At 41.4% G+C, this 72,089-nt stretch overlaps 1 protein-coding gene across 4 annotated transcripts; it reads left to right on the top strand.

Moving 5' to 3' along the window:
* The first annotated feature begins 22,859 nt into the window (after nucleotides 1–22,859).
* Wdr26 (WD repeat domain 26) lies at nucleotides 22,860–66,934 on the top strand. Of its 4 annotated transcripts, none has more exons than XR_009584667.1 (15): nucleotides 22,860–23,728; nucleotides 25,558–25,657; nucleotides 25,757–25,861; nucleotides 31,418–31,554; nucleotides 34,979–35,076; nucleotides 36,075–36,231; nucleotides 41,938–42,076; nucleotides 49,218–49,358; nucleotides 52,751–52,870; nucleotides 54,792–54,937; nucleotides 55,405–55,483; nucleotides 56,433–56,562; nucleotides 58,555–58,740; nucleotides 59,621–59,803; nucleotides 62,353–66,934. XR_009584667.1 is itself a non-coding variant. In XM_021633627.2 (14 exons), exons 1-14 carry the CDS (start codon nucleotides 23,367–23,369, stop codon nucleotides 62,376–62,378), a joined length of 1,926 nt encoding a protein of 641 aa, XP_021489302.1. In that variant the 5' UTR covers nucleotides 22,860–23,366; the 3' UTR covers nucleotides 62,379–66,934. The 4 variants fall into 4 exon arrangements, 2 of the variants coding, with proteins under 2 accessions (XP_021489302.1, XP_021489305.1); XR_009584666.1 differs by having other exon boundaries at nucleotides 23,229–23,728; nucleotides 25,757–25,813; XM_021633627.2 differs by lacking the exon at nucleotides 59,621–59,803.
* The last annotated feature ends 5,155 nt before the right edge of the window (nucleotides 66,935–72,089 follow it).

Below are 72,089 nucleotides of genomic sequence, written 5' to 3'. Positions count from 1 at the left end.
TTAAAGGATGGCTCCAACATCAGGAAAGATGTGATTCTCACTTCACCTCCTCTTGCCATCCAAGCTGTGCTAGGAAGCTGACCCAAGAGCTGACCCAGGACCCCCGCCCTGCTTCCTCTGAGCTTTGCTCCAGGGCTTTGCAGACTCCAAAAGTGCATTTCACAAAGGCAGTCAGAGCAGCCTGTCTCCCCACTCTGAACCTTACCACCCCTCCTCATCCTGCCCCAAGTTTAAACAGCTCCAAGACATTATGTTCTCATGAGAGTCCCCATCCTGAGAAAGACTTGAGATTCAGTAACTGTAAGAAAACTAGCACACAGAGACTAATTTCACAGTGTGTACAGAGCCCTGCCAGAGAGTTCAGTCATAAGTCATGTTATTTCTGCTCCTTTGCAAGTGTAGATGAGAACAGGAAAACACTCAACACTCGGCTATCACATTATCTGTTATAATCAGCTTCAGCCACATGCAACAGAAAAATGAAGTTGTTACATGCAAGGATTTACTCTCTTCACTTTACAAAGACCAGGGGTAAACAGTCAGATGCTCTTTGGTTGGCTCTTTGCAGTTATTAAGGTCTCTGCTTTCTGTCTTCTCTAGCATTTGACTTCCATCTTCAAGGTCACATGATGGCTGTGGAAGTTCTGCTCTGAGTGGCAGCAGGGAGCAGTGGGACGGAAGGGTAGCTAAGGGAGGTGCCTGATCATCCTGGGAGGCACAGCCAGGCTGCTATAACAAGGGAGCAGAGCACCACTCCATCAGAAGGGCAGGTGCCTGCAGACTGGAGCCGGAGACAGGGCAGACTCAGGACCCCATTTTTGGACTCGAAGGCTTCTCTTTCCCTGAAGAGCTGCTGCAAAGAGAGCCTCTTGGCATGCTGTGGCCCAGCCTTCAGACTGTGATGAGAACAGGCCCTGAAGCCTGCACTGATGCTCAGCCTCAAATGTCTTCCTTCATCTTCCCTGAACAGGAGCTGTTCAGCACACAAAGCCACACAGTGTTTCTAGACTATGGGGCGGAAAATGGAAGAGAGCTTCTTGTCTATGATCATGTTCTTAGAAAGTGTTAATGCATACACAAATCCATAAAGGTGGCCTGTCATGGAGGCTAATGGCTTGGCGGGGGGATAGAGGTGGGAGGATCTACTCAATGATAAAGGTTTTCTTGGCATTGGCTCTGGCCCCAGTACTCCCCAGAGCTGCTTTGTCCTGTTTAGCTAGGTCTGCACTCCCCTGCCAACTGTCGGTCAGCGAGAACAAAGTGAATTCAACCATACTTCATTCCCTCAAAGACTCCAGCAGCTCCTAAACACAAAACCTGGAGATACGGAAAGGACAATCCTAGGCTTGGGGCCTGCCCAGATTCAGAACTTAACTGGAGTTACTGGACTAGCACCCTGCCCTTGTTTCAGTTGTTAGCAGGGTACAGTAGGGCACACCTTTGATCCAGGAACTCAGGCAGTAGTGGCAGATAGACCTCTTCAAGTGTGAGCCTAGCCTGATCTACATAGCAAGTTCTAGGACACCCACAGCTATGTAGAAAGACTGTGTCTCAAAAAAACTCAGAAACGGGGGCTGAAGTGATGCATCAGCAGTTAAGAGCACCGGCTGTTCCTGCAGAGGACCCAGGGTGGATTCCCAGCACCCACATACTCACAATCATCTGTAACTCCAGTTCCAGCAGATCTGATGCCATCTTCTGACTTCCACGGGCACCAGGCATGCATACTCACGTACACAAAATAATAAGTCTAAAAGGAAAATTTTAAAAACTAAAAAATAAAGTAAAATAAAGAAGCGCAGGGAATTAAGGAGAATCAGTGTTTCTCCTTCCCACAGCAACGCTCCCTAGGGATCGTAACAGTGTTTCTGGTAAACCTTTCCATACTCTTCTACAAACGTGTGCTGTGTTTATTGCATTTGCAAGAATCACGCTTATAAATAATTCATGTGGTAACTATAGTGACTGGGAATGTATACGATGCATCATATTTATATTGAAATTGGAAGCCGAAAATTAAAACAGCTAACAACAACAAAAGAGGACAATTCTTCCAGAGTGCAGTTTTTGACATGACCACCAGGCGTCAGAGCTGCCAGCCCGAATCCCTGACCACTGGAAAGTTACAGAAGGGAAAGGAAGTATCCACCAAAAATGTGGGTGACTCCTCCCTAGGCAGCCTTTGGCTAAGAGTCTCACCCCCTGGCCTAGGGGTGGTCTAGGAAAGGAAGCCCCAGGAAAAACACTGGGTTGTCAGCCCATGCACTCACATTAAGCTGGCCTCCCTTGGCTCTCTAGAAACACAGATGTGGTCGGGCAGAGCCAGTCCTGTCACTGAAAGGCTGCTTTCTGAAGTCAAGATACCTTTCCTGTACAGAGTTGGACAACAGGAGGGGACTCAGCCACAGCCATCCTGTTTCAGGAGGAACATCCAGTTCTGGGTGGACAGAGCTCTGTGTAAGCAGAACGCCAGCTCTTGCCACTTCCTAGTTGACTCAGCACACGCTTCCTGTCCAGGCCCAGGCTACCATCTCCAGATGCTGGGAGAGAAGTGCCAGCCTCTGCAGGGAGCACAGGGCTGATCCTGTTCACAACCCTCAGGCTGCTGTTCCAAGGGACTTACACTGCTGTTCTTCCTTCCTGCTTCCCTGACTGGCCCCGGGTACAGAGTTGATACCTTGTAGGGGACAAAAAGAACTCCTGGGAGCAAGCTTCCTACTGCACTTCCTGGATTGCCAGCATCCAAAGGGAGACAGGGCACAGTTACAGAGGGACTACAGCATGAGAAACCTCATCCTGGGAGGGCACAATGGGCCCCGGGGGGGAACCCAGGAAATGTTTTCAAGGGGGAGACAAATGATTGTGTAGTATCCCAGTGAGCACTTGTGTGGGGGCTTCTGGACCGCATCCTACTCCCGGACCCTGGATGATGGAAAGACTCACTTAGAACTCGGACCCACAACATTCTGCGTACAGACTGGGAAGAACTTTTTTCTCCATCTGCCTGCGGGGGTAGTCCTAGTCGCCATTCCTTCTTAGGCCACATCAAAGCAACAGCTACTAACCTGCCTGGTAAGGATGGGAAGGACCTAAGGAGGGCCCTGCCCTTCGTGGGCAATGACCATTCTAGTTCTATGCTTCCGTGCCTTCTGACAGGCAAATTAAGGTGACCTTTTTATGTGAGTTGAGTGTCCCTGTCTGCTAAACTGGTATGTCCAAAATAGGCCACATGAAGCAACCGTAATTATTTTAGTCACTACACACTTTAAAAGCTTTATACATAATTTAAAATGACACATCTGTGATGCCATACACATAGTAAAAATGCTGGTTATTATTAAAACATAGGTTCTATTCGCACTCAAATTAAGATTACACAGGATGTTTGATGTCCCATACATAATGTACGAGCCAGTGTTTTATATAAAGGGGATGAACAATGCTTACATTGGGATGGACATTAACTTACCATGCAGCTGTTACTTTGATGTGGCCTACAAAGGAATGGCAGCTAGGATCCCCCCCACACATACACCATTATCCTAGCACATGTGATGCATGACGTGTGGGAGAAAGAGCTTCTTGTAATATCCCCTACCCTCCCGCCCTGATGGTAGTGCTGGGAATGTGCTCCAGAAGGACAGGGAAGCCGAACCAATCCAGCTGTCCCCTTGCTAGCCATTGTTTTAAGTGCTTGGTGGCCTCTGGATTATACTAGACCAGACAGATACCTGGAAAACCAAGAGCATCCAGACTGCCAAAAAGCCTCGCTTTCAGTCACAAGTGCCACTTCATTGAGTCATTCAAATGACAAGGGTTCCACAGGCCAAGAGAAACTTCACAGGCCCCCTGGACCTGAAGTGTCCAGGCTTCGAGATCCTTTGGAAAGGGAGCATTGGGTGCTGAGAGAGGAGAGGAAGGAATCCAGCCCCACCCTTCTGAATCAAATACCTGCTTGCCCACCCTCCGAGTTACTCATGCTTTAGGCCTGTGGGTCATCCAGGAGGTGGGCGGTTGTGTTGAGTTTGTCACGTGTGGCATGCTAATGACAGCAGCTCCATCCTCTGCTAATCTCTCTTTGTAAAGTGACTCCGCCCCCACGCCCCACGGCCAGCCAGGCAAAGGCCAACTTCACAGTCTCCAAAGTTTCCTCCGCAGGACCATGGGGTGTGTCCCTTCTAGAGAGTGAGTCAGGAAATTGCTGAGGTAAACGTACAAAAACAGCACTTCCTGCATCAGGCGCCAGCCTGGCACACAAGGAGGTCAGGCTAAACGCTCAGGCCGGCTCTGGTCACAAGCATCCCTCCCACACGGGCAGGTGGCCTTCCTCCTCTACAGCCAAACAGCTTCTGAGATGGTGACAAATAGCTGTGTCTTCTGACAAGTAAAACAACAATGAGAAGGAAGCATTCCTTAGCAGGTCTCATGCTTTCCTGACCTGCCAGGGGAAAAGCAAACTGACTACAGCAATGGAAATGAAGAGAATGGGTTCCCTTGTTGCCTGAGTGGCTCATGACATTTCAATTACGTTCAACACAATACAGTTGGATTAGTTTTAACCTTAGAGAGCCTCCTGAATGTTTTAAAGAAATGTTAGTTAGAGGAGTTGAAGGACGGTTAGAAGCAGAGCTAGGACAGGAGAGCCCTTACTAATAAAAACCAGCCCAACGGCACTATTGAGTTCAGGTGGGCAGAGCGAGGAGAGGAATCTTTTATTCAAGGGGCCATGTTAGTGGGGACATTTCAGGTGCCCTTTGCTTCTCAGAGAAACAGTGAATTTCTTCTGGCACTTTCCTTGGGATTATGCCTGGGTTCCAACAGAACAGTTTGAGACAATCCTATCTAAACTAAGAAGTTCTGTCTTCTGGTCAGCTTTACCCAGGGTCTAAGTAATCTAATCTCAGGTCTTAACAGCCTGGGATGAGAGGAGAAGGGTCCCATTTCTTCTTTGTTCTCTTCCTTTTCTCCCTCTCATGCTATGAAAATCACTCTCAAAACCTGTCACAGGCCTCATAGTAAAAATAAATAAACACTCAGGTTTTTCTCTTCTGTGCTGTGGACTGATGACGGCTACAACCTTCAGCTCCTGGAGGTCTGACAGATGTACTCATGCATTCTAAATTTCCTGTGCTCTTCTGGTCCCCAAACACTGTGCCTTCCAGAACACCCACTTGTTGAAATATAGCCCATATTTAACAGACACACGAAGAAGAAAGAGATCACTTTCTTTCTTACTCAGGCCATCAGAAACACAAAAGTTAAACCACAAATACCAGTTGACAGTCAATCTAACGTCTGGAAGGCAACAGGGAATAGTGGAGACTGAAGCAAACAGGACCATGCATTACCTGTTAGGGCATAAGTCTCTGTTTACCAACCATCCATCTTGAAATTTGTACTCAAGTCTTTGAAGATAAAAACCAGAGATCCAAAATCCGGTTTTGTTTTGGTTTGGTTTTAGTCTCAAGTAGCCCAAGTTGGCCTCAAACTCACTATACAGCCAAGAATAACCTTTATCCACCTTTATCCTCCCTTATCCATCAACCAAGTGTTGGGACTGTGAGTGTGAAGCACCACCACATCTGTCAGAAATCCAGATTCTTTTTATGTGCACCCACTCAGTGTGCGCATGTGGACTCCTGGCTTGATTGTTTTCACCGGGCCACTACTTGGCTGTGTCTTTCACTGGCAGCAGTATGAGTGGAGACAGAACCACCACCCTAGAAACCAAGAGCCCAAGACTGGTAGATCCAGCTCTGATACCAGCCCACGCTTCCCCTGAGCAAGGCACCTCATTGTTTGTACCTCAGCTGCCTTCACTCCACAGTTTAGATGTCCAAAAGTCCTTCCAATCCTTAATCGCTACAGTGTTTGACTGAACAACTCTTTTTAGGAGGGCAGTTCCCATAAGTAAATCTGGGAATGGGAATGTGGTAGAAGGGAAAAGAAAACAAAAACTGGACCCGGCTCCACAGCAGCTTCTATATGAAGCAGAGACAAGGCTTGGGTGTGGCAAACACTTGGTTAATAGGTCCACAGGAATAGCCAGGCTTTGATCACACCAGATCGCCTACAGGAGCACCCCTCAGGAGCACCATCACTGAGTGGACAGTTCCTTGTCTACGACAGACCCTCTTGGGTATTTGGGGCCAACTCCAAAGTTTCAAGGGACTGTTCTGAGTCAGAGCAAATCTGACCAACAGCTCTCCCCCAGCCAGCCCTCCTGTTTGGCAACACATACCAGCCCACCTGTGAGGAATGCCTTCCTTTGTCATGATCACTTTGTGACTTCTGGCAGGAGCCAATTACACTAGGAGAGGCTCATTGATGTGAGATTCAGACAAATCCCATGTGTGTGTAAGTAGTAAGTACATGGGTTGGCCTGCACACAAGTGATGGAGAAAATAATGCCTTGTTTTACAAAGAGCATAAGAAGAAAATAAAAATATTGAGCTGGAAACTTCTCCCTGGAGCAGATACAATAAGCAGAACAAATGAAAGTATTCATTTTCTCATGGTTATATTAATCATTAATCATGTATCCTAGGCAAAACAAAAGCCCAAGGAATGGTGGAGACTTGTGAGAATTCTAATCAGGCACCTTCTTCACACGGCCTCTTTGACACAAAGACTTAGCTCCGCATGACATGAGAGCTTTTGTGCATCAGTTAGGAACAACAGGGCCTTTTTATTTTGCTATTAGGAGCTGCCAGCAAGAATTCAGCATTTTAAAGAATGATTACCTTTGGTCCCCAAACCAGCTGCAATTCGTGCATTCAGTTCTCAGTGCCCTAGAGGCATTTTCTTCCTGGTGCTCTGTTCCTACCTGTCCTTTTGGTATCTAGGGTGCTTGTTCTAAAAGCCAGGTTATTCTTACGCTAAAGCTTCTCTGTAGTCTCTGCTTTCTGCCTGGCATGCTGCCTACCCTGATCTTCTGGAGAACAGTTGATGCAGATCTCAGCCCTAACCATCTCAGGAAAAGCAGCAGCGTCACGGGACCCAACTTTGACTTCCAGCTTAGCACCCCATGCCACCTGATGTATTTCCTGTTTTTCTTTATTTTGGGTCTTTCTTAAAAGACAGAGTCCAAAACGAACATTTAAAGTGATACGAGCTTAAAAAAGTATAAGCTCCACAGGAACTCGGAGTCTGTGCTTAGAGTAGTCTCTTAGGTATATAGCTTTAAACATTGGTTGGCAGGTGGATGAGAGTTGGATGGGCAGAAGAATCCATTTGGCAAACGCCTGCAAGGTGCCTGTGGTGGCCTAAGACTGCAGTAGGGACCAGGGTCTTCCTCAAAGGCCCCACAGCCTACCAGGGAGGACAGACCTCAACATGGCAAGAGAACTGCTTTGTAAGTATCAAATCTTCCTCCCAAGATAACTCTGAGAGCAAGCTCCATGGAAAGCTAGGATTAGCATGTGAGGGAAAGCACAACAGAGGCACACACTTGGAAAAAATAGAGCCCCAGGAGATCTGGTATGGCTGGTGTGAGCGCCACAAACAAGAGGCCAACTTATAGTCTCTGGACCTGGATGTCCGGAGAAGCATCCAAAGCGTTCCAAGTGACATGGTTTTATACTTTATCATGATGATTTTGGCTGTGGTGAAGGCAACTAATTAGAAAAAAAAAAAAAAAAAACATTTAGGAGGCTGTTATCCAAACCAGATGAGCAAGCAAAATATTAATGGCAACAATGACAATTTGAAAGCTAAAGAGGAGCTCATTGACACATGGGATGTGGAAGTAAAAGACAGGATGAGGTTAAAGGAACTTCCAGTGTCTGGTTTGTGTCAATGGAAGAAACTTTGATGTTTTCCTCAACACAAAACGCTTCAAGCTCTAGGTCTCTCCTATTTGTGATGCAGTGGGATTTATGCCTCTGGCCTCCGAGAGCGGGTGGATACTGGCCTAAGTGGCCAACTATGTGCCTAGCACAAAGCTTGTTTATCTGCTTACGAAGCAAGTCTGTAGAGCAGCAGGCCTCTGGCGTGGATCTGCCAGACCTACAGTGCTGATGACTTCTCTGCTAAGGACACACATGCGGTTTCAGCTCACAGCCATTTCTGGAGGCACACACTGGTCCATCACCACAGAAGCGTGACTATTGATCTAAATATAGACATGCTTGGAGCCTCAGAGAAACAAAGAAGTCAGGCTTCCAATTACTCCAAGGAAAATTTAAGGTGATAAAGCTGATAAAATCAATGAATGTTATACTTCTCCTTCCTGTCAATTTGATCTAAAGATTAAGCTAGGATTACCATACCTATGTTTCACTTTTCTTGACCTTAGTGTCTAAAGTTGCCCTCCGCCCCTCATACAGCCTCAGCCCATTGCCAGGTATTCCTGACAATCCTCAGGAGACACCTCACAGTTGCTAACTAAGTTCAGAGCAAGCATAGTAGGCTGTCTGGGCAGACATACTGCAGGGATCCTTGAGTTGTCCTAACTCCTCCTCCTCTGCCTTCATCTGTAGCCACCACCTACAAAGTCATCTAATTTGAACAGCATGGGCACTGGGACCTGCCACCTTGGGTTTGAATGATGGTGCTGTCATTCATGAGTTATATGATTTGGTCATTAGCCTTTCTAAGGTGCAATTTTAGCCCTTATTAAAAAAAAAAAAAGAGGAAGAGAGCTGGAGAGATGACTCAGTGGTTAAGAGCACTGGCTGCTCTTTCAAAGGACCAGAGTTCAATTCCCAGTACCCACGTGGCAGCTCACAAACTGTCTGTAACTCCAGCTCCAGGGGATCTGACACCCTCACAAAGACATCTGCAGGCAAAACACCAATGCACATAAAATATTTTATTTTATGAAGAGTATTGGGAGCTGGAGAGATGACTCAGTGGTTAAGAGTTTTTCTTGTTGCTTTTGCAGAAGTTCCCAGCACCCATAACCCAGGGAATCCAACATTCGCTCCTGGCACCCCAACATATGTGGCATGCAATTACACAGACACATACACATAATTTCTTTTCAAAGAACAATGTTAACTGGCCTACCTTATGAGGTTAACTAGCTTAAAAATATTAATATTCATAAAGTAAATCAAAAAATCACCTGGCACAAAGCAAGCACTCAATAAACATAAGGTACTACGCTACTGCCATAGTACCTGCTGGCTCTGGGATGCCTCTGGTGGGTCCTGCCATAAAGCACCAAAGCTCTAGTTCATCATGAAGTAAAAGCCAGTGTCCTTCTTCCTTTTGTAATATGATGCCACAGGGATAACAAACAGCTTATACTCCTTGTGTTCTGAATTTACTGAAGCAGCTGACCTTTCACCTGCTGCATCCCCTAATCCTGCTCATGACACCCACTTCCAGAAAACTGATGAAAAACGGAAGGCTATACATCCCTTGGCAAGAAGACAAGTCTTGTAGTCCTCCCTTTCTTAGGGCTTTGCTGTGAGGTCAGGTGGGTTCAGCCTGGCTCCAGCCCCTCAGGATGCACTTGGCCATTCAGCCTGTTCCTCTTCCTCAGCAGACTCCAGAGTCTCTTCTCAATCTCCTTAAAGGGAGACTTGAATGCTGAGGCTTTGAAAAGAAACAGGCACCAGCTGTACTGAAGATTGGCAGTCAAAAACAATTTTAAACTGTTGAAACAGACTAAATCCAAGACTGAAAACCAGTCCTCACACAGGCTTTTAATTTATCCTGATGATGAAGTACCTGTCTATAGCCTAGCACTAAGACAGGGGAAAGAAAATGAAAACACAAATGTGATACCATTTAACTAGCACTGAGAAATGAATGCAACAAAGGATGGGAGGTTCTTATATAGAAAACCATAAAGCATTACCTAGGAGAAAAATAAGGATGGGAGTGGTGAGAAGGCTCAGCTGGTGATCCTCAAACGCCAACGACCTGAGTTTAATTCTTGCAACCCACACAAAAGTGAAGAGGAGAATCAATTTAGACAAGTTGTCCTCCGATCTCCATATGCACACCTTAGCCTGCGTGTGCCCCTCCTCTACAGAAACAATAAATAAATAAATAAATAAAAGAAAAAAGTAAAGACTGTTAGAAGTGAAAGTGAGCCAGACATAGGGGCACATACTTGAAATCCCAGCACCTGAGAGCATGGCTATATAGTAATCTCGGTCAAAAAAATAAGAATAAACAAAAACCAAGGAGGAAGAGAAGAATTAAAGCAGAGGAATATTCCATATTCTTTGGGAGGGGGATGAGGTTTTTGAGACAGGTCTTCTCTATGTAGCCCTGGCTGTCCTGAAACTCACTCCATAGACCAGGCTGGCTCGAACTCAGAGATCCTCCTGCCTCTGCCTCCCAAGTGCTGGGACTAAAGGTGTGTGCCATTATACCCAGCCTTCTATATTCTTAAACAAAGATTCAACATTACATAAAAAAAAAAACCTTTTATTCCAAATTGATCTACAGATTGTATTGCAACTGCAATCAAATCTAAGCATGTTTTTGTGACAGTTGACAAGATGATTTTATATTTGATATGAAACACAAACGGCTTAGAATAGCCAAGACAATCTTAAAGAAAAGCCAGTGGGGAGAGCCACAGTACTGGGCGCTTTAAAACTGAAGACAGTTACAGCCACGAGTGAGGACGGCAGAGCACAGACTTTGCCAGGGACTGCAGAGATGCGTGAGTTCACCCAAGAAACAGGACGTGTTTAGACACATGCTCAAACACGTGCTGTCCTCTAGTTTATGATAGTGACTACCCTGAATGACACGGCGAAAAGACTTTCCGAAAAAGACGGTATGTTCGGGAGGACATCCATGCGGGGAAGCAACAGAATGGGTTCCTACCTCATGTCTGCCGAAAAAGAAGTCAGTTCACAAAGGCTGCAGGCACAAAAGAGCACAACACCGACCCCAGAAGACAATGTAGTACTCTGTCTTCACGTCCTTGAGCACAGAGGTATGTCTTCTACAGTAGAACATTAAAGGACAAGCCGTTATAGGAACAACAGATCACCTGAGTTTAATTAACAATTCATCAAGAAGGCCCGCCCCGGTGGCACATGCCTGTGACCCTAACACTGGGGAAGACATAGCAGGCAGATTTCTGTGAGTTTGAGCCCAGTCTGGTCTACAAAACTAGTCCAGGAGAGCCAAGGCTACACAGAAAAATCCTGTCTCGAAAAACCAAAATAGAAAAAAAAGAAAGAAAAGAAAAAGAATTCATCAAGAAACTATTAAAAGTGAAGGCAAATCACACTGTGGAGAAGAAATCTACAAAATAATTTACAATATACAAAGAATATACAAAGAATTCCACACATCAGGGGTGATATGTAGTTCAGCCATGTCCTGCGTTAATCCCAGCACCACCCAAACCCAGAAGTGGTGTCTCATGCCTGTAGTACCAGCACTATACTCCTGGTATTCAAGAAGTGGAGGCAGGACAATCAGGAAGTCAAAGCCATCCTCAGTTACACTGCAAGTTCAAGACCAGCATGGGCTACATGAGACCTTACTTTAAAAACAAACAAACAAACAAAAAATGAAAAGAAAGAAGGAAAGGAAAAAGCGAAAAAGAATTACACAAATCAGGGGCTAAAGAGATGGCTCACTGTTAAGAGCATGCACTGCTCTTCTACAAGACTTGGGTTCACGTCCCAGTACTGATAGGGTACCTGTTGATAACTTCAGTACCAGGAGACCCAGCATCCTCTTTTGCCCTTTGTGGATGCCAACCACATATGAGGTGCACGTACATTCATGAAGATAAAATACTTATACACATAAAATAAAAATAACATATTTTTTAAGTTCCATAAATTAAAAAAAAAAATCAGTGATATAACAGTTTTAAAAGGAGTAAGGGCTGGGTGTGGTGGCGCACCCCTTTAATCCCAGCACTTGGGAGACAGGTCAGAAGGGTCCCTCTGAGTTCTTGGTCTAGACTACATATGGAGCTCCAGGCCAGCCAGAGCTACATAGTGAGATCCTGTCTCAAAAATAAACCAACAAATAAATAAATGGAAGAAGAAAAAGTCAGGGTGGGGGTAAACAGTAAAAATGAGAAAATGAGCATGTGCTAACAACAAAACATACATATATATTTGTGTGGCTCAATACAAATATGACTAGAGGCTCCACACTAGTCATAAGAGAAATGCCAACTAAAACTACAACTATTTACTACTAGCATCTGAGTAATGTTCTACTTCACAGCCTGGGTAGTGGCTGCATACATATTCACTTGAAGAAAAGGAGGCCAAGTTGTACACTTTAGGATTTATATACTCCCTCTATATATGGTACTTTAATTAAAATCATTACTAAAAAAGACAGAGACATACTACTTCAAAGAAATGTGATGTGTGGGCCTTGTTTGGATCTTGTTTCATACAAGCCAACTGTTTAAAAGAATTATGGCCATTGGGGAAAATTCTGAACAGTAACCGCACATTTGATGAAAATTAAGGGGCTATTAACTCTTTGGGTGTCGTCAGGAGACTATGGCACTGGTTTCTCTTTCCTTCCTTCCTTCCTTCCTCTTTTTCTTTCTTTCTTTCTTTCTTTCTTTCTTTCTTTCTTTCTTTCTTTCTTTCTTTCTTTCCTTCTTTCCTTCTCTCCTTTCTTTTTTGCTAATGGCAGGATTAGGAATTGAACACACCATTTCTAGCATTCTACAATATCAGGCTACTCAGAAGGCTGAAGCAGAAGGATCTCAAGTTCAAGGCTTGACTAGGCTACAGAGTGAGTTCACGATCAGCCTGTCTCAAAATAAAAAGTCAGAGAGACCTCAAGATCAGAGAAACCCTGCCTCAAAATAAAAAGTAAAGCATGCTGAAGAATAGAACTCAGTGGCAGAATACTTCCTGGCATGTGCAAGAGCCTGGATTCAGTTCTTAGTACTGAATTAAAACAAAAACAAAAACAAAAACAAAAAAGTCAGGTGGTAGGGGTCTCTTTTCCCCAGCACTGAGGAGACCGTCAGGTTTATCTCTGTGACTCTATGAATTTGAGGCCACCCTGGTCTATATAGCAACTTTCAGACCAGCCAGGGCTACATGATTACATAGTGATAGCTTATCTAGAAAAAAATTAAATTAAATTAAAAAATAAATAAAAGCTGGGCATTGGTGGTTCTGGCCTTTAGTCCCTGCACTCTGGAGGCAGAGGCAAGCAGATCTATATGAGTTTGAGGCCAGCCTGGTCTACAGAGTGAGTTCCAATGATGCAGCCAGGGAGGGCTACATAGAGAAACCCTGTCTCAAAGAAACAAAAACAAAAAGAAGAAAAAAGAGAGAGAGTATATCTGGGAGGATGGAGAGACTGCTCAGCAGTTGAGAGCACTAGGATTTGGCTCCTGGTGCCCACGAGGCAGCTCACAACTGTCTACATCTTCAGTTCTGTGGGATCTGACACTGTCTCCTGGCCTCTGAGGGTACTAGACACGCCCAGTGCACATATATACTCTAATGAAACACACACATAATCTAAATAATCTCTTTTTCAAAGGCATCTTTATCACTGCTCATTTTCAAACTGTCTGACATTGCAGAATATTTGATCCCTGAGACTGTGAATTTAAAAAACCTGTTTCATGTTTGGTGTGGCTCAGCCTTAACACACCTTTAATCCAAGAACTTTCTATTTATTGTAAATAGGAGATTATGGTATGGCTCAGCCCTAGTACACACCTTTACTCCAAGAGCTTTCTGTAAACAGGATTCAATAACATTAACCCTAGGTCAAGAGGTGGAGCAAGTAACCAACTGACAGGGATGAACTGAAAGGAGAAACCTTGAGTTAAAAGGTGTTTAAAACAGCATGGCGAAGGACAATTTTAGCTCTTTAGCTTTTCTGCTCCTTAGCCTTTAGCTCTTTCGCTCTTGGGCCCTTAAGCTCTTTGGCCTTGAGCTTTTGGCTTTCTCCTCCTGGGCTGTCAGTTGAGCTAGCAAGCTTTTAGCTTTAGGCCTTTTCCTTCTGGGATGTGAGCTGAGAAGGAAGGTCAGCTGGGTGCTTTCTCTGCCTGAGCTAACAGGTTTTCACCCCAGCAACTGGCTTCTGAGTCTTCACTGGTAAAATAGAATGGCTCAGATTTTCATTTTTTTATAACAGTCTGAAGTAGGAAAAAAAAAACCTGCAACAGGTGGCACAGAGCCTCTCCTTAGAGAGCACATCCAGACATGACAGAGTGAGCACCTATCCAGTGCTGGTTAACGTGACATCCGAGGATAATCTCAGCGGAGAAAACGCCCCCAACAGACTAGACCGCATGCAAGTTTATGTGGTGCGTGTTCCTGTCTGATAACTCATGTGGAAGGGCCAGCCTTCTGTGGGCAATGCCACCCCAGAGCAAGTGGATCTGAGGTGTATGAGAAAGCAAACTGAGTAAGCCAGGAGGGAGCAAGCCTGTAAAAAGTATTCCTCTATTGCCTTTGCTTCAGTTCCTGCCTCCAGGTTCTTGCCCAGCCTTCCCTTAATGAAGTACTGTGAACTGTAAGATGAAATGAATCCTTTCTTCCCAAATTTGCTTTTGTCATGTTCTTTAGCAACAGAAAACCAAAATAAGACAGCTACCTTCTTAGGGGTATGCACCAGGCTAAGGGCTCTGAGCAACCAGGCTGCCCTCCCTAGATAGCAGCTCCCATAGCTTCCTGGGGCTGACCCAGGCTACACACCTCCTCCACCTCTCTATCCCTCCCCCAAGCATCAAGCTAAGCCAAGCAGCTTCTTCTCTGTCAAGTGTCTGTGACTCCTCTGCAAGCTGACCTAGCTGAAGGTGCTAACAGTAGGAAAACAAGTGTGATTTCCTGAATAAATCTTGTTTGGCTCTTTGCAACTCCAGCCCAAACATCTTGGTCTAGAGACAGATGCAAACCAACGCAAAGTAGACTTAGTGGGGGCCTCTTGATTTAGGGTTTCACAGGAAAACCTCAGCTATGGGAGCTTCCCTACCTACAGGGAAAGAAAATTCCTTCCCGCTCTCACTTGTCACTTTCTGGGTAGTGTCCTAGTTGGTCAAGTCTAGAGGCTACATCTGGCTTCGTGTATAATCTCTACCAGGCAGAACATCTGCATTCCAACCAGGACTCCTCGGAGAAGGAGGAGCTGCATCTTCAAGAATGCACTTCACGCACCCCCTGGCAGCTTTTGAAGGAAGAAAAACCTTTTATCATCCCTCAGTGGTCCCCTAATTTACTATTAATCAGTCTGGTGAAATGGCACCAGGCATCAAAGGTGAACGGCCAAGGCTTTATATACACAAAAACGGCCAGGCACAAGAATTAATTTATAGGACTTGATCCATTTCTCTTTTGTAACCTTGAAGGAAGTAAACAATGACTTCCTTTCATATCTACCGACAGCTATCTCTGAAAAGTAGCATGTTGTAGGGTTGAGTACCCAGCTCTGCTGCCCACAAACTATGTGAGCTCAGATTCACTGGGCTTCAGTTTATCACCTGTAAAACTCAGCTAACTGTATTTCATAAGGCTGATAGAAAGAGTAAAATAAGAGAATATATGTGCGCCACTTAGAGCAGTGCCTGGCCAATAGTGTGAGCTCTTAGTCTTATTTAGTGATTATGGACGCTCTGCTGTGGACATCTTTCATCACCGCAAAGAAAGGGCAAAATGGAACCAGGGGCTGGCAGGATGGCTCAAGGGACAAAAGCGCTTGCTGCCAAGCCTGAGGACCTGCCTTCCATGCTCTTTACCTACTTGGTGAGAGAGGTCTGACACCCTGAGCTTATCTCTGACCTCCACACAAGGACAACCTCCCTATCACACACAAAATAATTAAAATATACTAACAAAAGAGCAGAACCAGCAGACACCAGGAAACAATAGTATTGTTCTAATTCTTGATAAGCCTTACCAACACATTTATTTCTATGACAGCATTTGACAATAACCTAGCCTTAGAAGCAGATACTATGAGATAAGGGATCAAAGGGTATCAGGAAACTGGGCATCCTCACCTTTCAGAAACACACACAGAAAATTTTGTGACCAGGCAGTGGTGGCTCATGCCTTTGATCTTAGCACTCAGGAGGTAGAGGCAGGCCGATCTCTTGAGTTTGAGGCCAGCCTGGTCTACAGAGTGAGTTCCAGGACAGCCAGAGCTACATGGTGAAACCTTGTCTCCAAAAGTCAAAACAAAACAAAACCAAAAAGTTTGTGTTCAGAAGAAGCAACTCCCGCCACTGTTAAATAGGATCTGCAAGTCTCTAGTGTGACCTAGCCCTGGGTTTCTCCCACTAGTCTCAAGAAATGCCCGCCTCTGTTTTGACCTTATGTTGCCAATTACTGGCATTAAGGCCTCTCCACACTTATTATCATCATCATCATTCTTTTTTTCAAGACAGGGGTTTCTCTGTGTAGCCCTGGCTATCCTGAACTCTCTTTAAACACCAGGCTGACCTTGAACTCACAGAGATCTGTCTGCTTCTGCCTCCCCAGGTGCTGGGATTACAGGCATGAGCTACTTCGTCTGGTGCTTCTCACTTAAAAAAAAAAAAAAAAAGACACAGGAAGATTAAGATAGACAACATGAGTACACTTGTCTCATGTAGCCCAGTGTATATTCACACTGTCATGATGTAGCTGAGGAGGACTGAACCTCTGATCCTCTTCCCACCTCCCAGAAGCTAGAATTAGAGACATCAGCCACTGCAGATGGCTTGATGGCCTCTCATTCAACAAATTTTTAAAATTCAGGCTATTCTAGTTCACATTTGTCTATATGGTTAATATTATTTTTAAAACACGGTTAATATTAAAGAGCACGGTTTAACGTTTTTATATCATTTGGTTCTGGCATTGAACTCAAGGCTTTACACATGCTCTATCACTTGACCTACAGCTCCAGCAATCACTTCACGCTTCTAATGATTTCATTTCTTTCACATGTATGAAGGCTTAGCTGCTTGTATGTCTGATACCCCGAGAGTCAGAAAAGGGGATCAGATCCCCAGGAAATGTAGTTACAGATAGTTGTGAGCCGCCACGTGGGTATTGGAAATAGAACCAGATTCCTCTGCAAGAATAAGTGCTCTATCTATGCTGCTAGGCCATCTCCCCAGCCCCTCTGGCAGTTTTCAAATAAAAGCAATGAACTAGAAAGCCTAGATAATTTTTCAATAATTTTTTGAGATAGGTCTCACTAGGTAGTCTTGGGTGGCCTAGAATGATGTACATTAGCCTGGTCTCTGACTCACAGATATCCTCCTGGCTCTGCCTCCTGATTGCTGGGATAAAAGGAATTTGCCACCATGGCCCATGCAATTTTTTAGAAACTTTATAAATAACTACCTGCTTCAAAAGTTTTTCAATTTTAAATATTTACTAGTCTAGTATCTCTGTGTAGACTGTGTATACATATTTTTAATAACCAGGTTTTACTTAACAATCATAATCATCCATGTTTATGAGTTATGACAATGCCCGAGGGATAAAGAGTATATTTGAACTGTGAATAAGGAAGACTGCCCAAAGGGCCTGTTGTCTAAGAATCTGTGCAGGGACTCCCAGGGCTATTAATTATTTATCTACTTTTCAAAGTTAATAAATAGAAATGCCTTGCTGCTCTTTATCCCCAGATGAATTTAGCCACATGTGTGATGCATTTATGTGATGGAGAAGTGTGTGCGTGTGTATGTGTGATGATGTGTAATAGCAGGTGTGTGTCTGTGACAGGGGACAGGAGCCTGAGACTATAGGAGAGTGAGGATATGCAGAGGAGATTCTTAAAAAATAAATACAGACTACACACAGCACTGCTTTACCTGCCATGTTTTTATTAGGATCAACTTCCCATATTATGTTTGTTTTGAGTGTTCTTTTAAAAACACTAGTTTAGAAGTATAACATTAATACAAAAAGGGCAAATTTATCTATAAATTTCATACCCCAAATAAAACCTGTTGACACTTAAATCCCTTCACAAAGAGCCGTGTCTACATGTCTGCCCTGCCAGGAATGTAAGCACGCACGCCTTCTCATTTCCCAAGAAGAGTCCTATCACAGTGTTTGTAACAGCCTTCTGTGGCAGCACGGTGCCTGGCCTCTGTGTCCTTCCCAGCCCTGGTGAACTCTTCCTTTCAGACACTGTGCTGCAGCAAATGCCACTGCCAGTGTCACAGGTTACTGCCAATTATGAAACTACTCCAATCGACCTCTCAGCTGTGATGGATGAAAAATAAAGTTGTTAGTGTAGTCATTTCCTTCAGAAAACTTCCCCAGACATTACTGTTGATACCACGGGGTCTCTGAACAGCTGGAGACAGCTACCGAGGAAAGGCTACTTTTCTTTGGGTCGGAGGTTTGTGCATGTTCGCTTGTGAGTTCACAGGCCTCCATCTTCCCTGTGAGATGCAGCTGGTGTCCTCGAGCCCTCTCTACTGACTGCTCACCGCGCAGGGGGAATGTCTGTAACAGGAGGGAAACAAGCATGTGCGGGAGAGATGTGCACAGGACAGTGGATAAAACTGCCTGGTGATTGGGCCCCCCCTCCTCTCACACAGGCCAGCAGGCAGGATGATAGACAGGACTGTCTGCCTATGGCAGAGTCAGGGTAGGAAAGTTGCTCAGATCCTTAGCTCAAAAATAAAGCTACCTGAAATCTTTGTGTATGGCTGACTCAAATTCTTAAATGGTGGAAAGTTTAAATTTATCTTGAAGGAGCTGGGCATGGTGGCACACACCTGTAATTCCAGCAGAGGCAGGTGTATCTCTGTGAGTTCGAGACCAGCAAGGACAGCCAAGGCTACATAGAGAAACCCTGTTTCAAAAAACCAGAAAAAAAATTTATCTTGAAAGATTTTAACATGGTTTGTGTTTATTTGTTTGCTTTTTCCAATCTTATCTACCCACCCACCAACTCTTTGAAATTGATAAAGGTTATTATTTACTTTAAAAAAAATTAGCATTGTGTCTAAGGAGCAGCGAAGTCGAATGGCTTGTTTAGCATCAGGCAACTGATTCACTCCGGATTGTCCCCAGCCTACCCCAGTCCAACAAGGTCAGCCTGCCACTTCACAACCTCCAACAAATGCAGTAAGAGTTGTGTGTGCTGGTGCATGCTTGGAATCCCTGCACTCTAGAAGGCCAGACTGGGCTACACAGTGAGTTCCAGGCAAGCCTGGGCTCTGTATGCTAAACTGCTCTCCTCCCAAACCTTAAACTTAAATCTTGACAGAAGCAGAATTATCATCAGTTTCACCAACATCTGTGAAAATTTACTTTTGTGTTTTATTATATACACCTACATAATCAAAATATCTCAACTTTCAAAAATTTGATCTTTTTAGTTTTAAGAATGAGAAATGTTGCCTTGGAATATAGCAGTCACCTGTCACTTCTATTTCTTGAGTTGACGATCAGCCAATGCAAATGAGCCAGTTGTTTTCTTTCCCTTTCTTTGTTTCTCTCCCTCTGTCCCTCCCCATATATATATGTATGTATATACATACACATATTCACTCTCTCTTGTTTCTTCTTTGCATTCCTAGCTGTCCTGGAGCTCACTATGTAGATGACGCCGATCTGAAACTCACAGAGACCCTCCCGTCTCCGCCTCTAAGTGCTGGGATTAAAGACTTGTGTTTTTGAAACACCCAGCTGTTTTTCAAACTCTAAAAAGAATATTTACTTATTTTTCCTTTATTCCTTTATGTGTCTGAATGTTTTGCCTGCATGCATGTGTGTGCAGCTATGCGTGGCTGTTAGAATCCTTGGAACTAGGGTTAGAGATGGCTCAGTGTTGGGAATCAAACTTGAGTTCTCCGCAAGGGCAACAGTGCTCTGCTGAGCCATCTCTGTAGTCCTCCAATGATTTTGAAAAGAAATGCATTTACTTTATAAAGCACAGACATGTACACATCATTGAATCAAAGGCTCACAAAATAACCACATCACCCAATCACCCAAGTGATTTACATGAATATTTATGCTTGTATAATTTTCTACTTTACTTAAAAAAAAAAAAACAAACAAACCAATTATGGCTCAGTACATTGATTTAATGAATGGCTTATGACCCATAGTTTGAAAAGCACTGGCTTAAGATGAATACACTCGGATTCTGTCCTCAGGTGTCCATACACTTGCTATACACAGTCCCTAGACAACCTGAAGACTTGCAGAGGCCTTGGTGTCAATTACTTCCAACCTCACAGACTCCGTGGCATCCCTGACAAGGTGACACACCCCAAACCTTTGCTTTCCAGGAGCAGGGGCAAAGCTCAGTGACAGAATGCAGCTTAGCACACACAGCCAAACAAACAGGAAAGGAAGTTACTTTTCATCTGTTACGTACCATAGGGCTTTCACACAGAGCCCCCCATAACAGCACAGAAATTAATCAAGCACCTAAGCTAAATACACATGCAACTTTTCCTGAGAGACAGTTTGTCTTAATCCAAGACCCAGCCTAGTATCCGTAGGAGGGAAGAAGAAAGCCAGCCAAGAGATAGAGGTCTAGAAAGGTCGGTCCCCTAGTGACCTCAGGAATGTCAGTGAGTGAGATTATCCGCAGTCTTCAGTATTGGGGAGGCACAATAAATCATACTCACAATAAAGGCGCGAAGGTTGGAAGCCAGGAGAAACTCCCAAGGGGCTGCAAGAAGCTGAGTCTTGACAGAGAAATTCCGTACAATCAGACTGGTAGAAAAGACAGGGGTTTCTTCAGAAGAAACAAGCTGGGCATATTCAGGTGACAGTAAGGAGGGGTTCAGAGATGGCAAGAGATTAAGTTTTTCATAAAGGTACAGTGTATACTATGTAGCACATAACTCAAGAGTTAACTAGAAATAAAATAAAAACAAAAAAGCTTTTGAGAACCAGCCAAAAAGAAAGACTGAAATAAGACCAGAGCCACAAGGGGAACACAAGACAATGATAGATTCTTAATAACCTGTGGGTAACATAATGTTACTAAAAGTTTCTGAATGTGCAGAACAGTATTTCAAAATTATTCACAGGCAAGTGGAACTGAAACCTGTCTCTAAAAAGACCTTGAGATCAGACAACAAGTTCCCAATCTATTTAACTATAGATAAAAACATGTACATTCAAAAATTTTTAAAAAAGGAAAGGTGAAATATAAAGACTAGATGGCAATGAAATTCTATTTATTGTTCATTTCATCCTTCTCTTTTTGTTAATGAGTGTGAGCCTGGCCTCAGTTAAATGGTTCATTTCTTTATAAAAGCTCTAGACTTTATTTAAACTAAGCTGCAGATTTGATCCACCCTCAAGGATGCTAGGAACCTAGTATATTACTATAAATCACTTTGCAGGAAGAAATTTTGCCCAAACAACCACCACCTTCAGGATGAGATTTCTGAAGTTACTTACTACACAGGGCTCTATGAAGGCATTAACTATCTGGTAATTCTGGCTCTGCTGGATATACTGTCTGTACCCCAGGAACCTCAGCTAAAACGACGGTCTGTCTCAGGTGAATACAAACACGGTATGTGAGTCACCTTGCAATTACAGCTTACACCTGAGAGTATATTTAAAGCATGAGAACCACAAAGCTAAATCTCTGTAAGACTGCCCTGGCCTTCCTGTCTTTCCTTCTTAGTCTCAAGATGACTAGAGCTCAGCATTCTTGACAAATCATAGGACAATTTTTATTACACTTCTAAATTAAAAAGGGCTCTACCCCCCAAAGGCCTCAAAATTACCGAGCTGTGGATATTGTAAATTTAAGGAACATAAGACGTATTGCTTGAGGCTGCTGCTTTTTTTTTTTTTTTTTTTTTGGCTTGGTTGTCTTTTGTTGTTGCTGTTATCGTTGTTTTTCCTCCCAAAGGGAAGTCACCAAGAGTTTTCTAAAGTTCAGAGAAAAATACCTGTACATACCAGGTTTACATACTACCACCCGACTACGTAATTAGGGGTCTCGTGGACCATTCACCACCACGTAACATACAGCTTGGTTCTCTGCTGCTGTAGTTCTCCACTCAAGAAAGCATCTTAAAGCTCTGGGACTGTGAAACACGGGTCGCCTGAAAATTTCAAGCCAGGGATATGAATCGATGCCCGAATTCTCCCTATCTAAGTGGTGGCAGGAACCAGGACCAAGCCACCTGAGCAAGCATTTAAAAGAAAAACAAAACAAAAACAGTAAAAGTCCACAGCAAAGCGCCTCCGCCCCCCTACACACCCTCAACCCTTTGTAAGTTCGTTCCCCCACGAGTTGGTTTTCCTCCCAAAGGGAAGGCAGTTACAGACGACTTCGCGTTCCCGGGGTGGAGCTCGGTCTCCTCTGCCCGTCATCTCCCTTGTCCCGGGGTGACACGGTCGCAGCAACTGCTGTTGCTGTGTTGTGCTTGGCTGTGGAAGTTCAAGAGTTTCCACCCTAAAACGAGGCGGTGGTGAAATCCTGGGTGCAGAGCCCGACGGCACTGGACAGGGGCCTAGCACAGCCTCGTGCCTGAAGTCACAGCTGCAAAACCAGGCTGCCGGTGGCCCCACCCTGGCCCATGCCAGCGCGTCCGCGGCCCCCTCCGCGCCGGCCGATCGCTGCTTTCTGGGTCACTCCGGGTGCACGGCGAGGACGCGAACTCTACCTCCCAACTCGAGGGCCTCGGAGGGCGGCGGCGAACCTTCCGCGGGCCGAGCTCGCACGCCAGGCCCGGGAGCCAGGGCGGAGCGCGCAACAGCCCGGGCGGGTCGCGGCCCCCCAGGGGCCGGACCCCCGGCGGCCCCCGCCTCCACCCCGGCGCCTTCCCCCGGCGCCTTCCCCCGGCGCCTTCCCCCGGCGGCCCGGCACACACGTGTTGGGTGACAGCCCCCTATAGGTTCCATACCTGCTGCCGGAAGTGAGCGAGGAGGGCAGTATAGGCATTTCCTGTGACGCCAGCGCCCGGACTCCATTAGGCAGCAGCTGGGGGAAGAATCAACACACCAGGGAGCGGAGCGGCGCGGACCGAGCACCCGAGGCGGCTGCTGCCTCCGCCGCCGCCTCCGCCGCCGCCGCCAGGGCTCCAGCTTCGGGCCCGCGCCCCCCCCAGTGCCCGCGAGCCCCCGGGCCGCGCCGCGAGCGCCTCCGGAGGGGGGGGGGAAGGGCCCGGTCCTCCTTCTCCCCCTCCTCCCGCCCCGCCGACCCCCGCCGCGCCCCGCCGGCCTCCCACCACGGCCTCTCTCGGCGAGGAAACTCTGGCCTCCGCTTCCTCCTCCTCCGACTCGGACGCCGGCGGAGCCTCCCCGCCCCCGCGGAAGAAGCCCCGAGCCTCGGCGGCGGAGGGAGCAGGAGAGCCCGGGGCCTCGGCCGGCCGAGCAGGCCTCCCCCCCGCGCCCTCGCCCTCGCCCGCCGCCTCCTCCTCCGTGGTGGTGGTGGTGGGACTGCCTCCGGCCGCCCCCGCCGTCCTCCAGCGGAGCAGCGGCCACAGCCTGGTCAGCGGCGGCACCATGCAGGCCAACGGGGCGGGAGGAGGCGGCGGCGGGGGCGGCGGGGGCCAGGGCCAGACCCCGGAGCTCGCCTGCCTGTCGGCGCAGAACGGGGAGTCGTCCCCCTCGGCGGCGTCCGCGGGGGACCTGGCCCACGCCAACGGGCTCCTGCCTGCCGCCCCCTCCGCCGCTGGCAACAATAGCAACAGCCTGAGTGTCAATAACGGGGTTCCCGGCGGGGCCGCCGCGGCCTCCGCCACCGCCGCCGCCGCCCTGGCCACCCCCGATCTGGGCAGCAGCCTCAAGAAGAAGAAGCGGCTCTCGCAGTCCGACGAGGATGTCATTAGGCTCATAGGACAGCACCTCAATGGCCTAGGGCTCAAGTAAGTGTCCGTCCTCCCAGGCCGGGGCCGAGCCGCCGGGAGGGTTGTGGGGGACCCCGCCGCCCAGTGCGCAGGAGGCCAAGGGCCGACAGCTCCGGGAGGAGCGGAAGGGAGGTCGAGGAAAACGAATCGGCCTGACGTCGAGAGAGCAGCCGGACCGTCTGGGCTGGGGAGGGGTGGTGGAAGCGCAGAGCGACCCCTCCCCGCGCACCTCCAGAGCTGGATTGTCTGTCCGGGAAGGCGGACACCGAGGGTGTTCGTGCTGGGGGAGGGGTAGATCAGAGCGGTGGAAATAATGAACCTTGGGGGATTTGTTTTTCAAGTGTGTCTCGGAGGCATCTTTGTGGGACACCTCCCCACCCCCACCCCTGACCGACAACAGCCCAGGCAAACTACCAATCAGGAAGGACAGTCGCCTACAAGTGTTTATGGGAACTAAGGGGCTGGGATAATTTGGAAAGAGGCTGTGGAGTAAATCTGATGGGAATAATGAAGTAAGATACCGAATGGAAGTCATGCAGAGGCTGTGTGTGTGTGTGTGTGCGCGCGTGTGTGTGTGCGCGCTGCAGGCCTAGCACTAGTGAAATCTTCACAGCCAAGAGGATGGCCTCTCAAAAAGTGATGTGTGATCTGGTGAATCATTTGTTTTCAAGGATAGCTTGGGTGGCCTTTAACTTAGGGTGAAGGTAGACGGCAGGTTTAAACAAAACCCACTGTTCTGTACACATGCACACACACACACACACACACAAAAGAAAAACTAAGGGAGGTGAAGTAGAGGTGGTGGGAGTGTCCTAGAGCTGAGGGAAGGCACCGCACCGCAGCCAGAAGGACCTGGCAGCACAGGCAATACTTTCCTAGTAACAAAACAAATTTTAAATGACTCTTAGGTAACCTGGGTTTTGGGTTTTGTTTTGGGGGTACGTGTGTGTTTGTGCTTGACTGCGAGCCTGTGGGTTCGTGTGTGCATTTGTTGGGAAATGGGGAGAACAGGACTTACCCAAAGTGACAGAAGTATTTTGATTTCCAAGCTGGTAATTGCACTGTCGAGCTGAAAAGATGAAGAGCATTAAAGAAATCCATAAGTAAAGCCATGAACATAAATATATGTAATTGCTGAATGAAGGTTCTTAGATACCAAAGTATCTGGTAAATGAAACCACATTTGATGCCTTAAGCTCCCAAAGAAAAATCTGGAGAGATTTCACTATTCCCTAAGGAAAAGGATAAGTGTGAAAAAAATTTTTGTGAATGCTAACAGCATATTACTGAGGGAAGCAGCAAGCTGACAGCAGCAGGCGGAAATAACTCGTGACTATTTGGAATCTACACCATAGTAAATTGGCTATTTTTAGTATGGAGAGAAAGGAAATGGTTTTTGATGCTGGATTTTTTTTATTTTTTTTTATTTATTTTTTTTAATTTTAGAGATTGACCTAGTAGAATTTCCATACAAGCAAAATATCTGGAAGGAAAGCTGTACCTGATACAGGCCATCTGTCACCTTGTATTTTACCTTTCAAAATGCTGTGCCATAGTGTCTGGATCCTAGTTTTATTTGACCAATTGGTTAGAGCACACATTTATAAATTGTATACTCCTTTCAACTTCTGAAACATTAAATTACAAAAGTAGGAAGAACTTATTTAATTCTGATTTCAATAAAGGTTTTTAACTTTAAATGTAGGTGGCATTTTAAATCATTTATTTACTTAATGAGGGGTTTTAGAGCTATTTTTCTTCTTCATGAAGTTGTAGAGATTCGCTTATTAGGAAGAGTAAGTCCCTTAAGTTGGTCAGGTCTTTTTCACACTGTATCTCTCCTGCAGCCAGACTGTTGATCTCCTCATGCAAGAGTCAGGATGTCGTTTAGAGCATCCTTCTGCTACCAAATTCCGAAATCATGTCATGGAAGGAGACTGGGATAAGGTAAAGTAGGGCATAGAGCTGTATGACTGCTGCTAAAATTATGTATTTGATGGGAATTTTGTGACATGTTTGTTTTTCTTTTATACCAATTTTTTGCAGGCAGAAAATGACCTGAATGAACTAAAGCCTTTAGTGCATTCTCCTCATGCTATTGTGGTAAGAGGCGCACTTGAAATCTCTCAAACGTTGTTGGGAATAATTGTGGTAAATACACTTTTGTTCTTAGTTTCACATTTATGCTTATTTTAGGTTATTGATAACTATAGGCATCTGATCTTTAAAAGGCTTGAAAGTAAATTTTATATAATTTATAAATAAGGATGAGTTATTATAGTTGTAAGCTATGAACTTTATCTTAAGTCATACTTAGTAAATGTGTCATTTGAAATAATTTGTAATTTAAGCTTTATAAAATAATTAAAGATCTTGCTGCTTTTAGTGCTGTTGATAGGAGCCTCATATTGTTAGTCAAGGATAGATGATACTTTTATATTACTCAGAGAACCAGTTTTTTGTTAAAGAGAAAATATGCTTGAGTGTAATATCATACAGCCTAAAGCTGGTGCATTAATTTTTTGATCATTAGAATTACATAGTTAAGCCAAGTTATTACTGTTGGTGTGCCCACTGTGTCTTTAATTCAACTTAGGTGAATTGACAAGTGTCAAATTTTGTATAATATGTGTTACTTTGCGAAGTTTAGTTGCAGGTTTGACTTTGGGTCCTACTTACTAATCTGTATTTTCTTGTTAAGACCAGTTTAATAGTTTATCCTGTTAGCTTCTTTCATAAACCATTATGGGTTTTGTTTTTGTTTTTTTTATGCTGGTGGACTTTTAATTCTTTAGGAAGGGCTACATTGGTTTTTTTTTGTTGTTGTTGTTGTTGTTTTAAGTGCCAGTGATTGGAAAGCATAAAGAATCAGCTGCTGGCTTATAAAGGTCTAGCTGATTCATTTATTGTCAAAACTGTTTCCTGTCTGGTGGGGGAGGGAAAGAAGGAGAGAATAGGAAGTGGAGAAGGGAGCTGTTCCTTAAATATTAGTAAGTAACTATTAACATTTTGGTTCTTTTATTTTTAATTGGGTCAAACATTAACCTTTTTTACCTTTGTCTGCAAACTTAATAGAGCCATGGGTTTTTTTGTTTTTTCCTTAAAAAAAAAAAAAAACTTGTTACAAAATACTTTCAAATTCTTTATACAATTCTGTACAATAATAAAATCTTAGAAGGTGGACTTCAAGCAAATTAAAGATCTAAAGTATGACAAATGTGAATTAAGTTACATTAATGGTTTTGTTCTTTCAATAAATCCCCAGCGAATTAAAAACTTTAAAGTAATATTAAGCCAGTTGATTTAACTTGAGGAATAAACAATTCCATAGTATAATTTTAAAAAAAATGAGCCAAAGTAATTAAGCATTTATATTTGAAGGGATTAATTTTTCATGAAATAGTGTCCTCAATTGGTATGTTTGGGGTTTAAAAAGAGTATATTTTAATTGGGCAGTTCTTCACAAATTTTTGGCTCAAACTGAATGAGCTAAAACAAAGAAGATAAAATGGCCAAAATAAGAATTGGGGTTTACTGGTGGATATAAAGAAATTATTTGTGGAGTATTTTGATGTGATTTCTTGGATATGTTTTCATCTAAGTTTATCCAAATTGTGTCTGTACTCTAATAGTAAAAAATTTAATGGATTCACTTCTAAAAATTGATTGATTGTAACTTGAGACTTCTGCTTGGGTGTAGATTATGACTCATTAGAAACTTCAATAGAAGCAACATGTAAATTGGAGAAAGGTAGTTATAGATAATAAGGAGGAATCCTTTCTTTTTACAGCCTGTTCAGTCTGTAGAACATTCTAGGATCTAATAAAAGATGAAGATTAAATCTCTGGCTGAGCCTCACACCATCAAACTGTTTAGGTATTTATAAAAAGAAAAGGGTCCAACTTTTGTCTCCCTTAAGCATTGAAGAATCAATTGCTTTAAAAGATTCAGTTCAGCATTTTTTTGAAGCCTTTCTTCACCTTTCTGATACCATTTATTCCTTCCCAACTTCATTCATTGCTAGAAGATCATTTAATATAAGTTGGAACTTGTAATGATATCTTAGAAGGCAACTGTGGGTTTTTAACATAATTACTTACTTACCCAGACACTTGATGGCATTATAGTCTCAAACTGCACATTGTTGTTATTTCCAGTGATAGGAACTGAAGCCAGAGCCTCATCTGGGGTTAGCTGTGCTCTGCACTGAGCTGCATCCCTAGCCTTAAGGCTGAACTTTGCTTTTTAAACCTGAATGTTTTTATTGATGTAGTTTACTATCCTCACTCTCCCCGGTCCCCCACACTTTACAGTGGTTTCCAGGTAAATGATACTCAGAAAAGCAGGTGTTATGGGCTTTTTGGATGCTAAAGTCATGAATCAACATTTTCAGTTTGAGTTGATATGCTTAGCCATGTCTGAGAAATCTGGATGGGCTCTTGAGAACAAGAACAGAAAATTGCTGTATGTTTATGAAGTCTCATTCTTTTGTTTCTTAATGTAATGGAAATAATCTTAACAATAATGGACAAATATTGACTTGACATACAAAGATTAACTCATAAAGTCAAGTAAGAGCCTTGAGAGCCATAGCTTAAATATAATTTATTTCTCCTTTCCTTGGAATCAAGATTTAATTGGCAAATTTGCTTATAACATTATTCCAGAGTTAAAGCCATCCTAAAGTTAGAAGACTGCCCTCAATAACTAGGCTCTATGTACACTATTATTTCTGCATTTTTCTTGAGTATTAAAATTCAGTCTGATAATGTGGGGGAAAGAACATCTTTCAGATATTGGGTAAGGTATGGGAGGGTCCAAGAAAAAAATTTCACTTTCAGGTTTTTATTAGATTTTAAAAGAAAAAGATGAAAATGTTGCTGTCCCAAAGACATTGAAAAATCATCAGAGACCTGAAATAGTCCTGAAATAGTCTTATAGAGGTCTAATGGAAAATGGAAATTTCCTCATCCCTCTTCTAGTCCTCTAGTTTCTTTCAGAAGTTTCTGATTTTTAAAAAAAGAAAAGATCCCTTTCTAAGCAAGCCTCAGTATTGCCTGATTTTTAACTTTCTCTGGAATGAGCATCATTTGTACATTTAAAAAGGTCTTTCTTTCTTTCTTCCTTCCTTCCTTCCTTCCTTCCTTCCTTCCTTTCTTCCTTTCTTTCTTTCTTTTGAGATTATGTTCCATTTTGAGCTCTAAATTTAGGAAGGTAAAATGCACTTTCATTGTTTTTATGGGAGATACTTGAACTGAGTTTCAGATGGGTAAACATCATTTTTCCTCAACACGTGCTTTAGCTATGTTTGTTTAGCAGCACATTAGTTGTCATGCACTAGGCCAAGCTTTGATGCCCAGTTGAGGGTGTTCATTGTCTTAATTTGGATGAAATGACTCATAAAAATGTTCTTGTGCTGCTTTTATAGCATTCTCTGTATATACAGAAATATGTGTTTGTATTGGCTTCGCTTAAAGGTTTAGTCTGCCTTCCTTTTATATCCTGTGCCCCATCTTTGCTCCATAGAATACAGCAACATATTCTGTCAGAATCTTGATGAGAAAATAAGGGAGAAATAGTATCTGGGCACTGTCCCTGTCCACTGTACACACTGTATTGAGGGAGGGAGAAGGGTACAGGACCTTATGATCAATAAAACATTTTGAAAGACTTGCCAAGAATTAAACGGGAAAAAATATTTCCCAAATTCCCAATGCTGAGAAAATTTAATGAGATGAACTTCATGCTGACTAGTTACATGTGATGTTAAGTTTGAATTACACTAAATTAATGAAACCTTCAACAGTGTGCAGATAATGTAGAAAATGAAGTTTTTTTTTGTTTGGTTTTTTTTTTTTTGGCAATAGCCCTTATAAGTTGAAATATAAGCCCCCCCCCCTTTTTAAGATTTTTTAAAATTAGTTTTGGGATTTTTGTCTCCTGGTGCACTTGAAAGTATTTTTTTTTTTAACATATAAAAGTAAGGTTAAGGATACATATGCAACATGCTTTTAATGCATCTTGGTAATTAGTCTGTTTCTGAAGTTTGGATTAGTCTAACTTTATGTGTAAATCGGTAAGTGCAATTTTCCTAGTTACAGGAGTAGGGCTCAGTTTAAAAGTTTTTGTTTGTTTTTGTTGTGTGTGTGTATTACCTAAAGCTTTATGGTTAGACTACCAAACATATAAGAAGTATATCTCACAGTGGATTACATAACAAACATAAGGAATGTGTCTTACAGTGGATGTGTTTAAGTAGTTGCCTGGTTTGTATAAAGAGGGTTTTTTTTTTCTCTAGAAATGATTTTTTGATATGCAAGTGTCAGGTGAAGATTTATTAGGTAAACTGTTGTATTTGAGACACAATAAAATAATCCAGTAATTTATTTCTAGATAGTGCTTGATCTTAATTCTGTTGTTACATGGTAATTTCTGGACACCATTTTGTAGCAACTTGGGTTTTTTAAAGTGGACTTGGCTCTTCCACTTCCCGCTGAGCTTTGAGTGTGATGAGCATTCGCTTGCTGAAGCACAAGTATCAGGTGTGAGGGGTTCCTTCCAACAGTGCTCCTCAGTGAGGCTTAAAGTTCAAAAGACACTCCACATAGAAGAGTTAATAGAGACTGCCCTTGTCTGGCAAAAAACAGCTAGGATTGTGATCATCACTTTCAAGTTTAGAGTAAGATAATAATGTGACATTAAAAATATTAAAGCCAGACAGTTTCCCTTTGGGAAAAAAAAAATAAAGTGTCTCATAACTGAAAAGTGCTTTATCCTTGTGGGCAAAGAATGAATAATTTATCCGTGCTTTGTTGCTAAACACATTAGTAAACAGATTATTAGAAATATGCAAACCTAGTATATACTGAATCTTCCTAAAGGCCATCAAATCCCGCCTTCTGATGTACGCATGTCTTTATAACCACAGAGACAGTGAGGGAGCTTGTGCTCACTCTGGTTAGCCCCAGGACTGCCAGATTTCTGCATGCCAGCCTGTAGTGTGCACTTGGGAAGCCTGAGTTTGGCGCTCTCACCCTTATCCCTAATGATACCAGTTCTACCTTCCAGTCCCCTTAGTTTCTCTTTCACATTGTGTCTTTTTTGTTTAGTTTGGGGGTTTTGTTGCTGTTGGGTTTGTTTGTTTGTTTTTTTTTACTGTTGATTTTGTGGTGTTAGTTAGAATCAAATCCAAATTTCTACATACTTTACAAGCACTGTACCACTGAGCTATAGCGCACTATATTGTGACTTTCAAGTCACGCTTCCATTAACTGGGTTGTTTGTTTGTTTGTTTTTTTCTTCACCAGTCTTTTCAGAGCTTGTTGCATAAGACTTCTCACTGCCCTGTTCTGGTAGAAATTTTGAAAAGCAAATTTGGAATTCTTGGAATAGTTTTAAATGTTGATAGTAAAACTCTAAGGAAATAGAACAGTGTTCATATTCTTTTCTTAACGTTGATGATGCCTCAGTCACTAATGATCCTGACTTGAGGATCATTCATTTAGAGTTTTATTGATGTACAGATTTGAGCAGTCATATTTAACCTACTTCGACTCGTAAACCAGAATATTTTGAGTCATCTTGAAGTTTTATGAAATTATTTTCAGAAGGCATAGTAGATGGTTTCTACTGTTCTGTTTAGGCACAAACGTTTTCTGAAACTTCCATCAACTTTTTCCCCTGACTGCTGCTTTCTGTCATGTCAGAGGATGAAGTTTCTGCTGCTGCAGCAGAAGTACCTGGAGTACCTGGAGGATGGCAAGGTCCTGGAGGCACTTCAAGTTCTACGCTGTGAGCTGACACCGCTGAAGTACAATACAGAACGCATCCATGTTCTTAGTGGGTAAGGACGTGGAGTTCCTAGATCAGATTTGTGAAGAGGCTGTTACTTTTGTAAAAGCCTACTATTGGCCAAAGTTATATTTTATTAACTTTCTTTCTGAGATAGAAAGTACCTAGATAAAGCTAAATTCTCTTGGTGCTGGATATATTTCACTTATGTGAGCACAAGCAATTTAGCTATGTACATTGAGATTTGAGATGCTTGTAAGTGAAAAGGAGAAGAAATCCATATAGCCAATGAGATACTATTTCAAAATTTTCTCAAAAAGAAAGATTAAACCAAACTTCAGCCTGGCGCCATGGTACATGTCTGTAATCTCAGCACTTAGGAGGTAGAGGTAGGCAGATCTCTGTGAGTTCGAGGCCAGCCTGATCTACAAAGCGAGTCCAGGACAGCCAGGACTACAGAGAGAAGCCCTATCTCAAAAACCAACCAACCAAACAAACAAAAAGCTTCATGGCTTTGGATCACAACAATCAATAAAGGGCATAAACATCAATCATCTAACTGTAACTATAGCCCTTAGTTTTCTGTTGTATTTTTTACTTATTTTGAGGCATGGTCTCATTACATAGACTTGGCTAGCCTGAAACTTGCTGTGTAGACCACGCTGCCTTAACATTTATAAGAAATGAGCCTGCCTTTGTCATCCTAGCTAAGATTAAAGTTGTGTGCCACCAACCTGGGCTTCTTTTAGTAAATGACCCCATTCTTCTCTGTGCCTGTAGTACTGTATGCTAATGGTGGTGGTGCTTCTTTTTTTTTTTTTTTTTGTTTTTTGTTTTTTGTTTTTTGTTTTTTGATTCAGTGTCTCAGCGTGCAGCCCTGGCAGTCTTGTAACTCAAAATATAGACCAGATTGGCCTTGAACTCACAGATCCAGCTGTGCTAGTAATCCTTGAATGTTCCATCTCTAGTAGCCTATTTGATAGTCTCCATGTGTATATCTAATAGGCCTGTCCAGCCCGAATGTCCTGTCTTCAGATCAGTTCTTCTTTGTTCTGTTTTTCTCTTCCTATCATTTTTTTTTCTACCATATAACATGGTCTCAGAAGTTTCACTTTATATCCAGATCATAGCCCCCTCTATCCTCTCCTCCTGGTTCCACCTTCCCTCCATCTTTTCCCCTATCCTCCCTCCCCTCCTCCTCAGAAAAGAAGAGCCCCCAATCCACCCCAGCACATCAAGGTGCACCAGGACTGAATGCATCCTCTTGTATTGAGGCCGGGCCAGGCAGTCCTGCCAGAGGGAAGTGATGGAGAAGCAGGCAGCAGAACCCATGTCAGATTCAGACAGCCCCTACTTGCTGGTCCCCTGGTTCCCTTACTAGGGAACTCATGTAAAAACCAAGCTGCCCACCAGCTACATATGTGTAGGGGTCCTAGGTTAATTCCATGCATGGTCCTTGGTTTGTGCTTCAGTCTCAGTAAGCCCATGTGGGCCCAGGGGAGTTGACTCTTGGTCTTGTGGAGTCTACTAGATTTTTCAATGCCATGGCTGACAGTTTATTTCTAATTACCTTATTCATAGGTATCTGACTTTGCCAGCCAAATGGCATTTATATAATTTTGTCTTTTCTGCTCTGGTAATGGAGAGCTCACACATGTACACAGACTTTCACACACACATACATATATTTACTTATTTTTGATACTTGATCTTACTCTGAAGTCCTGACTATCCTGATACTTGCAATATATATCAGGCTGGCCTAGAACTCAGAGAGATCCACCTGCCTCTGCTTCCCAAGTGTTAGGATTAAAGGTGCTATCACATGTGTCCAGATCATATAATTTAATGCATAGTTTTTATTTTGAAATGATCTTGAAAGAAAAAGTCACTTCCTGCCAATGCTGTGTCCTTTCAGTTCTGCTGTGCCACTTTGCATAAGCACATTCATCTGAAACCCAAGGCTTAATAGTGCAGATTTTTTGTAAAGTGCACAGAAACAGCCATAGTTTTGCCCATTTGGGGCAGTTCTGGGATTGAACTTGGGACTTCATGTGCTGCCAGTAAGCATCCTTCACTGAGGGGCATTTCCCCAGCGCTTACCTTTTGATTTGGAGATAGTCTCTTAGCTTCCCTGGCTACCTCAGCTTTTGGAGCAGCTTGGGTTGTAGGCCTGTGCCAATCTGCAATGTCAATTTGCAAACTTCAAAAAGTAAACAATTTTCCCATTTAGCTACTAATATTTAATTCTCCCAGAACATTCTTTTTTCTTTTCTTTTTCCACTTGTGTTGTGTATGTGCGTGTGTAGAGGTCAGAGGATGGTCTGTTGAGATGGTTCCCTTTCAGCCCGCAGGTTCCAGGGATTGCACTCGGATTGGTAGGCAGGCTTGTATTAAAAGAACCTTGACCTGCAAAGCCCTCTCATTGGCTCCCCAAAATTATTGTAGTGTCAGTATTTATAGTCTCTAGTTTCTCCAGAGGCTTGTTAAGTATAATTAATTGCACTTTGTAAACAGTTTTTTTTTCATTAACCAAAATGATAAATCCATACTAAGTAGCAAGAAGATAAGGAGCTCTGTTTACCAGCTCAGTGACACTTTCCTCTATTAAGGAGGGGAAGGAAGGGCTTGCCTAGGCAGGGAGCAGACTGAGCACCTAGTTACCCTGCCTGCTTGTCCTTTATACAAGTGACAGGATGTGTGGCAGAGCACCAGGAGAGTCCCTTCCCAGATCTCACCTCCATGTTTGAATGAAGACCTTCACTTCTTTTCTTCAGTCATGTTCCCCTAAGAAAAGCTAGGTTGGAGGTATGCTTCCTGCAAGAGATCCTCATACGTTCCCCAGAGTTCGGGAACTTCCACATTATGTGCCACTGTCTGCACATAGTGAGGAATGATGCTGGGGTTTTAGTCATACACAGCCCTGCCTGGTTATTTGCATACCTGAACTCAGGTCCTTATTCCAAGCAAGCATTCTTATCCACTCAATGATCTTCCTAGCCGCTGAGCTGTTTTGGTGTGTATTTTGTGTACGTGCAGTAGAAAGACAAGTAACCCAGTGGTGAAGAGCAAGGTCTGTAGCTTGCATGCCTGGGCTTCTCTGTTCCTAAGTTGCCTACCTCCTCTAAAAACTATTTCCTGAGCTCTCAGTGTGTCAGTTTCTTCATTTATGGAATTAGAGTCCCGGTGCTTGCTTCATGTGGGTGGTTATGACATTTGATGAAGCATGTGCTGAGAACTTGGAACGTGACCTAGCACAGAATAAGCTACGTCTATAACACTAGGTGAGTATTTAGGTAATACCATACTACCTTTTAATAGCTCCATGAGGGTGCCGGATTTATTATTAATAAATTGAGTTCACTGTAAAAATGTTCTTGATTTGTGTAAGCAAGAACTTGATTGTGAAAATAGAACAAACTGCTTTTTATATTACAAAGAATGGAGTTTGAGATGTGTTGCCTATTCTGTTGCAGGTATCTGATGTGTAGCCATGCAGAAGACCTACGGGCCAAAGCTGAATGGGAAGGCAAGGGGACAGCTTCCCGGTCCAAACTCCTGGACAAGCTTCAGAGTGAGAGTCACTTTTGTTGTTTATTTCCTTATAGTTTAGAAGTAGGTACTGGAAATCAGCTGGAAGCTTGTATGTAGCTATACTTCTACGGAGTGTGTGTGGAGTAAGAGGAACCCATTAAAGAGCCCTTTAAACCAAAGATTTTCACACTCACCAGTTGTAACCTCTGTAGTCAGTGAGAAGGCTGGTTTCAGCATTCTCCTTGTGTTTGTATTGTTTATCGATGCTCTCAAGGTTTCCCTTGGAGGAAAATACTAAGCTTGGAGACAAAATGTGAACCAAAGCTTCAAGTTACAAGCATTTTTACATTTTTGTTTTTTCTTTAGTAGTGACCGGATTTCTTTAGGTAAATTATTTTATTTTTTTCTTAGCTGTGTTACATCACTTTCAAGTAGTATTGGGGATTTCATTTTTACCATATCTTTATATAAAATATCTCCTTTCTATTCCAATCATGCTGTTATATCATGCTGCAGTGTGTGGAAATCTCACAAATCAGAAAATATACCCTCCATTTATCTTGGAGAAATGCAAAAGAGGGTTGAAATACATTGATGTCAAGACACTGTTGTGTGAGTTTCTACAGTACCATTGGCATTAAGTAGCCACTGGATGTTAGCCAGTCAGTGTTTTGATTATTCTTTGTTAAGATTTTTCGTAAACTGGTCAGTTACTGATACATAATCATCATTGGATTGTCTCTTCATCTTCCTTTTATTTAATTTTGTAGTATTTTTCTGTATGTGGTGTCTCCCCCCAACACCCCAAAACTCTCCCTATAAAATACAGCCGGTCTATCTGTTCTTTTCTAGTGGCAGTTATCACTGTAGCTTTTGACAAATACTCAAAACTTAACCTACGTCCTCTCCCTAGAGCTTGTTTGTGGAAAGGAAACAATAATATTGAGGTAAAAGGTGCAACAGGAGTAAATGTCTTAAATACATTTTATACTTTATTATTATTTTTATTTCTCTTTCTTAAAATATCTTTTATTAAAGCCTATTTACCGCCATCAGTGATGCTCCCCCCACGGCGTTTACAGGCCCTCCTGCGACAGGCGGTGGAGCTACAAAGGGACCGGTGCCTGTTCCACAATACCAAACTGGACAGTAGCCTAGACTCCACGTCTCTGCTTACAGACCATGTTTGTAGTAGGTAAGAGGGAAACTTCTTACATTTTCAAATGGTAGCATTTTACAGATAAAATTATGAACTTTACTAGAACATTTTCTAGGGTTTCTTTGTGTACCTATATAACAGTTCATATATGATTTGCCATTTATTCACAGTGAAACCCAGGACTACTAAAATTGAAATTTAGTGGGAAAAAAAAATCATAAAATTAGTTTCTAATGCATAAACCTATGTTTATGTAGTAAGCCACAGTTGGGAGCTGAAGCCCAAAGGCCAATTTTTCATATCCCTGTCTGTGGGTTTGGTTCACCTTCTATGTTCAGTAGCTTATAACTGTGTACCAAATTAATTCTCTGCATATAAAAAGCCTTGGAAATACTTTTCTGTAATCCAAGTTCTGATTTTATAAATGAAGGGAGGGCTCCAAAAATGGTTAGAATAACAGGCATTAACTTTGTGTATGTTTGCACACCCATGCGCACAATTGAGCTTGGAAGGGTTCATGCTTGTCTTTGGGTGTAGTGGTGGCACACACCTTTGATCCTAGTACCAGTTAGGCAGAGGCAGGTGGATCTCTGCAAGTTCAAGGCCAGCATGGACTACAGATTGAGTTCCAGGTCAGGAAGGGTTATACAGAAAAGCCCTTCTATTTTAATGATGTTCTTCAAAATTAAATCAGAACTTTAAAATACCAGGATAGCAAGTAAATCCTTTCAAATTCTTTGAAAGAAATTAGACAGCTGTAGTGCACATACTCCTGTTGTTTGTTGTTGTTTTTATTAAACGCATTGGTGTTTTGCTTACATGTATGTCTATGAGGGTGTCAGCTCTCCTGGAAGTAGAGTTAAGACAATTCTGAGCTGCCATGTGGGTGCTGGGAATTGAACCCTAGTTATCTTGAAGAGCAGCCGTGCTCTTAAAAACTGAGCCGCCTCTCCAGCCCCCACATACTCATTTTTTCTCATTGAAGAATTAATGAAAACAATGAATTTCATTAATGAAAGTGTATATGTAGTTGGTAAGGATCTTTTGAGTAACCATAAATACTACGAAGCATCTAGATAATGATTTAGGATGGTTCTTAGATGTGTTTAAACCAGGTGTTTTACTTTGGTTTTGTGTTTGGTTTTTGGTGCTACGTCTTTTCAGATGTTAGTCACAAGCCCTGCCTGAACTGCACCCCCAGCCCTACAGTCTGCCTGTGTGTATAGTTGTGACATCAGTCACCACACTTGTAAGAAAACATTGTTTGAGCTCTTGGCCTTAAAAGTGACGCTTGTCTTGAAGTGCTGGATCCTGATTTGGTCTGCAGTTCAGCTAGGAAGTGACTAGTGATTCTCTTTCATTGGCCCCTTCCACACCCTCACACGGCTCACTCCTCACAGCATTCATGCCTTCACACTCTTCTTTGACTTATTAGGGAAATGTTCTAAAGAATTTTTTTTGTTGTTTAAATTGAGGTGGAGGGCTATCATAGACAGAAAGGTGCTGTGGTCAGTCCCTTGTTTCATAGCTCCTCTAGGAGGTTGGAAACTTAAAATTGTAAACCACAGTCTCTTTGTGGCTCATAAGTGCATTTCTGCTGGGAACACTGAAAGGCGACAGCTAGACCTGATGGGGCCAGAAGTGTCAGAAACCTTCCTGTGTAGAAACAGAATCCCATGAGAAAAGGATTTCCCCCCCTTCCCCCCCCATTTACTCCTTAATTCTTGATCTGTGGAACTGACATAAGCAAATACTTGTCTACCTTTTCCACCCTTCACCTCAGGGACTGGATACTCATCATTTCATGTATAAAGCACTCTGAATTTTGCTAGAACTGAAAGAGTTCTTGTTGCTCCTTGGGTGGAGCTCAGACAGCTGTGCAGACAAAGCACTATGCGTAGGCCTGTCAGTGTTCCGTGTGTAGTAGTGCTTCGTGCCCCCTGCTCACCACCCTCCTGCTCACCACCCTCCTCACCACCCTCCTGCTCACCACCCTCCTCACATCATTACTGGCTGTACAGTTCTTTTGTCCATGTTCTTTTTTTTCTTCAGATTCGTATAGCATTAATACCTATAGAGAAAACAGAACATAAAGCTTGAGTTTCATGTTGATGAAGAACAGTTAAATTCAGCAGCTGCTTTCCAGTTTATCTTGAGCTTTCTATAGTATTTGAGCACTCTTCTTTGAAAGAAATATTCCGGGCTCTTGATTGATATTCTGATCCCTCCTGGGTCTGTCTTCCCTATCTATCCCTTTAATCGTGTATCTAGGATTGCTTTTTGCCTCATCTTTCTTCCATAAGTTATACTACCCACATCTGATGACTATTGGAAAAAGTCCAGAGCTACAGTTTTGATGTCCTGAGACTTTGACCTGAGTGCAGTTTGGTTATTGTCTGGTTATACATAGCAGATCCAATAGATTTTTTTCTACCTCTTACCCAAGACCTGCAAGTCTTTTTTTTTTTCATACTGGAGTTCTATCTTTTTTATTTTTTTCTTTTTCAAAAAAGAAAAAAAATGTATGCTCTGCATGGTTGAATGAATGTGTTTTCACGTGTGTGGGCACTCGTGTGTGGGACACAGGTACGTGGAGGTGCATCTGTGTGGCGGCCCAAGGTTGATATTAGAGTCTTCCTCAGTTGCTCTCCCACTTTATCTTTTGAGACAGGGTCTCATTGAACCTGGAGCTCACCAGTCCCAGCAAGTTTCTAGCCAGCTTGCTCCCTGCCTCTACGGGCAGAGGCTGGGGTTGCAGGTGCGCTGCCCTGTCAACCTAGCAATACGTGGGGTTTGCGCATCTGATCTCCCAACCTCTTGCTTGATGCAAGAACTTCAGCTGCCAAGACATCTTCCCACCCCTGCATTTTCAGTCTCAGGGAGGACCTACCTACCCAGTTTAACAAGCCAGAGAACCAGGAGCTATTCCCAGCTGTTCTTTCTATAGGTAAATTTTTAAGGACACTAAATAACACCAGGCATTAATTCAGTAAGTTGTACTCCTTGTTGCTAAACTGGAAACTTGAGCCTGAATTCAATTCTTAAGTTTAGCTGGAGCTTCTCAAAAGAAAAGTTTTAGCCATCTGCTTTATTTTCTTCTAGAAACTAGATTTTGGCATTGGAGCTAGAAAGATATTTTCTGAAATTACATGTCAATATTTAAAACTACTCATTCTTTCCTCACGGAGAATAGAGAATTGATTATGAATAGCTGAATTATGACTTTGAAAAACCCAAGTAAACATTAAAGAGTTTTTATTAGTTGTACACAGTTTTTTATCATTTTCAGTGCACATATTTTTGGGTTAGTTTGACCATTAAGGAATGAATTTTTTTTTAAAAAAAAAAAAGAAATAATTTTCTGAGGGTTTTTTTTTTTTTACACCAGAACTAATGAAACTACCTTTTCATAGGCTGTTTTATAAGTGTTAATTATTTAATACAGGATTGTTATAAAATATTTGTAGATGCAATTTAAAGATTAAATTTAGTCAAAATGCTAAATTTTTCAAAATGCTGATTTTAAGTGACAGCTTTCAATAGACAAAATGATTGATAATTCTGAGTTCTTAATAAAAGGTAGCATGCTAATCAAAGTGAATCTTGTTACTGTGATCAATTTCAGGCATTTAAATGTTTAATAAAAAATTTTATGGGGCTGGAGAGATAGCTCAGAGGTTAAGAGCACTGGCTGCTCTTCCAAAGGTCCTGAGTTCAATTCCCAGCAACCACATAATGGCTCACAACCATCTATAATGAGGTCTGGTGCCCTCTTCTGGCATGCTGGTGTACATGTAGGCAGAACACTGTATACATAATAAATAAATTAAAAAAAAATTTATTCAGTCTTTGAAAAATATTACTTAAAGTTAACATTTGTGAAGATAGTGCACCTGTCATTGGCTCAAATTTTAGTTGAGTTACTTGAAAGTGTTGTGAAAATCGTGTAAGATACTTGGCTCTTTGAGCCTGTGATTACAGGGTGAAAGCATTTCTCTTGTCATTAGTTTCAAGACTTAGTGCCCTGGAGCTGGAGCAGTGGCTCAGCAGTTAAGGATGCTTGTTCCTGAGGACAGCTCAGGTTTGGTTCCCAGCACCCACATAGTTAACAGCAGTCTAGAACTCCAGCTCCAGGGGTCCAGTGCCCTTTTCTGGCCTCTGTGGACATAGTGCACACAGTTGGTACATGGACATAAATGCAGGCAGAACAGCCATATACAAAAATAAAACTTAATATCTTGTGGAAACTGTCACAGACAGTACTTAGCACCTAGGAGAGTGCTTAATAAGACACAAGTATGCATTATTTTGGTTTAGAGTAAAAAAGCAAGTTGAATATTAAAGCAGTTTTTAGTGAAGTAGTGTAAAAGTTTAGAGTTGCCAGGTGTTACTTCCTAAAGCTGAGGTCACAGTGTACTCCTTTCCTGTGTGGGTGCCGACACCCCTTGTTTTGTTGGGAGACCAGGGCTGGCTCTTGCTGTGTTGCCATGCCGGTTTCTTGGGCTCCGGCCGGAACTTGCCAAGTGTTGGGACCTGAGGCTCACACCACTATGCTGCCCCTATTGTTCATTGGTGGAAAACAGAGAAAGTCACTGAAGTCGTTGGAGATAAACTTGAAAGTGTGACCTGGGCAAGATCCTGCCTACCTGTTAGTCCCCTTACTTGGAAGACTGAGGCAGGAAGATGAAGAGTTTCAAACAAGTCTGAGCTACACTAGTAAGAAGGAGTCTCAAAATGGGGTAGAAGGGCTGGAGAAATGGCCCAGTGATGAAGAGAGCACTTGCTCTTCTTGCAGAGGACCTGAGTTTGGTTCCCAGTACTTACATGATGGCTCACAACTACCTGTAACTCTAGTTCCAAGGAACCTGACACCCTGTCATGGCTTCCACGTGGTACACAAGGCATGTGTATGATATATACATACATGCAGGCAAAACACACTCAGGACACATTCCTTGCAAGAGGTATTTTTACTCTTTCCACCATACAGGTCCCAGGGATTGAACCAGGTTGTCAGTCTTCACAGGCCAGCACTTTACCCTTTGAGCCAGCCCCTTTCTCCCTTATTATTAGTGCCTGCGTGTGTGTCACGGCACGGGTGGAAGCAGAGGGCAGCATCAGGAGCCGGTCCTCTCCCCCCCACTGCCTGTGTTCTAGGGATGACAGAATCTCAGCTGTTAGCAAGCACGTCTGAGCCATCTCACTGCCCTCCCCCATTTTCTTTTCTTATACCAAGTCTTAACTGTAGCTTACCTGATTGTAAATGCTTGAAAATGCTGCATTATTCCTTAATCCTTGTTGGACAACCAACTAAAGTCATTCATCTAGTGGGTAAACATAGTTCCTGAATAATAATTATATGAAGGCAAGTAAGCCTGCAGAAGGCAGCAAAAAAGTATGAAGTTTTTTTTTATTAAATTGTTATTTTTAATATTACAGTTTATTCACTTTGTATCCCAGCTGTAGCCCCCTTCCTCATCTCCTCCTGTGCCCCTCTCTGAAGATTTTATATAGAGATTTTCACTAGAGTTGGCTTAACAAAAAGTACCTGGTGTCATCGTGTTTTCTTTTTCAACATATCAAAATAAATTTGATTCTTGAGAGTTGTAAATCTAATCATATTTATACTTGCGGTATATAATGTGATCTCCAAAAGGAGTTTCCCCAATTGTTAAATGCCCTTTTCATTATTGCTAAAATATGCTTTGAAAAAATAATTATGTGTGAATTTCTTTGTTTTAGGAGGCAGTTCCCCTGTTACACTCAGCAGATACTTACAGAGCATTGTAATGAAGTGTGGTTCTGTAAATTCTCTAATGATGGCACTAAACTAGCAACAGGATCAAAGGATACCACAGTTATCATATGGCAAGTTGATCCGGTATGTATTCCTGCAAGAGTCCTTAGATTGCAAACAGAGGCAATTTTATTTTTTTTAATTTATTTATTTTACTGTGTATGTTGGCACAGCATGTGCCTGTGTGCATTGTGTGTGTGTGTGTGTGTGTGTGTGTGTGTGTGTGTGTGTGTGTGTTTACATCATATGTGTGCCTTGCTTGCACAGGCCTGAAGAATGCAGCTAATCCAAGTTACAGATGGCTGTGAGCCACCGTGTAGATGCCAGCAATTAAACCAAGGTGCTCTGCAAAAGCAGCAGTGCCAAGCCATCTCTTCAGCCCCAAGAGGGGATACTTTTGAATCTTAACTCACTGGCCTTTTGGGGGTGGGGTGCTAGGGAGGATTGGTTCTGGCATAGGTTTCTCTGTGTTGCCCTGGCTGTCCTGGAACACTCACTCCGTAGACCAAGGTTGGCTTCGAACTCAGACATCCCCCTGCCCCTGCCTCCTGAGTGCTGGGACTAAAGGCATGCACCACCGCCATCCAGCCATCCAGCTGCTTACCTATTTTTAATATACATATGTCTAAGTGGTGGTCCTCTGCAAGTACCTTTTTAGTCATGTTTGTCACGGTCTTCCTTAGTTTCCCAGGCTAGTCTGGTCTGGAACTCAAAACTCTCCTGCCCCAGCCTTTCTGAACAATGGGCAGATCTAGAGCTGTATCATCATGTCTTATTGTGTTGATCAAGTTTGTCTATACTTTTTTGTTGTTGTTGTTATGTTTATAGATTAATATTACCCTAATTGTTCAGTGTTAAATATTAGAGATTGTGCTAAGTTGATTGTTTAATTCTCTGAGTGACTCGGAGGTGCTGAAATATAATCTTGAGATGAGGAAACTAGGATAGAAATGTTAAGCCAGAGTATAGTTTAATAGATCTCATGTGCAGTGTTCCCTGGTTTTCCCCAATGATAATACTTGAAAATTATTGCATATGGATTTTTAAGTGATAAGTTTTCTCTACTAATAATTGTCTTTACCACTAGAAAGCCTACAGACAGTGTAGAAATACGTGTGTTCATTTCTTTTAAGGAATCAAACATTTTTGTCTATTAGTAAAATAAAAAAAAAATCTGATTCCAAATAGGTTAGGGAGCCATTCACCTAACATCTAAAGTAATAAAACTTGGTTTAAAGCTAAAATAACGGCTTTTGCCTCTTGATAAATATTATTAGCCAAATAAACAAGAAAGGAGTCTTAGAACATGCCAGCCTGGAGACCTGATTTTCCTCCCTGGGACCTACTTAAAGGATGAAAGAACTGACTCGGAAGTTATCTTGACATGCAGGTCATGGCATGTAAGCCTCCACACAAGTGTCTGCCCGGACAACACACACAACAAATAATTTTAGTTTTTCGAGACAGTTTTTTTCTGTGTCGCCTTGGCTATCCTGGATTCAAGTCATGCGCCACCACTGCCTGGCTGCAAATAATTTAAAGCCACCATAGAAGGAAAAATACAAATTTGAGACAGGTACTACTTTAGTGCTTACCTGTGATACGCTGTAATTGGTGGCAGGAAACCACAGCGTTCTTTGCTACAAATAAGGAGGTCTGTCTTTGCTTGTAGTATAATACCTAGTTAACAATTTTAAAAACTTCTTGGTTGTCCTAAAATGGTACTGTTAAATACACAAGCCAAAATACATAGCCAGTGTGCCTATCTGTCCATCTGTTTATCTACTTACCTATATATATATATCATTTACACATATACATATAAAATTATGCTAATTACTTAAGGAACCTAAGTATTGAAGTGTAGGCTCTCAATATAGAATGAATATGTACGATATATGATGTTTCTTTTATTTTCTTTAAAGATTTATTTATACATACGAACATTATTTGCATGTATGCCTGCATGACAGAAGAGCACACCAAATCTCATTACAGATGGTTCTAAGCCACCATGTGGTTGCTGGGAATTGAACTCAGGACCTCTGGAAGAGCAATCCACCTCTCCAGCCCTAATATTTTTTTATTAACATTAAATAGTTTTTGTAGTAGGTAATTAATGACTGTCAGCATTCTGAATTAGTAACAAATAACATTGTATGGTATCTGCAGCAATCATATGAAAGAATTTGAAATTTTTCTTTTAAGGGATATTTTGTTATCTACTGTACTACCTAATAACTCTTTGTACTGTAGTATACTGTGTCTGTTTAAATGAATTAGTGATAAACTCAGTCACAGACAATTCATTGGTGTCCATTAAGGAACAGAAATAATAAGCATTTTTCCTCAGGGTAATTTAACCAACAATGAGCCCAGATATTAATTCTTTACTTCTTTCTCTCCCTTGAGTCCCGGTCTTCTGTGTGAGTCTGAATCAGCCTCAATGCTGTTTTGTGTGTCTGTCCCTGTTCCCAAAAAGGGCTTTTGCCTTTTTGTTTTTTTAATGACCAGCACAAAAAGCATCACATGGGGAAGGAACAGAAGAATAGATATTTTTACAAAAAACTTTTTTTTTTTTTGAGACAGTCTCTGTGTGTGTAGCTTTGGCTATTCTGGACTCTTTGTAGACCAGGCTGGCCAGGAGCTCACAGAGATCTGCCTGCCTCTGCCTGGGATTACAGGCGTGCACCACTGTTCCAGCTTTCCTAATTGCTTGCTTTTTTTTCTTTCTTTTCTTTTTTCTTTTTTTTAACAAGGAATAATGTCACTGACTCCAACTGACCCAGACAACAAACAAATGCTATCAAGTAATTTCCGTATGTTGTTTCCAGCATTTATAGTAGATATTTATGTTATTAGGTCACTTTCACCCTGTTTTCAGCAAATGATTATCACAGCATACATACACAGACCCATTACTTTGGGTCTGGGCATGGAAGCTTACATAACTTGAAATCGCAGCTGTACATTCTCTTAGGTTGGGAAATCCAAGGCAAGGCAGGTGAGGTTGGTTGCTTGTATTGTCTTCTTCTTTTTGGTTTGTTTGGTTTGGTTTTTGAGGCAGGCTGTCTGTGGAGCTCTGGCTGGCTGTGACTCAAAAGGGCTCCACCCGCCTCTTCCTCGGGAGTCGCGGGGTAAAGGCGTGTGCCACCACACCTTGCTGCGTTGCTCTTTTAAAGGCAGCTTAAACAAACGGGCTGAGTAGAATTGCAGCTGTGAGTGACCTCAAGGTAGGATTAACTTTGGCTGCGAGGCCCAGCAGAAGGTAAGAGGTAGCTTTATAACAATTCATCACCGTAGTTACTAAGACATTAACTTGGTTAATTTCCCTACATTCAAGATGGAAGAAAGCTGGGTGGTGCTTGAACATGGGATTAGCTCCAGCACTCAGGAAGCTGAGGCCAGCCAGGGCTACACAGAGAAACCCTGTCTCAAAACAACAACAAAAGATGAAATACTAAATTTCAGGCACTGCTTATCCAAGACCTTGCTTCTGTCCATGGAAACTTTCTTCTAGATGACAGGCTAAGAATAAGAACCCTGCTGGAGAGATGGCTCAGAGGTTAAGAACACTGGCTGCTCTTCTAGAGGTCCTGAGTTCAATTCCCAGCAACCACATAGTGGCTCACAACCATCTATAATGAGATCTGGTGACTTCTTCTGTACATGCAGACAGAACATTGTATATATAATAAAAAAAGAACCCCATCAAAGGATTATAAAATGCAATTAAATAAGCATTATGTTTATATTCAATTGAATTATTATGGGGATTTAAGGGAACCTTATAGGTAGAAGTACCTTAATAGAGCTATGTGGAGACAAAAGGGTATTCTGATAGGAGGAATATTTCTAAATAATTTAAGTTGTTGCAAATAGCACTAGAAAAGTTTGGGATCAACTCATGGCCTCTGAATTCTAAGGGGTTTTATTACATTTGTTTTTCTAGCAGCTATGCGTGAGATGCCCACTTTATTTTAGCCAATATAAAATGCCTGTTGTATGCCAGGTTTTTTTTTTTAATCTAGGCAGCTGAACATATGAGAATAAGCCCTGATTAGTCTATAAAGGACAGTGGGAGTTTAAAAGAGTTGTTGCTATATCTAGAAAGCTAAGGAAACCAAGAAAAGATTTTAGGTGAAAGGTCAAAGAACTACTTAGGCAAAACTGGTTAGGAACAGCCTAGTGCCTTTTGAGAGACCAGGAGGTGAATTTAGTAAAGCAAATCTTTTGTGTCTTTTGCTGAGGAGTTTAGATTTGTATGCCAGTGTTTCCCAGAGTTTTTCTTGAACTACTGGTATGCAGAATGTAATAGGTATTAATTGTAAGGATTTTTTTCTTGACCATATTAACTTAGAAATGCAGAATTAATGCATAGATTACAATCTGAAATGTGAGGGTGATTTTTAGATGGCTGTGTATACAACGTACTTTGAGACTGATTAATTCTTGATATGGTAGTACTTTTCAAATACTATTTGAGAAGTTGACCGTGTTCTTGGGGGAAATCAACAGCACGGGGTGTTTTGCTGCATGTACGTCTGTGCACACTTTCTGTGGAGGACAGAAGAGTGTTGGCTCCCACGGGACTGGGAGTTAGACGGACGGAAGCTGCTGCGTTGGTGCGGGACGTCAAATGAGGTCCTGTGAAAGAGCAGTGTCTTTATCCATTATGGAGCTATTTTTTATTGGGGTATATTAAATAGTTGATTTCTCCCTCTTGTTCTCTTCCCCTCTCCCTGTCTCTCCCTCTATCCCTCCTCCCCACCTTTCTCTTTTCTCCTTTTCTCCCATGTTTTTTGAGGCAGGATCTTGCTGTGTAATCCAGCCCAGCCTATCCTTGAATTTATGGTGTTCCTATGTCTAATTTCCCAAGTACTGAAATAACAGGCATTTTCAAACAGGCCTGAATAAAACAATTAGTTTTCAGCTGGGTGAGGTGATACATATCTATAATCCCAGCACTATTTCTAAAGGAGGTTATTATTAATTTAGAAGCAAATCTTTATGTTTATCTGGAGTACTGTTTTGTCCAGATTTTGTTCTTTAATCAGAAAAGACTGTAAGCCAGTGTGAACTGTTGATCAGCTTCAGATATGTGATGCCTCTTAGCACCTCAGAGAAGTCAGAAGTTGTGTTGTTCGATGTTTGTTTTTCTCATGATCTTGGGTTAGACTATACTGTCATGAGAGAGAGACTTGGGGCCTGTGAATAACCAGGGTGGTGAACAGTCCACCTCACAGTTCAGTTTCTGGAGCTAGGAGATTTTAATCTTATCAGACTAGTTTCAGACCTGTCTCTAGTTCCTTATAATACATCACATGGACCTTCCTATCCCAGGCTTAAAATCAGGCTCAAGGGGCTAGAGAGATGGCCTGGGACTAAGAGCATTTCCTGATCTTCCAGAGGACCCCAGTTCAGTTCCCAGCACCAATATCAGGCCATTCAGACCACTCAAAACTTCATGTTACTCCAGCTCCAATGGACCCAACACCCTTTTCTGACCTCTGCAAGTAAGAGTAAATCTTAATATATTTTTGAGTTGGGCTCAGTAGCTCTAGTCCAATACCTAAAACATATTACTAGATTTTTTTAAAACTTACTTTATTTTCTTTTTAATTCTTAAAACAGAAGCTTGGAGTTTGTTTTCTGTCCCACCCCTAAGTGTTGGGGATTGAATTTAGGGCATCATTCAGAGTATCCTCCTCTCTTCTCTTTAGTTCTGACTTGTGTGTGTGTGTAACTTCTGGCTTATTTTGTTTCTTGAGTCTTTTCCTTCTGGTTCTTCATCAGTATAGCTGTTCCCACCCTCCTTAACACGTTATGTTTTGTTACATAGTTCCTAAGTTGGCATTTTTACGTGACGATATAAAATTGAGTTGTTACTGTGACGTGAGCATGTCAGCTCTTTGGCACTTACCCATTTGCATTGTATGTACAGCCTTAGAGTCAGGAAGCCCCAGACACAGATTTCGTAATCTTCCGAAAACTCCCATTTGCTTCCCTGGGTGGTTATGTTGTTATTAATGATATTGTGTTGATATCATTATTGATGATAAAAGACTTAATGAGGTAGATGAATATTCGTAAGTAGGGTTGATGTTGATTTGTTAGTGGAAGTGTAGTATGATGCAGTCACGTGGAAAAGCTGGTCAGTTTTAAAGTAGTAGACAGCAAATGATCCAGGAATTCTGTTGTTGTGTATATACTTAGAGAAATTGAAAACAGGCCGGGTGGTGGCAGTACAGACCTTTAAACCCAGCACTTCAGATCTCTGGGTTCACGGCCATCCTGGTTTACATAGTTAGTTCCAGGACAGCCAAGGCTACACAGAGAAACCCTGTCTCAAAAAAAGAAAAAACAAAAGTCCACAGAAAAATGCATGCTTATTTTTAGCCATTCTATTCTTTTTTTATTGAGGTGGGGCTGAGACAGGGTTTCTCTGTATAACTGCACTGGCTCTCCTGGAACTCACAGAGATTTACCTTCCTCTGCCTCCTGAGTACTGAGGTTAAAGGCTTGCGCTGACATGACGGTACCATTTTATTCTTTATATTCAAAAAGGTAAAAGTCAAATGAACAAAGTGTGTTTATAAAATGGAATATTACTCAATAAAATTAGATACCCTATAGCTTGAACAGAGACATTGGAATGAATGAAGCTACCAACTACCAGAGACTGTATCATGTTTAATTTCACTTAAATGAACTATCCAGAATAGATAGATCAATAAAAAACAAAGTAGTGGTTTCTGAGAACTGCAGGGAGAGAAATGATTACTAAAAGATAAGGGATTTCTTTAGGGGTGATGATAAAAATGTTATAAAATTAGATAATGGTTGTTTTACAAGACTGAATACATTTAAACTGTTGAACTATATACTCTTAAGAGGATGTATTTTCTCTTTGTCAGTGAAGTTATTCAGATCTTTAAAAAGTAGTTTTTTGGTGTGCATATTTACTTTCATTTCAGTTCCTTTCAAATTTCCTAAAGGCAGGTTCTGTGACAAGTTTCATATTCCTTCTCAGTACACAATATCCTCTGTAGAGTAGGTGATTAATAGGTGTGAGCGAATCTCTATGGAGCAAGCTGCCTGAGCTTAAGCTGGATTGGCATAGAAAGGTCTCAGAATAAGTGAGAACATCTATGTACTTAAGTGCTAGAAAATGGTAGCTTTTTGGGATGGGAGTTAACCGAGTTGTCTATTTTGTTTTTTTTAGGATACACATCTGCTAAAACTGCTTAAAACATTAGAAGGACATGCCTATGGTGTCTCTTACATTGCGTGGAGTCCAGATGACAGCTACCTTGTTGCTTGTGGTCCAGATGACTGCTCTGAGCTTTGGCTTTGGAATGTACAAGTGAGCGAGTTCTATCCTTGGTTTAAGTCCAACATACATATTTGTCAACACTTTATTCTTAGCTAAAGTAGTAGCCCATGCCTTTAATCCCAGCACTTAGGAGGCGGAGGCAGGCGTATCTCTGAGGCCAGTTTTGTCTACAGAGTGAGTGCCAGGATAGCCAGGGCTACACAGACTGTTTATTTAAAAAACAAAACAAAACAACTTTATTCTTAGTTTATACAGCAGAACCGTTTAAATAGTACTTCAAGTGTTTATAATGCGGGTGTTGAGATTTATAAATTTAAATATATGCTGGATATAAAGTTTAATTTATTAAAGGATGGTCAGTAAGCATTCCAGCATGCTTTGCTTTGTTTAGTGAAAATTATACTGTTGAATCAGACAAGAGATTTGTATTTTCATCACTCTGCATGAAATCTAACCCTTCAAGTATAAAGTATCTGCCAAATAAAATTTCCCGTTTTGATGGCAAGTGCACTATCTTAACCTACATTTTGTAGTCTGAGCTAGTTTAGAACAACTAAAGAATGTTGTAAGAACATACTTTTATTATATTACTGTTTCTAACTTAAAGTTTAATCTATGTTCTTGTCTTAGAAAAACTTGGCATTAGGTTCACTCTATTTAACATGTTTTTGAAAACCCAAATTTAAACTCTGAATAAAAGAATGAAACTGTGGTTTGAATATAAAAGTGAAACTTGATGGGATGGGATTTTCAGTCTAGTAACTGTTGATATAAGACTGGAAAGCAGAGGTAGGAGGATCTCTAAGTTCAGGGCCACCTGGTCTACATAGCAAGCTCCAGGACAGCTGGGACTATAATTAAAAAACAATAATAATAATAATACCCCACAGAAATGACTTAGGTGGTAGCATGGAGGCATGAAGAACACAGTGAATACTAAGATGTAGCTGCGATTGAGGCACAGACTTCTAATGCTGTTTGGGTAAGGTTTTCTTACTACTCCTCTTTCCTTTCCTTACACCAAGTTTTGAAGAGAATTTTCAGATATTAGAAATTTGAGAGGCTGAAGGGATGGTTAAGAGCAAACACTGCTCTTTCAGAGGACCCGAGTTTGGTGCCCGCACAAAATCAAGCACGACACAAATGCCAGAACTCCACCTCCAGAAGATAGAAAAATCCTAAAAGTTAAGCCAGACATAGTGTCTCCTACCTATAATCCACCTGTGAATCTGAGGCAAGGAATACTGTTGTGAGGCTGAGGCCCACATGACCTTCGACGTGAGTGGCCCAACCTGAGCAGCAGCAAAGTTGTAAGAATAGTATAGCTGCTTGAGATAGTGCATGCCTGTAATCCTATCTGAGAGTCAGGAGCGAGAGTTCAGAGTCATCCTCACCTGCATACAAGTTAGAGACCAGCATGTTTCCAAAAAGAAGACAAAGAACAATGGTATAGTGATCACATATGTGCCCACCACCCTGAATTTGATAGTGATATTAAATGTGTACATATGTACATAAAAACATATATACTTCAACATCCAGATCCAATGTATTTAAAAGTAAATACTTTTACTTTACTCTGTAATCCCTAAGTATTCAAGCATGTATCCTCAAAAATAACATTATCCTGCATGACATTATTTTATGTGTATAAACTTTTTCCTTGTGTGGATGTATACGCACCATATGTGTGCCTGGTGCCTGTGAGGTTGGAGAAAGCATCAGATCCCCTGGAACTGAGGTTACTGATGGTTGTAAATCACCATGAGGATGCTAGGAACCAAACCCTGCTCTTCTGGAAGAGCAATAAATGCTCTTAATGGGTGAGCGATCTTTATCCCCTAACTATTATTTTCTAATACATAACCCAAGTCTCATTTTGTTTCAGAATTATCTTTGATATGCTATTTGTATCAAGCCAGCAGTTAACCACCGTTATATTTGGGACTGGGTTAGGGAAATGGCCCAGAATAAAAACACAGAATAGCACAAATTGAATCTGATCTAAATGACTTTTCTTTTTTTCCCATTAAATCTTTTTCCTCTTTTGCAGTAGCTATATATAGTCCTACTAGGGACTGGCCAGGATGACTGGCACTTGTACCAGTACTAGTCTGTACATAACTCAGGTTTTAGTTTCTGGGCAGTGGTTGTTAAGGTATAACTGTCCCTATGCACTGCTTGATAAGTTAAGGCTTTTCTTAGAAGTCAGAAGCCTTAAGAAGTCCGAAGGCTGTTTATGTTTTAAAATAGGTTTCTAATCAAATGACCTCCTGTACCCACTCTTCTGGGCATAATAGAAGGAAAACATTGCTCCCCCAGAACTCACTGTTTTAACATACTTGTTAAAAGTAAGCACCCAAGGTTGGGGTGTTTTTTGTATTTGTATTTAAACTTTTAACTGTTTTGGTCAAGTGACTACAACGGTAATTAAGTGGCTGAGATTGGGGAAGGATTTAGATGTTGAATTGGGTGTTTTATTTTATTCTGGTTTTTGTTGTTCTTTTCATATAAGGGAGACATCTAGTTTTCTACTTTGTGCCTCTTGTGCCTTTATAACTTGGCCCCAGGTACCTAATCATACCCTTTGTTTTCACTATTTTTACTTTTGATTACCCATTTCTCACAGGAAAATTATGCCCATGTACTTTTTATTATACCAAGGGCAGCTATTACCTCTCAGATCCTGTTTCTAATCCCTGAACAAAATGGAACAAGACTAGATTAAATGGTATGTGTAATGTCTCCTAAGTTGAATAACTTAGAACATGTAACAGGAGGATGTCTGAGGTTTAAGCAGCTAAACAATCTTACTTAAATGGAAGCTTTGTAGAATGCTATGCTAAACAGTACAGAGATTTATTTTCTTTGTTCTGCTTTTAATTGAAATAGTTACATATTGGAAAAAAAGTAGTCTTTTCCTATCTTGCCGTATTGTGAACATTTGAATATGAAATTTAGCATAATTAAAATTGTCCTTAGCATGTTTTAAGGGCATAGTTTTACTACCCATTGTGTTCGTAAAGAATTGCTTATTGCATTAACTGTAGTTTTAGGATAAAATTCATAAGGAATTTTGGCCTGAGGGAAGCTTAGAAGGATTTAGGTGTGTAGCTGTGGCTTTTTCATTGTCTTGATTGTGAAAAAGTACGTTAGTTTATGAATACAATTCTTTTGAAATGAGAAATTTATTAAAGCTTATTTCGTCGTATCAGAACTTCTTAATTTTTCTTTAAGTGCTATAGTCTTGTTTCTGGTGAGGCCGTCAAATTATGTTTCTCTGATTAGGAAAATACCCCCGTTACCTTCCTTTTTCCTTCTCCTTCCTCTTCCCCTCTCTTCCTTTCCAGCCTTTTCTTTCTTTACATATACCCCTTAGAGAGGAATCTTAACATCTTATCTACAGTATTATTTCATTATAGACGGGAGAATTAAGAACAAAAATGAGCCAATCTCATGAAGACAGTTTGACCAGTGTAGCCTGGAATCCAGATGGGAAACGTTTTGTGACGGGAGGTCAGCGTGGACAGTTTTATCAGTGTGTAAGTATTGAGTCCCTGCCTTCTTGCCAGTCAGTATCTGCCTGTTTAAAAGTACATTGAAATGTTTTTTTTTGTTTGTTTGTTTGTTTGTTTTTTTAATTTCTTTGTTTCTAATGATTGCTTTAAATTTACAGTTGTCAGGCATGGTGGCATCTGCTTTAAATCACAGTACTTGAATAGTAGAGATAGACAAATCTCTACTATTCTATAGGCTAGCCAAAGCTATATAGCAAGACCCATCTCAAAAAAAAAAAACACACACACACACACACAGAGATGAAGATAAAATAAATTTGCAGATTCATTTGACACATGTTATATGAAAACCTGTTTTACCATTCTCTTAAATGAATATTTAATAGAATTTATGTTACCTTTTTCTTTTCTCCCATTTTAGGTATTCATGAGAAGTGTAGAATTAGCTAGGCATGGTGGCTATAATCCCAGCATTTGGGAGGCAGAGGCAAGTGGATTTCTGAGTTCTAGGCCAGCCAGGACTACATAGTGAGACCCTGTCTCAAAAACAAAGGTACTAATTTATAGGGCTGAAAAGTTTAGCAATTTTCTTTTGAGTGGTTTTAGGCCTTCTTAAGCAAAATACTGCTAGCCAGGCTTGGTGGGCTGTGCATATAATCCCTGAGCTTGGGAGGCTGAGGCAAGAGAATTGCAAAGAGTTAAAGGGTAGCTGGCCTGTAGTGAGTTCCATACCAGCCTGGACTAAAAAGTGAGACCCCCATCTCAAGAAATAAACAATAACTGTAGGACTGAGCTCAGTTAGAAGAAAGTCTGGCTCGCGTATATAGCTTCTAGTTTGCTCCCCGCGGCCCAGTAAAACTGCGCATTGAGGTATACACCATAATTCCAGCATTTGGGAGGTAGAGACAATAGGACCCTAAGTTCAAGGTCCTCCTTGGCTGCACAGTTAGCCTGGGATATATGAGACCTTGTGTGTGACAACAACAAACACAAGGACGCTGAATTTGATGGCTAGACTACATAGAAGTAAAAACATTAAATGCTGGGGCTGAAAGGATGGCTTAGCAGTTGAGCATGCAGTTCCCTTCTGTAGGACCCAGGATGTCTTCCCAGCTCCCGTGTTGAGTGGCTCACAACTACCTCTAACTCTGCTTTCAGAGGATCCAATGTCCTCTCTGGCTTCTGTGGGTAACTACCCATGTACATGCGCACACACCCTCACATGGGCACACAATTTTAAAAATTAACCCGTAAATAAAAGTGATGACGGGGCAGGCTGGAGAGACGGCTGTCTGCTCTTCCAAAGGACTCAGGTTCAATTCCCAGCACCCATATGGCAGCTCACAACTGTCTGTAACTGCAGTTCCAAGGGATCTGATATCATCACACTAATGTACATAAAATAAAATTAAACAAATTATCAAAAAAAAAGTGATGACTGCTGACAACATACTTCAGTCATTTAAAGTCATATGGTTATAATAGGTGTTTTCAGATTATTTGTAATTTTTTTTTCTTACTGCATCTCTTCAGTTAGGTGCTTATTTAGATAAACTCTGTAGTTGGTCTTTATGGAATAAAACACATTTTAATAGGCTATGCAACAGACCTCTTCTGGGTAAGTCATTTAATATCCTTCAAGGGCAGCTCACTGACATTCCAATTACAATATCTCCTTGGGTAGGTGATGAAAGTTGCTACTTTGAAGTAAGATGACGCTTATGGAATTTATAGCTGTTTATTGTAGCAGGTTATAAACTATTAATTCTTAGTTCTTGTTTTTCATATCTCATCTTTGCATGTCATAGTGTTCCAGTACAGACCTGTAGTCAAAGCCCCACCAGTTAAGGTGCTTGTCGAGCTGTTCTCATAAGGAATTGCCAAGCATTTCTTTCAGGTCTGTTTTCTCAGTGGTTTTTGTTTATTTTATTTCTTTTCTGCTTAGGACCTGGATGGAAATCTTTTGGACTCCTGGGAGGGGGTGAGAGTGCAATGCCTATGGTGCTTGAGTGATGGGAAGACTGTACTGGCTTCTGACACACACCAGAGAATCCGGGGCTACAACTTCGAGGACCTTACAGATAGAAACATGTAACCATTATTTTGTTTCCATCAGAAATTGTCTAATTTAACCAGGCATCATGGTGTACCCCCTTAGTCTTAGAGCTGGGGAGGCAGAGACAGGTGGATCTCTGAGTTCAAGGCCAGCCTGGTCTACAAAGTGAGTTCTAGGACAGCCAGGGCGACACAGAGAAATCTGTCTTGAAAAACCACAAAAAATAAATAAATGAATAAATAGATAAATAAATAAATGAATAAATAAATAAGGCTGTAATTTATAGTAAAATGTATGTATTTGGGCTTTTTCAGAAAAGCAATTTTTTTGTTTTTTATTTTGATTGGTTATTTGAATTGGTATTTAGGTGGTACTTGTTAACTCATTTTGATTAACATATAAGGCAAAAATGTCATTTAAGCTATAGTATTTTGTAGTCTCTCATAACTTGAAGTTCTTGACTCTTCATTTGCTATTCCTGACAAATTATTTCTGATTACAGAGTCCAGGAAGATCATCCTATTATGTCATTTACAATTTCAAAAAATGGCCGATTAGCTTTGTTAAATGTAGCAACTCAGGTATGTTTTTTGTTTTTGTTTGTTTGTTTGTTTTTTACAACTTTTAGAAAAATTCAGCTTAGTAAAGGTTTCTTTCTGTTTTAGTAAGAATGTTAAATATGTGTGTTTAGTGTTTAAATGTGTAGGGGTTAGCTATAAGTTAATTGAAATACTAGCAGTTTGCACAAATAGGAAATGAAATGCTCTAATGGGCAAAGGAATATTAACAAATTCTTGTAAATTTTATGAGATTGGGTATGGTAAACCCTGCCTTTGTCCCAGAAATTGATGGGCTTTTCTGTGAATTTAAGAGCAGCCTACTTCATAGCAGGTCCAAGCCCCCCGGGGCTAGATCAGTGGTTCTCAACCTATGGTTTCAAATGACTCTTTCATTGGACCACCTATCAGATAGCCTGCCTATTAGATAGTTACTTTACGATCATAACAGTAGCAAAATTACAGTTAATAATTTCCTGTTGGAGGTCACCACAACACAACGAACTACAGTAAAAGGACACAGCGTTAGGGAGGTTGAACCACTTGCCTAGATAGTCTCTGTCCTTTAAAAAAACAAAACAAAAACTACTAAGTTAGTGACATTGTATGAGCCTGTTATTCTCAGGAGCTTGGAGGCCAGGTGTAGTGGTGAACACTTTCCCACCAGCACTAGGGGGAATTTCGGCCAGCCTCGTCGACAGAGCAAGTTCCAAGACAGCCAGGGCCACACAGAGAAGCTCTTGTAACCAAGAAGGGAGTGAGGGTGGGACAAGGAAGGAAGAAAAGAAAGAATTTGGGAAGATTTATCATTTTCAGGGGAGCCTGAGGCATACAGTGAGATTGTCTTTTTAAAAACAACAACAACAAAAAAGCCACATAGAGGAAGCAGAATCAGCCAGGCTATATAGAGACCCTGTCACCCTGTCTCAAAAAAACAACAGCAACAAAACCTTTTTTTCTCTTTTTCCTATAGGGAGTTCACTTATGGGACTTGCAAGACAGAGTTTTAGTAAGGAAGTATCAAGGTGTTACACAAGGGTTTTATACAATTCATTCATGTTTTGGAGGCCATAATGAAGACTTCATCGCTAGTGGCAGTGAAGGTATAGTATTTTTGTACCTATTCATTCACATAGATTGACAAGTTTAAAGGTCTGTAAATCTCTCCCAGTTTTTCATGGTAGCCATGTTTCTCAGTATGTATAGATATGAGATTAAATATTTTGGTTGATTATCCAGTACATTCTTAATACTACCTTTTGGGGAGTGGCTTGAATCCTTGATGTTTTTGTTATTTTGTTGTTTTTGTTTTTGGTTGCTTGTTTATTTTCCTTTGTGTTGTTGGTATGTATTCCAGGGCCTCAAGCTGCTTATTGTTCAGTGGCTGAGCCCTTATAAGGCTTTTTTTTCCGTGGGACTGATAGTTTTTAAAGATTGGTAACAGGTTTGCTGATTGTAGTGGCTCATGCCTTGAACCCCTAGCATTTTGAAGGTGGAGGCAGAGGCAGGCAGATTTCCATGAGTTTAAGATCAGCCTGGTCTACAGAGTGAGTTTCAGGAGAGCCAGGGCTTACCCAGAGGGGCGAGGGCGGGGGAGACATTATATCAGAACCCCCCAACATTATATAGGAAAAGGGAGGGACTTGAGGATACGGCTCAGTTGGTGTTGTACTTGCCAGCATACAAAAGTGAACCTCACACACAAACCGTTCTCATGTCTCACACCTGTAATCACAGCACTAGGTACAGGCAGGAGGTCAGAAGTTCATGGTCATCCTCTGCTAGTGGTGAGTTTGAGACTGCTTGGGCTACATGAGACAGTGTTTCCAAGAAAGAAAAAAGGAAGAACTACTGTTTTTAGATAAGCAATATACTTGGCGGGACGTGCTCATCCTACAGCATACCAAGTTCCGACTTTGACGGCCACATATCCTGCTTTTGCTGCCTCATCAGTAAATATTCTTCTTGAACATGTGTTCACATGAACCAGAACTCACAGAAATCTTCCCACCTCCATGTTCTGGAATCAAAGCTGTATATCTGTCATCATACTTTTCCAAACCTGTGTTCTTTTGTTGACATACAGCTAATGGGCAGGCGTGGTGGTGCGCATTGGTTCCAGCACTTCATATGCAGAGGCAGCACACTGAGCCCTTGGTTGACCGATAAATTGTCATAGTAAGCAGCTGCTTTAGCCTGGAATTCTGCTCTAGCTTAGACCATCATCTACTAATTTGTGTATCCCTGAGCTGAGATGGATTTAACTTTTATGATCAGTTTAAGAGCTTATCATCTTCTGGAAAGTATATACGCAGTACAGACAGAAGGTGGTTGTCTGCAGTAGTCCCTAGCAGGGCCACAGTTAGGAGGCCTAACTGCACTGTAGATCAGAAGAGTTGGCTGGACTTCAGTCAGCGTCTGTGCAGCATGGGAGAAGCATAGTACCACCTCGTAGCATGGTGAGGATTTCATTTCACATACGAAATATTTAGTACTTTGTAAGCTCCCAATAAAGGTTTTATACGAGTTTTCATTCAATAAAAGTTTTCATTATTTGCTGTTTTTCAGTTTGGATGCCTTGGTTTTTTGGGTTTTTTTGTTTATGTTTCTTTCTGTCACCTAATATCTCCACAGAATGTATTATCATCTCTGTTCAAACATCTTCGTTACAATTATTTTTTTGCCTTGTGTTTTTGTGTATGTCTGTGTATGCATGCATGAATGTGAGTGCAGAGGCCAGAAGAGGAGCCACCTTACATAGGTGCTTGGGACTCGAACTCTGGTCCTCTACAAGAGCAGTAAGCACTCTTAACTGCTGAGCCATCTTGCCCCAGTTTTTAACTATTCGTTAGCAATGTATGGACAGGCTATTGCAAATAGATGTTTTTGTGGTTTTAGAGCTAGTTACTTTGAACAGAAAAAAAAAAAGTATAATTTATTAACATAGCTCTACAAAAAATGTATTAAACTATCCATATTTTATTTTATTTTTTTTATCCCTGTAAGTTGTACTGTTGAAGAATCCTGTGTTTATGGTCAGTGATTTTATTAATAACACAGCTTTCTAACATTTCTCTGAATTGCTTTACATTCAGATCACAAGGTTTACATCTGGCACAAACGTAGCGAACTGCCAATTGCAGAGCTGACAGGGCACACGCGCACAGTGAATTGTGTTAGCTGGAACCCACAGATTCCATCCATGATGGCCAGTGCCTCAGATGATGGCACTGTTAGAATATGGGGACCAGCACCTTTTATAGACCACCAGAATATTGAAGGTAAGGCCACGTAACAGTCCTTGTTTTCTCCAGATAAAACATTGCAGAGTTAACAGAACTCGTACATAACAATTTAAATAGAATATGACATCTTTTTTTGTTTTGTTTTGTTAATTTCTTCTATCTCACTTTATAGAAAGAATTTTAAAGATCTAGGATTAGGTTTTTATTTTTGAGTTTGGAGAGGCAGTGAAGCAAGTAAGATAGACTGCTACCTCATTTGCATCAAGTTAGCTATAGTAATAATTACTTTAAAGATCTTTGGGTTCAGATGTGGGTCAGTGGTCAGTGCTTCCCACATAGATGTGCAGACTTAGTTTGGACCCCAGAACCCCTGTAGTGCGGGACTATAGCAGTGAATCTCTGATCCCTTTCCTCTGTTGTCACATGGGAGGTAAACACATAGAATCCCAGACTCTGTCAGGTCAGCTAACCAGCGTGGGCAGCAGAGAGCAAGAGCTGAGAAAAGCTTTTTTTCTTGAGCTGTGAGGCAGGGACTGACACCCAAGGTTGTCTCCTGACCTCCGCATATCTTACTACCTGCGTGCGTGCACTTGTATGCATGTACATACAAATCTTATTAAAACGTTTGTTTCATCATGCTGTGTAAATGTGATATTACATGAAACATTTTATATACATGAGAACTAACCGATGTATAAAATTTGAGAAACTTTAGTTTTAATGATCATCACTTTGGGGTTTTCCTAATATGTTAGCACTGTATAGCATACTAACATGAACTGTGATGGTGAGGAAAAGAGGAAGAAACTGAAATTTCCTATGCTGCCTATGTGCCAAGTAGCATGCTCAAGAGTATATTTGCTCTCACGTATGTTCATGGTCTTGTAAGAGAAACATTTTTATTTTCATTTTATAGGGAAGGAACCAAAATATGGCAGACCTCGTTAACTTGTTGAATGCTGCCATTTCGGCAAGTCTAGGTCTGGAAGGTTTTTCCCACCACCTTGATACTTGAAGATGAAGAAAGGCATAAAGCTAACAGATGAGGACAAATTCTTGATTAAATATAATAGTACTAGAGAGAAGTAATAAATTTTATGTAAATATCTTTTTTTCCCTCAAAGAGAAAAAGTAAAAATGTCTCGTTTAGAAGGAAATAACTTATTTACAGAATGTTTTGTTCCATGTGTTCCACCTAAATAGTTCTTGTTTTTGTTTTGTTTTTCTTGTGTGTGCATGTGTGTGTGTGTGTGTGTGTGCTTACGTACCCATGCTGCTTGATTTGCCTGCTGGGAACCAAATGCTGGTCCTCTGCAAGAGTAGCAAACACTCTTGTAAAGCCTCCCACCTGAATGATATAGTAAGAAAAAAATGTCTGAAGGGTTTTAACTAATGTTTTTTATTAGAGTTAGCTTTTTAAAAAAACGAAAAACACAAATGAGGCTGGGGTGGTGGTGACCACTTTAAGGCAGAGGCCAGCCTGGCCTGCAGATTCAGTTCCAAGACAGCCAAATCTATACAGAGAAACCCTGTCTCAAAAAACAAACAAAAAAACAAAACAGAACTCCCCAGAGATGAGAATAAAAAAGCATGACAATACTAAGTAGGGGCTTAGGAACCCTTTTTCTTTTGGGTCACTACCCGAGAGTCCTAGGAAACCAACCACAGAAATCTTTAGTTCTGGTCGTCCTGTCTATGTTTCAAAGCCCACTCTCTAACATCTGATCTTTCAAGATCTGTGTCTGTAATTATTTGTAGTTTTATATTTCATTAGTCATTCAGAATGTGATTGGAAGAAGTATTGGTCATACCACAGCGGCTTCATCTTACGAGGGGTGCTGTGTCACACCACAGTGCGATAAGAGTTCACTTTGTACCTTGTGAGTTTAGGTAATGTGATAATTTACCTCAGTGGGTGGACTGAATACTCACTTGCAAGATCAGGCCCAATTCAGCAACTTCGATTATGCTACACCAGCGTAGCTCTGACCCTACAAAGATGGTCATTTTCATTTCATAGAAAAGGACTACTTTTTGAGAGGTCCTCTGGAGCCTTCATGCACATACAATGAAACTATTTCTCTAATTAAATTATATCTGTTTAGAATAGGCATTTAGAAAGTATGAGTGAGTTAAAGACAATGTTGAAAGACTGTAACATAAGGTACTTTATGTCATTTAAATAATTAAAACTATGTATGTAAAGGTCATATACATTTAATAATTTAATAATTGTGTGCAAGAGGGTGGCAGAGGCATTTGCTATGTTGAGGTCAGTGAACAGCTTGCTGGAGTTGGTTTTCTTCCCCCACGTGGATTCTGTTGATTGAACTCAGGTCTTCAAGTTTAGAAACTAGTGCTTTTTCCCATGGTGCCATCTTACTAGCCCAGTAAGTTCATAAAATGAATTTATTTCTCTGTGTTATGGGTGTTTTGCCTGAATGTGAATGTGTACTAAATGTGGTGCCTACAAAGGCCAGAAGAGGCGTCTAGTTTCCTGTGGCTGGAGTTACAGACTTTTAAGAACCCACCGTGTGCATGCTGAGGATTGAATTAGTATCTTCTGCAAGGAGGGCCATTGTTTTTAACACTGTAGCTCCTAGTTCAGTTCATTTTAAAGAGAAGTTGCTGGTCTTTTGTGATGTTACAAGGCTAATTGCCTTAGTTACTTTCTGGTTTCTGTTTGTGTGTTGGGGGTGTATAAATGGAATAGGATGAAGTATTCATACATGCTATATAAGGTGCATGAACCTTTAAAACAATATGCAGAAACAACAATATGTCAGCCATATCACGTGCTGTGATTGCATTTTATATTGAAATGGTCTAAAAATAAGTGAATCCATACAGTCCATAGTAGGTTTTTTTTTTTAATAAGGATGTTTGTGATTGCTACTAGATGGTGAAGTTGGTCCAAAATTAATATACTGATATTGTAAAAACTATGAATATACTAAAACCGTGAAACATTTTAAGTGAATTTATTTTTATGGTATGTGAACTATATCTTAATAAAGGTCATTCATTGCTCCCAAATAGACCTGGATGGTATGGTGGACTTGGAGCTTCAGTGGCTGGAGGAGTTGAGGACAGTTAGAATGTGGGCCTCCCCCTTTTACAACCAGAGTTTTCTTTTTTGCTGTAAACTACCAAGGATTTTTCTTTTTCTAATTACCTATCTCATAGTTAATTTTAAAAATAGGGATCTCTGTCAAGCATGCCTTTAATCCCAGCACTCAGGAGGCAAAGAGCTGATAGATCTCTGTGAGCTCAATACAAGCATGATCTCCGTAGTGAGTGCCAGGCCAGCCAGAGCTAGCTATCCAGCGAGACCCTGTCTCAATTACCCTACCCTGAAAAAGAAGAAGAAAAAAAATTTTAAAATAGAAATAGGAGATTCTAACAATTATTCATTCCTTTTTCTCCATTCATGAGAAATAATCATGAGGTTACATTTAATATAGAACCTAAAAACTTAGGGGGACACATTGTTTAATGATTATGAAAGTATCAAGAATTTGTTTATTGTTACTTATTCTGCTGTTATTTCTTGATGCGGATTTTGAAACTTTCTAACTGGTATCTTTTTTTTTTTTCTTTCCCTCCCTTTCTTTCTCTCTATACACATTTCATCTTGTCTTCATTCAGAGGAATGCAGTAGCATGGATAGTTGATGGCGAATTTGGAGCAGACGACTTCTGTTTAACTTAAAATTAGTCGTATTTTAATGGCTTGGGATTTGGTGCAAACAAACATGATTGATAGCTGGACAGACATGCTCGTCATGAAAAAAGAACCATTTCTGAAGCCCGATTGGGGCCAAACATTTACACCTTGCTTCATAGTAACCAGTTGATGAAGCACGTCGTTAGAACGTTGTTGGACACCATGTTGAATTATTCCCCATCGGTTGTGAAGAACTGTGCTACATTCAGGCTTACCCATTGAACTCAGTATATATATTTTTTCCTCCTGCCTTTTGTCTGGTGGGATACCATTCTTGTTGCTCTTCTGTGTAATGAAGTTCAAATGCTTGTTTGGAAACTTTATTTAACAGTTTAGAAGGCTTGATAGGAAGAGTTCATTAGTCTGAAGAGTATACATTGGACAGGAAAGAATTTTCTTTTGTTTCTCCAAATCTTTCCGCCTTATTTAGCTTGAGATCTTTGCAGCTTGGTTCATGGATTCTAGCCTTGCCCGTTGCGCAGTATATACTGATCAGATGATAAACCAGTGAACTATGTCAAAAGCACTCTCAATATTACATTTGACAAAAAGTTTTGTACTTTTCACAAAGCTTGTTGCCCCGTAAAAGGGTTAACAGCACAATTTTTTAAAAATAAATTAAGAAGTATTTATAGGATTAAAGTGACTTCATTTGTATACACTTGGAATCTAAACCAGCTTGGAAAACAGCTTCCTCTGTGACTCAGATACGCAGTGTAATGATGCTCTTGTGGAGTGCCACCAGAGACACGGCATGGCCAGACAGTGCTCACAAGGACGTGGCACAGGAAAGCCAGAGAGATACTTTGAAGGTTCCCTTTTTTATTTTATTCCCGAAGGAACATCAGTAGCTGATATTGAAGAAGTACATCAGCCGTCAGTCCAGGTTTTCAAGAAAGCTTGTTCCAAGTTCTTTTGGACTTGGGAGTCATTTTGGTGTGATCTAGCAAAATTAGCAATCAGAAGAGAGACCACTTGGGGATTTATAGTGTAGTTGAATCTTAGAAGAATTCAGAAGGCTACAAACATATATGTAAACTGGAATTAAAAACCTGAGTCATTTTTCCTAATTGCCCTTGATGTCCAACATAAAGGGATACTTGGATTAAAGAAGATTCCTTCTCAGATGTTGCCATACTGAACCTCATTCAAACTGGTGCTGTGGACAGTCTTTCCCTCCCCTCTTAGTTAAAGGGATTGTTTCCTTTATGGGGGAAAAAAAGTCTTCTCGTTTTGAAGACTTTACATCTAACGTAAGCCTGATGTTCGCCGTGTATCTTACATACGCCCCATAACTGGGTCTTAACTGCTGGGTCCAACAGTCTCCCTTGAAATTCCCTGTTTTTCAATAGAGGACAATCAGGGTGACCACAGCTATTGGAAAAAGATGTGGGATTTCTCCCAACATAAGATCTTGGTGAAGAAAAATAATTTGTAACCTACTTGTCCTTGAGGCCAAGCTAAGTCCATAGCATTCTCACCATGATCATCCCCCTTCAGAACCCTAAAATAAGTGAGAGGCTTGTGTTGAGGAATCTTTCCATTCTTGGGGGGAGGGGGCCATAGGGAGTGAAAAGTCAAGAAAAGGGAGAAAACACATTTGGCCTTAAGATAGTGTTCATTCTCCCAAAGCTCATAGTAAGGAAATGACAGGTCATAGCAGATTTTTTAATCAAGTTGGTATGTAAAAGATTCCTTTAAGCTTCATTTTGCAGAGACCACCACTTTAGAAAAGCAAAGAAATCCTGTTTTGATACTTCTCTAAGTTAAAATAATATGTTACCGTTTACCTGGTACTTTATTTTCTTGACTAAAATTACTTTCATTTTAAGCTTGAATAAAAATTTTCATTCATAACTGTATATAATTAAGTGGCAACTCCTCTTTACCTCAGTGCAGTTAAAACCTATTTTGATAGACCCTGAAGCCATTAATACATACAACCCAGTCTCTACAGTAACAATCACTAACAAAATGTGGGCATAGAACTCCACAGCTGTATACAGATGTGGTTACATTGTACTACATGGCATGTTAACACTCTCATAAATTGTGCCCATCAGGGCAATTTGGCACTCACAATCTGCTAGTGCACCCAGTCGCACCTAGATCTGAGTTTTCACAGTGCTTCTGAAGTAGTTAAAAACACTTGGAAGTAAAACTGCACTGAAAGTGAAGGACATTTTACAAGAACTTAACTCCTGTTAAAGTGGAGTTACAACTATGCAAAGGTGTTCGTAGCAGCTAGGGGAGTTTGGTTTCCAGGCCTGTCAAATTGACAGCTTCCTGTATATACTGGTACTTCAATGTGCCAACTTGCTGTGAGCGTCTGTTTCATATATTTGCCATGAAGTGATTGTGGTAGAAAGGTGGGAAAGATGGTGAAGAAATCTAGAGTTTATGATGGAAGAACCTGGTGGCAGGATTTTTCTAACCCGTAGCTACTAAGTAAAAATCTCTGACAATGTGATAAACTACATAAAGGCTTAGAAAATTCAAGCCAACCACAAGATACTAAACAATGTATAAACTGAAAAGTACCAATACTTTTTGCACATAGATCAAAATAGTGGAGAATTTTGGCTCCAAAAATCAGGTTAGTAGGCTCAATTCCATGTGCTTAAAATGTCTGTTGTTAATGCATTGATTAAGGGCTAGAGCAAGAATGAAATTAAATGTCTTTTTCCTCTAACTGGTTTTTAGTGGTAAAGTGTTGGATTTGGGGATCACTGAGGTTGGTTTGTGGGTGGTGATGAAAAGAATTAGAGTGGGCATTAGTTGGGGAAAATGAGAAAACTTCATATTTGGGTATATTCTATTAGTATTCATGCCGGCTGTACTTTCTTGCTCTTCCTGGCCAGGTAAATGTGTTCTAGTAACCCAGGTAAGTAGTTAAAACAGGGAATTTTATTTGCAAATGTCCCCATAAATTGTCCCGTTTTATTGGGTGGGAGAAGAAAAAGGGAATTCTCTGACTATAAGAAATTAAAGTATCAAAGAGCAATCTTGTCACTGATTCCTTAGAGAAAACATAAGCAGTAATTCTGCAAGAGTAGTTGATTAGGAATGCTCTGCCTCGACTGGCATTCTGTGGCATTAATAGAAAATTCTTCTTTCCCACCCCTCCCCATCTCGAAATTTTCTTTTTTAGGATGTTGGTTCCTGCAAACAAGAACTGACTCTCTGCCTCCCAGTGGGTAAATGTATCGTACATCTCTTGAAAGGGTACATACTTTACAGCAGAAGAATGGGGAGGGAAAAAAAAGAATTGTCTTTTATCTTTTGTGTCCCATTTTTTAAAATATATTCTTACCTAGCAATTTTATTTTAATGTCTCACTTAGACTTAAGCAACTCTTCCTTTGTGTTGCTGGCCAAAGCATTACCCCCATTTCCAGAACCATACCAGATCGCTTCAGTTGCTAACTTAAAGAGTGAACTTGCATTTTACACTTAGACACTTTGTAAAAGCAGGGTGGACTTAATCTAAACTTTACAGTGTTGAGCTATTGTTACAGTAGCTGCCCTAGAGTTGCAGAAACAAGCTGTACAAACCCATCCCTGTCTACTTACCCAGACAGCCTGGAGTTAATGAAGTTAATAAAAATTGTGTGCGTGTGTGTTTGAGAAAGAAAACTTGATTCATAAACACTCTAGAAAGAACCCCGAGGTCATCGTTTGTACGGAAAGTCTCATGCCCTCCCTTGAGTTTAAGGTTTGGTCAATACTTGTCTATTTTTATAAGAGTGAAATTGTGCCCCATCTTTAACCTAAGACATTTACATTATCAGGATCAATATGCTAGAATTAAATCATAACATTTTTAGGCTCAGAAGGAGGAAATGTTAATTGGCTCTTTGAAAGTGTGTTTGTGTGCGCGCTCGCTCGCACTTGCCTGCCTGCCTGTGTGTATGCTTGTGTGTGTGTGTGTGTGTGTGTGTGTATGTTTTGAGGGGACTAGATCACAAAAGCATGTATGTGCTTACAAACCAAGCTGTAGAGATCATGTAAAGAACTTGGATGTTATTCTGGAGATTTCTGAGCTATGGAAAAGTAATATGGCATTGTGGTGCGATGTGGCTAACAGAGCTGTTGGTATGGAGAAACAGTTAACTGTGGACTGCTATAAGATGTTTCCAGAGGACTGTGTTCTTAAACTTTGGGGTTTGCTTTTTTAACTGCCTCTCAGATTATATTTAGTAGTTTAAATTTCTTTGTTTTATTATTTCATTAAAGTATAAGAACTTCAGGTCTCGTATTTATTTTCACTTGTTCTACTAATTATTTACAAGACACCTTTTGGTTGACATTTATTTTATAAATGTGTGGTATATTAAATGTCTTTAATTTTTTTGTTTGATTGAGATTACAGTAACTTTGATTTGCTTTACTGGGATTTTTAAATTTTATTTTAATTACACCTTTTCCATGTCAGTGCACAGCACTTGCCCAGTCCTTTGTATTCCCTTCTCTCAATTCAATAAACAGAATGAGTAATTAAGTAATTCTTGTTGTGTTACATCTCAAAAGACTAGTTTGACCTAAGGTTTGTGAATGGAGTCTAAGGAAGCAATTTGTAGTGTACTTGAAGGCCATTGTGCAGCCAGTCATGGATAAGTTTGTATTCTAAACCTGTACTTAAATAGACATGCCTGTGAGACTCAGCTTGGAGTAGGGGTCAACTAAGATTTCAGATTTTCAAACCAATTTTTCAGATAGCTCAGCAGATAAAGGTGGTTATTGCCAGGCCTGATAACCCGTTTGATTATTAGGACCTGCATGAAAAGAGAAAGCTGCAACTACATGGCCCCCAGTGCATGGTACGTCCTTGCTGTCTGAAACTAGAGAAGGTGTGGACTCCCTGGAGTGGAACTCCAGGAGTGCGATGCAAGGGACACAGATGCCCGGACTGCTGAGCAGCCTTTTCAGCCCCACAGGGTTGATTTCTGTTGTTAATACCTCAAATAGTTAAATAGTATCCTGGTACCAATCCAGTGATTGATGTTTGACCATCACAAGACCAGACTGTAATGACACAAATTTGAAGTAGGAGCAAGAGAGTTTGAGGGACTGATTGTATCAGTGTATCTACTTAGTTACTGAGGAGGAATACACAGTTACTGACAAACTGTTAATACACTCACAGTACTTAGTATGTTCCAGTCCCTGTGAATGAGACACTTTTTATAATAGAAATATTGTAGGTTTATAAGGCAGATACTAATTCCCAGGGGAGGGGAAACAGACATGAAACTGAGATTCAAACCATACCTCTAACTCTTAAGCTCATGTTTGTAGTCATACCATAGTCTTCCCTTGGTCTGCAGATGGCTACTGGGGAAAAAAATTAAAATTAAATGACATGGGATTTGGGTTTCCTAGAGTCTTCAGACAAGTTCCTCAGCCTATCAAAAGCCAGGCCACTCATCTGTGAAAGCAGCTAATAGTATCCTACCAGATACTGAATTGAGAAGTCCTGTAAGAAAACTGAAATGGTTTGAAGAGTGATAAAGGCTATCCTAGTCTCTAAAGTTCCAGGCGGGGCAGGGCTGCTCAGGGAGTTACACTTTTAAGGGGGGGGGGGGGGCAGTAGGGGATGAGGAGCTAGAGACATGGTTCACAAGTTGGGAGAGCACTGGCTGTGCTTCAAGACAACCCAGGTTTAAATTCTCAGTGCCCACTTGGTGGCGTGGCTCACAACCACCTGTAACTCATCTCTCCTGACCTCTGCAGTAAAATACAACCTTTATAGACATTGTCCAAATGTATGGATCAGCAGTTAAGCACTTGCCTAGCATATGTGAAGCCCTGAGTTTAGTTCCCAGCACTAAGAGTGTGCAGAGGCAGCGGCTCAACACATACAAGCACTTGCCTTATGTCTACCTGTAATTTTAGTAAAATTGGAAGCAGAGACAATCACCTGGAAGGTAGCTGATGAGCTCTCACTGGGTGTGCTGGGCAATGACAAATGACATGCTCCACCTCAACAAGAGGGAAGGTGAGATCTGATTCCACAAAGTTGTCCATAAGATCCACATCCCTCCCAGGCTGTGGGGAGGGGAGTCTACACAGATTTGCTACAGAGGATGAGCCTTGTCCCACCAATCTCTGTGGTCAGCAATCTTAGCAGTTAATGAGGTTCAGTTCTATCCAGTCTGAAATAAGCAGGCACTGGGCAGATCAGTTCCAGTCATCAGGGTCTAGAAGGGACCTAACCACAGCTGGATCCATGTTCTCTTCCTTTGAGAATTGATCAATTTGAAGCAAGCTTTGGGAATAAACTCCTTGTTCAAGTGCCAGCCAAGAGTAAGTGGTTTCAGGGTTAGCAGATAGAAGATGAGGTCAGGTCTCCTACGCTGATACCACAGGCCATGGGCAGTGAGCTGAGAGGAAGAGATGTTAGGAGAGCCATGGAATAGTCTAACAATTACTATCTATACCAGGGCTGGGGTGTGTATAGCTCAGTAGTAGAGGTAGTAGAGCCAAACATATGCACAACCCCAGGTTCATTCCCTAACACCACACCAGGACGATCCTTCGATTACCTTCTAAGAGGCTGGAACTCCTGCTGGACCACACAGACAAGACATTAGTTTTGAGGCCACATAAGACTGCCACACCTTTAATCCCGGCACTCAGGGAGGCAGAGGCAGATGGATCAGTGTGAGTTTAAAGCCAGCCTGGTCTACAAATCAAGTCTAGGACAGCCAAGGCTACACAGAGAAACCCTATCTTGAAAAACTGAAAAAATAAAACAAGCAAGCTAAGGAGGGAGATGACTGCAGTGTTGTTCTGGATAACACATGTTTGATTCTCAGTACTCACTAGTTTCTCTAACTCCACTTCTAGGGGATCTGACACCTTCCTCTGGCTTCCAAGAGCACTGCACACTTGTGCACTGCCATGCAAGCAAGAAAAACTTAAAAAAAAAAAAAAAAAAAGACAAAACCTCCAGTTGCTGAGCCTAGATGGCAAACACACAATTTCAAATTCTCCCCTTCTCTGGTACTGAGGATGGAACCTATTGCCTTGCCCGTGCCAGAAAGTTGCACTAACAATGAGCCATACCCCTGTTCGGTTTATTTCTGCATTATTAAAACAAGTTTATCAAGATATTGGAGAGAGACAATATACCTAGTATAAGATAATTCATAACTTTTGATAAAATGTTACTTGTAAGCAAAATTAATTTCAGCAGTCTGAAGTTAATCCAATAAAACAGCCTCCCTTATAAATTGAGACGGTATTACAATACTTCTAGGATTTACTGTTATTGGGCTGGTGAAATGGCTCAGTGGATTTAAGAGCATTGGCTGCTCTTCCAGAGAAACCGGAGTTCAATTCCCAGCACCCATATGAGAGCTAAAAACTGTTTATAACTCCAGTTGCATGGGATCCAACACCTTCACACAGACTTACATGCGCAACACACCAATACAAGTAAAATGAAAATAAATCTGTAAAGGAATTTTAATGCAGAACATGGCTACTCTGGCAAAGATCACATCCAAAGACCCTCTAGGTCTGTGTGATCCAGCTGGAATACAAACATGCCTTTAATCCAGGAGACAGAGGCAAGCAGATCTGAGTTCAAAGCCAGGGCCAGCCTGGTAGAGAGTAAAGAATAGCTTAGGTCCAGGTGGGGTGGTACTTGCCTTTAATCCCAAACAATGAAGGTAAAGTTAATTTGTAGAAGGAAGCACCCATGTTTGAAAGTGATGTCTAATTGAGTGGCAGAAAATGTGATGAATCAGAGATTTGACATAATAGGATACAACTAGGATTTGACAGAATAGGGAAGCTACTTAAGGTAGCAACATAGAAAAAAAAAAAAAAAAAAGAGGCAGTTTTACGGGGATGTAATAGAGAGACAGGTTACAGAGTGAGAACTCGGGTGAAAACAGAACAAGCCAGAGAATGAGAAGGAGCCAGAAGACTAGAAAAGATTACTGGAGTTAGTTTCAGGCCAAGCACAGCAATTCAGGGGCCAAAAGAGAAGCCAGATTGAATAAGTCAGCTGGGAGAGGAGTTTGAGCCAGACAGCTGAGTTGAACAAGCCAGCTATGAGTTCAGAAAGAATAAGAAAGGGTGACTATATTAAGCAGTAAGTCTCAGAGTTGAAGACATTCTAGGCCTAGATTAGATGGTACAGAGGCTAGAAGCTTCCAGGACTAGGCCTAGGTTAGCAGACAGAAAGTCCAAGACAACAATTTAAACAGGCAAATGAAAGTTAAAGTTACTCTTACATAAATCAGTTTTTAAAAAGAAGACTTCTAGGGAGGGACTGGGAAGGAATGAGGGATCGGGACACGGCTGGGATACAGAGTTAATAAAATGTAACTGATAAGAAAAAAATAAAATTCAAAAATAAAAAAAAGGAAAACAAAACAAACAAAAAAAATCAGAGCGAATCACTGAAAGGTTTTGTTTTTAATAAAATTGTCTTCTGTTTTATGAAAAAAAAAAGAAGACTTCTAAAGCTAACTGCCTTGAAGAAAAAGAAATAGAGTGGTAGGCTTTGATTATGTTGTTCCATTACTGCTTCTCTGAATTAAAGGACACCACAGTCGGCCTAAAGCAACAGAACAACACAATCAGATTAGCTTGTTAGTCAACAGCCATTTATTGTTTCTGTGTGCAAGGCACTGTATTAGGTGTCAGAAGAGAAAGGAAGACAACACAAACATGATCAGAGGGGACTCTGCTCTCCAGGAGCGCACAATCTAGTAGGAGAGGCCAACTGCATTCAAGAGACACCATATGGAAGCATTTGATACTTCCACAGAAGACAGACCAGGTTGGAGGGAAGCCTCTGGGCTCTTGCTAAATTGTCCTCTTGTATGGCAGGCATAAAAAGGGACCTGCTAAATGTGATGAATGGAGTTATGTCTTAAGTCTTACTTCCTTAGCTCTAAACTAATAGCAGCATGTGCTTTTGTTAAAAACCTAAAAGGAAAAGAGGAACATGACAGGAGACAGCAACAGCCCCCATGGCCATCTGCACTGGCCAGGCCCTCAACATTAGGGCCTTCACAGAGTGCAGGAGGACTGAGACCCCTGACACTGTCTAGGCCTCTGCTCTCCATTTTTGAGATGAAAATGCTAGAACACATGTTTGTAATGGTCCTCTGCAAAGCCCAAAACACTGTACAGCAGCACTGTAGACATCACAACCACAGCCACACAGGGCTAGCGCTTGCTTCTCCTTTTCAGCATTTATAGAAGCAGCCCCTCCCTCCAGAAACCCCAGAGGAATGACTCTCCCTGACTTTGATACACACAAGCAATATAAGAAAGAAAGGAGTTTTGTTTGTAACTAGTTAGTGTTTCAGGATTAAGTTTGGTTGGTATACACAAGGCAGCTTTCTCCTTTACTCTGCCTCGGCAGCTTATACCTGACCAACAACTGATAGCCCAAAGGTGTTCTAGTACATGGCTTTCAATTTGGGTTAAAAATACTTGGAGAAGACAAGACCAAACATCTTAGCCAAAAGTATGACAGCTTGTCTCTCAGTTCTGTGAAGCCCCAACAGGTCTGCCTGAGAAGCTTGAAGAACACTGAGAGGCACCGGGAGGTGGGGGTGGGAGTCTTAAGCAAAAGGTACCCCAGGTATAAAAAAAATAAAGACAAAACATTGTCTTTGTCCTAGACATTGTAGC

This window comes from Meriones unguiculatus, chromosome 11 (genome assembly GCF_030254825.1).
Source record: "Meriones unguiculatus strain TT.TT164.6M chromosome 11, Bangor_MerUng_6.1, whole genome shotgun sequence".
In the NCBI taxonomy this organism is placed as follows: Eukaryota; Metazoa; Chordata; class Mammalia; order Rodentia; family Muridae; genus Meriones; species Meriones unguiculatus.
The sequence above is the reverse complement of the archived record's forward strand: the minus strand, read 5'-3'. Positions and strand labels throughout refer to the sequence as shown.

Coding starts and splice junctions, on each gene's coding strand:
- Wdr26 (XM_021633627.2), top strand. CDS start 23,367: ATGCAGGCCAACGGGGCGGGAGGAGGCGGCGGCGGGGGCGGCGGGGGC. Junction 56,563..58,554: donor CATCGCTAGTGGCAGTGAAG/GTATAGTATTTT, acceptor CTTTACATTCAG/ATCACAAGGTTTACATCTGG. Junction 58,741..62,352: donor AGACCACCAGAATATTGAAG/GTAAGGCCACGT, acceptor GTCTTCATTCAG/AGGAATGCAGTAGCATGGAT.